Source organism: Gobio gobio, assembly GCF_949357685.1.
Source record: "Gobio gobio genome assembly, chromosome: 24".
NCBI classification, from domain to species: Eukaryota; Metazoa; Chordata; class Actinopteri; order Cypriniformes; family Gobionidae; genus Gobio; species Gobio gobio.
The window spans coordinates 2,303,639-2,375,727 of NC_137120.1; the positions used below are offsets into that span (position 1 = coordinate 2,303,639).

General features: G+C 40.6%; 2 protein-coding genes across 2 annotated transcripts in view; both read left to right on the top strand.

Annotated features, from left to right (window-relative positions):
* Window positions 1-12,579: 12,579 nt before the first annotated feature.
* Window positions 12,580-19,700, top strand: LOC307120211 (uncharacterized protein). Its single transcript, XM_079807096.1, has 2 exons — window positions 12,580-12,660; window positions 18,520-19,700. The coding sequence occupies exon 2, from the start codon at window positions 18,525-18,527 to the stop codon at window positions 19,446-19,448; it is 924 nt and encodes a 307-aa protein (XP_079663222.1). The 5' UTR covers window positions 12,580-12,660; window positions 18,520-18,524; the 3' UTR covers window positions 19,449-19,700.
* Window positions 19,701-69,239: 49,539 nt separating this feature from the next.
* The window catches only part of LOC307121193 (uncharacterized protein), a 10,096-nt gene continuing 7,246 nt past the window's right edge, over window positions 69,240-72,089 (top strand). The window contains exons 1-2 of the mRNA XM_079808685.1: window positions 69,240-69,702; window positions 70,677-70,855. Coding sequence (XP_079664811.1) covers window positions 70,822-70,855 — 34 coding nt within the window. The 5' untranslated portion in view covers window positions 69,240-69,702; window positions 70,677-70,821. The remainder of the gene's footprint in view (window positions 69,703-70,676; window positions 70,856-72,089) is intronic.

Sequence of the window (72,089 nt, forward strand, 5' to 3'; positions counted from 1 at the left end):
GTAAAACTTTTCCAAAGAAGAACACTGATAAAGTACATATACTTGGAAAAATAATATTACTTGGAAAGTAAAAATACTTCTCTGACCAGTACAGGGATCCCTGTTTAGCTTGAAACACCATTCATTGTCAATGCTGTGGATACTTATGGGTAAACCCAGCCCGATCTGCCGGCGATTTGATTTCGTCCTGCAACTCAGTCTGGAACCTGTACATTAATTTATCCTGCTTCTGTTACACTTTTGCGGGAACCAATCACAGACTGGCTCATCCACCTGGCGCGCTATTGGAGGGTTTGACATGTTGACGGCTAGAGAAGCGATGGGTCGTTGCCCTTTGATCACGCCTCTTGTGGTCTGATTGGTTGAAGGACTATCCAATTGCGTACAGAATCATTTGAATTATGCTCGTTGATCACGCCTCTTGTGCAGTAGAAAATACCTAGCAGACTCCCCAGACCAATGTTCAATCTTAAATTGAGCTTGGTCTGGTGATAATCTTTTTTATACCCTAAACAGGTAACGTGAACTCATCACACAAGATACTTCTCATAAAATCAAAATATTTAAAATTCCATTGGATATGTTTTACTTAAGTCCAGATGAAATAAGAAGTGAAATGAAATGATTTTTTGCAGATAATTTTCCAGTCGTGCCTGTTTTAGGGTTAAATAAAAAAGCACACACAATCAAAAAGGTTTACATTGCTAGAAGCAAGAAAAAGAAAATGTCCTGTATTTGGTTGCTTTTGTGATCTCTATTTAAAAAAGAAAACATGATTCTTAATTTACCTAGAATCATGCAGCTCTAATATTCTAATATGCGTGATCGCCTTCGAAACAAGTTCAGACAAAAAATCCCGCCGGCAGCTAGTTTCATTGGTTATGGTTGTTATTGTGTTGGTCCCCCTTTTGCTGACCCGTCGAGGCATGGACTCCACTAGACCCCTGAAGGTGTGCTGTGGTATCTGGCACCAAGATGTTAGCAGCAGATCCTTTAAGTCCTGTAAGTTGCGAGGTGGGGCCTCCATGGATCGGACTTGTTTGTTCAGCACATCCCACAGATGCTCGATTGGATTGAGATCTGGGGAATTTGGAGGCCAAGTCAACGCCTCAAACTCGTTGTGCCCCTCAAACCATTCCTGAAGCATTTGTGCTTTTTGGCGGCGCTTGAAGTTCCATTGCTCCGTGGTCCAGTTCTGATGCTCACGTGCCACTGTTGGTGCTTTGGGCGGTGGACAGGGTTCAGCATGGGCACCCTGACTGGTCAGCGGCTGTGCCTCCCCATACGCAACAAACTGAGATGCTCTGTGTATTCTGACACTTTTCTATCAGAACCAGCATTAACTTCTTGAGCAGTTTGAGCTCCAGTAGCTCGTCTGTTTGATCGGACCACACGGGCCAGCCTTCGCTCCCCACGTGCATCAATGAGCCTTGGCCGCCCATGACCCTGTGGCCAGTTCTCCACTGTTCATTCTTTGGAGCACTTTTGATAGAGACTGACCACTGCAGACCGGGAACACCCCACAAGAGCTGCAGTTTTGGAGATGCTCTTACCCAGTCGTCTAGCCATCACAATCTGGCCCTTGTCAAACTCGCTCAAATCCTTACGCTTGCCAATTTTTCCTGCTTCTAACACATCAACTTTGAGGACAAAATGTTCACTTGCTGCCTAATATATCCCATCCACTAACGGGAGATGAAGAGATCATCAGTGTTATTCATTTCACCTGTCAGTGGTCATAATATTATGCCTGATCAGTGTACAATTCATTAACTAATTGTTTTAATTGTTTGTTGGCAGGTTAGTTCCTCCCACTGCAATTCACCAATAAATGCTGGAATATTCCCATCAGCCTACAAGTGAAGACGAGCATCAGCCCATCAGGAAGAGCTGAAATCTGCAAAGACAGAGTTTATTGAAGGACAGTGAGAACATGAGAGATCCAGAACACACTGAAGAACAAAGAGGTTGGTGTTTATTCCTGGTCCTTCATTAATAATACTCTTCACCATACATTCAATTTAATTTATGATGTTTTATTATGGTTATTTTAGACCAAATGGAAGTGAAAAAGAAAAGTGAAGAATCTAATAAGGTGGAGGAGAAACATAATTTCATCACTGGAGAAAAATCTTTGACTTTCTCACGAACTAAGTCATTCAACTGTCTTATGGAGCACACGAGTACTCATTCTAAAGAGAAACTCTTGACATGTGAACAGCGTGGAAAAGGTTTTGCGTGTAAACAAAGCCTGACTGAGCACATAGGAACTCATGCTAAAGAAAGACCGTTCACATGTGATGAGTGCGGGAAGAGTTTCAAAGCTGAACGATACCTGAGGATTCACACGAAAGTACACTCTCGAGAGAGGCTCGTCACCTGCGATCTGTGTGGGAAGAGATTAGCGAATAAGCAAACGCTCAAGAATCACATGAAAATTCACAGCGGAGAAAAGCCACACAAATGTGATCAGTGCAGAAAGAGTTTCAGAACAAGTAGCTGTCTGAAAGTTCATCTAGAGACTCACTCTGGAGGAAAGTCATTCAGCTGCGATCAATGCGGTAAAACGTTTGCTTTGGCGAGGTATCTGAAAATGCACCGGTTAACTCATATGAAGAAGAAGCCTCACATGTGTCCTTTGTGCCCAAAGAGATTTGTAGGAATATATTCTTTTAAAGGGCATATGAAAATGCATACTGCTGTGCAGGATCATATGTGCTTTGTGTGCTGGAGGTTCTTTACGACAGATGACAATCTGAAACAGCATGAGAGGATCCACACTGGAGAGAAACCTTACAAGTGTTCACACTGTGACAAGAGATTCAGTCGGTCAACACATCTGAAAACACACGAGAGGATCCACACTGGAGAGAAACCTTACAAGTGTTCACACTGCGACAAGAGATTCAGTCGGTCAACACATCTGAAAACACACGAGAGGATCCACACTGGAGAGAAACCTTACAAGTGTTCACATTGTGACAAGCGATTCAGTCGGTCAGAACATCTGAAAAAACACGAGAGGATCCACACTGGAGAGAAACCATACAAGTGTTCACACTGCGACATGAGATTCAGTCAGTCAGGAGCCCTGAAAAAACACGAGAGGATCCACACTGGAGAGAAACCATACAAGTGTTCACACTGCGACATGAGATTCAGTCAGTCAGAATCCCTGAAAAAACACGAGAGGATCCACACTGGAGAGAAACCTTACAAGTGTTCACACTGTGACAAGAGATTCAGTTGGTCAGGAGCCCTGAAAAAACACGAGATGATCCACACTGGAGAGAAACCATACAAGTGTTCACACTGCGACAAGAGATTCAGTCAGTCAGGAGCCCTGAAAACACACGAGATGATCCACACTGGAGAGAAACCTTACAAGTGTTCACACTGTGACAAGAGATTCAGTCGGTCAGGAGCCCTGAAAACACACAAGAGGATCCACACTGGAGAGAAACCTTACAAGTGTTCACACTGTGACATGAGATTCAGAGAGTCAGGAGCCCTGAAAACACACGAGAGGATCCACACTGGAGAGAAACCTTACAAGTGTTCACACTGTGACATGAGATTCAGAGAGTCAGGAGCCCTGAAAACACACGAGATGATCCACACTGGAGAGAAACCTTACAAGTGTTCACACTGTGACATGAGATTCAGAGAGTCAGGAGCCCTGAAAACACACAAGAGGATCCACACTGGAGAGAAACCTTACAATTGTTCACACTGCGACATGAGATTCAGTCATTCAGGAGTCCTGAAAAAACACGAGAGGATCCACACTGGAGAGAAACCATACAAGTGTTCACACTGCGACAAGAGATTCAGGCATTCAGCAGTCCTGAAAAAACACGAGAGGATCCACACTGGAGAGAAACCTTACAAGTGTTCACACTGCAACAAGAGATTCAGTGATTCAGGAGCCCTGAAAAAACACGAGAGGATCCACACTGGAGAGAAACCTTACAAGTGTTCACACTGCAACAAGAGATTCAGGCATTCAGCAGTCCTGAAAAAACACGAGAGGATCCACACTGGAGAGAAACCTTACAAGTGTTCACACTGCAACAAGAGATTCAGTGATTCAGGAGCCCTGAAAAAACACAAGAGGATCCACACTGGAGAGAAACCTTACAATTGTTCACACTGCGACATGAGATTCAGTCATTCAGGAGTCCTGAAAAAACACGAGAGGATCCACACTGGAGAGAAACCATACAAGTGTTCACACTGCGACAAGAGATTCAGTGATTCAGGAGCCCTGAAAAAACACGAGAGGATCCACACTGGAGATAAACCTTACAAGTGTTCACACTGTGACAAGAGATTCAGTCAGTCAGGAGCCCTGAAAACACACGAGATGATCCACACTGGAGAGAAACCTTACAAGTGTTCACACTGTGACAAGAGATTCAGTCGGTCAGGAGCCCTGAAAACACACAAGAGGATCCACACTGGAGAGAAACCTTACAAGTGTTCACACTGTGACAAGAGATTCAGTCGGTCAGGAGCCCTGAAAAAACACGAGAGGATCCACACTGGAGAGAAACCTTACAAGTGTTCACACTGTGACAAGAGATTCAGAGAGTCAGGAGCCCTGAAAAAACACGAGAGGATCCACACTGGAGAGAAACCTTACAAGTGTTCACACTGCGAAATGAGATTCAGTGATTCAGGAGCCCTGAAAAACCACGAGAGGATCCACACTGGAGAGAAACCTTACAAGTGTTCACACTGCGACAAGACATTCAGTCATTCAGGAGTCCTGAAAAAACACGAGAGGATCCACACTGGAGAGAAACCTTACAAGTGTTCACACTGCGACAAGAGATTCAGTGATTCAGGAGCCCTGAAAAAACACGAGAGGATCCACACTGGAGAGAAACCTTACAAGTGTTCACACTGCGACAAGAGATTCAGTCAGCCAGGAGACCTGAAAACACACGAGATGATCCACACTGGAGAGAAACCTTACAAGTGTTCACACTGTGACAAGAGATTCAGAGAGTCAGGAGCCCTGAAAAAACACGAGAGGATCCACACTGGAGAGAAACCTTACAAGTGTTCACACTGCGACAAGAGATTCAGTGATTCAGGAGCCCTGAAAAAACACGAGAGGATCCACACTGGAGATAAACCTTACAAGTGTTCACACTGCGACAAGAGATTCAGTCAGTCAGGAGCCCTGAAAACACACGAGATGATCCACACTGGAGAGAAACCTTACAAGTGTTCACACTGCGAAATGAGATTCAGTCATTCAGGAGTCCTGAAAAAACATGAGAGGATCCACACTGGAGAGAACCCATACAAGTGTTCACACTGCGACAAGACATTCAGTCATTCAGGAGTCCTGAAAAAACACGAGAGGATCCACTCTGGAGAGAAACCACATCTGTAACTAATACCTTTAAAAAGTTGTGAATTAGGAGTTGTGAGATTCACGTACACAGAGCAACATTTATTCATTTAAATTAATCTTGTTCATCAAAGCCATCTTGAGAAAAGTAGTGTGTTTCTGTAGCCTGACAAGCCAGAGCCACATCAAGATGTTGGGTCTGGGAACTCACCATTGGCAGGGGCGGGGCCGAGGGGCGGGATAAGCGGTTGTCTTTCAAATTCCCTCTGCACGCAATAGGATAGCGCTCTTCAACCAACCAGAGCAACAAAGAAGGTGACGTAGTCAGAGCGACGGAAATGAGTCAATGGGGGAGTGTTCCGCGTATGGTGTGTTGAGGAAAAGTTTGATGAAGAGATTCCTGTAAGGCAACAAATTTTATGGTAATAGAGCCCAACGACTGTTGCAGTTTTTGCGAAATAATATGAGAATTGCGGGGGTGCTTGTACATTCATTTACATGTAAAATGCATTGCATACACAACATTTTCAGCTTGTTTGTTACTTTCGTTTTCACCCCTTTTTTATGTTGGATGGATATTTGCAAATTATTATATATATATATATCAATCTCCAACTTTATTTATATGCAGTCATCTGACATGCGTTTGGGGAGCATTCAGGCAGTACTTTAATAAACAGGTGGGTGGTCAACTAAATACAAACCTCCTGGCCGGCTTTGCCAAGTTGCATGGCCTTGAGTCCAAATTTTGTAGCTTCCTTTAACTGGTCGGTAAAACTCTGAACACTTCTTTTTTTAAGAATAACTTCAGTGCCGTTCTTTTCTCAAAGAAAAGCTTAACTCCAAGTCTTCCAGAGTCACAGCCTAAAGCCGATTCAAAAGACTGCTATTCGCCAGCAGCAGCCATCTTTGTTTTTAAGTAGCAGGGAATTCACGTGGAACCATTGCAACTCTGCCGTCATTAAATTAAGCCCACCCACCGACTCTATACACAATGTGATTGGCCTGACTAGAGCTTGGTTTTTCAAGCTCGTAAGCCAATGGAGAGTTGCTAGACCGCCCTGGCTGCAAATGACTTTTGCTGCCGCTAGGGTGCGTCTCGATTTCTAGGCTTGTGTTTCTGTGGCCTTGACAAAATCTTGATGACCCATGTTTTCCAGCATAATTTGAAAATCGTGAGTTATTGGGTTGAACGTTCTATCAAATTCACTGCTGTCTATCTGTGATTAAAGTGACATTAAATAAAAACATTAAATAAAAACTGACCTGGTTTATTTTCTGAGTGCAAATTACTGTGAACAATTCCTCCATGCATGTTTTTATAACAATCTTTAATCAAACGGTGCAGCTTGTTGGTTGTCTTCTAGTGTGTCTATGCTATGCTTGTACCTCTGTTTTGATTTATAAAATTACTGCAGGTCACATGTCATTTAAGATGAGCCAAAACTACATTATAGTTCTAATTTCTAAGTTCTAAACCAAAATAATCCAAGGTTTTTATTTAACACCGTGGCTAGACTAACAAATAAACAAGCATCGCCTGAGCAAAATATTCTGTTACAGTTTAGTAGTAATGATTTTATGATTTTCTTCACTGAGAAAATAGAAAGCATCAGAAACAAAATTGTAAATGTACAATCTTTAATGATGTCTTATGATTCAACCTCAATTATCGCCCCTCAAGAACTACTACACCGCTTTACAACTATAGGACAGGAAGAGCTAAATAAACTTATCATTGCATCTAAACCAACAACATGTTTATTAGATCCAATACCCACTAAACTACTGAAAGAGTTGTTACCTGTAGTGGAAGAGCCTCTTCGAAATATTATTAACTCGTCTTTATCTTTAGGTCATGTTCCAAGAATATTCAAGTTGGCAGTCATAAAACCTCTCATTAAGAAGCCACAATTAGATCATAATAACCTAGCAAATTACAGACCCATTTCAAATCTTCCATTTATGTCTAAAATACTAGAAAAAGTTGTGTCTGCCCAATTGTGCTCTTTCTTGCAAGAAAATTATATCTATGAAAAATTTCAATCAGGATTCAGGCCGCATCACAGCACAGAAACCGCACTCGTTAAAATCACAAATGATTTACTTCTAGCTTCTGACCAAGGCTGTATCTCAATACTAGTTCTACTTGATCTTAGTGCTGCGTTCGATACTATAGATCATAAAATACTATTAGATCGACTTCAAAATTACACTGGTGTTCAGTGACAGGCATTAAACTGGTTTAGATCGTACTTATCAGACCGCTACTATTTTGTCTGTCTAAATGGAGAAAAATCAAAGATAATCTCAGTAGACTATGGGTGTCACGGAGCGCACACCTGTCACTGAGTGTGCGTCTTCACCTCCCTCCGGTCTCACACGCTCCTTGTCACCGGAGTTCTAGAACTGCAATTCCCATCATTCCCCTCTGCTATCATTAGTTCCCAGCCCTGTCTGGTTGTCTATTCATTATCCTCACATCCACCTGTTTATCATTATCCACCCTTTATCTGGACTGCCTTGTTCTTTGTTCTTTGTGAAGTGTTGTTTTGCCACGCTGCATGTTGCTACGTGTTTCCTTTGTGGTTTACTTCTGAGATTCCTTGTTTCATCATCTGTATTAATAAAGTTCTGCAGATGGATCCGCTTGCCTCTACTTCGTCATTACAGAACACTTCACCACCACAGGATCCAGCAGACTTCCAGAGTCTTGTTTCCGAGGTTTGTGCCCAGGCATCTGTGTTAGTCACACACCAACAACAGCTGGTCAAGTTGACGAATCTCACCGAGGAACTTGTCAAGTCAGTTCATGCTCTCACTCTACAGAGCGCGGATGCTCACTCAGTTCAAGCTCCCGCTGCACCTGCGCACCTCTCATCAAGTGTGAGTACCGCTTCAAACAATCCCAGATTATCTCTACCTGAGAAGTTTAATGGTTCACCGGCTGCCTGTAGAGGATTTCTGTTGCAGTGTGAATTATTCATCAGCCAGCAACCCCAGCTGTACCCCAATGACGCGTCCCGCATTTCATTTATCTGCTCTTTACTCACCGGGAGGGCGTTGGAGTGGGCAACGGCTCTCTGGTCGGGTGGTCTTCATACATTTCCCTCCTATAATGTGTTTATGTCTCAATTCAGAGAGGTGTTTGAACATCCCGCGGGCGGCAAGGAACCAGGGGAACTGCTTCTCGCATTAAGTCAAGGAGATTCCACCGCGGCTGATTACACGCTTTCCTTCCGCACCCTGGCAGCACAGACGGGGTGGACCGAGGAACCTCTTAAACTGCTGTATCGAAGGGGTCTAAAGACTAATCTGCAGGGGGAACTGGCTTGTCGTGACGAGGGGATGTCTCTTGGAGAACTAATGGAGCTGGCCATTCGTCTCGATAACCTCATTCGCTCTCGACGTACGCCTCTCTCATCCAGTCTGCTCGCCTATCCTTCCTCGGGCACGGAGTACGAGCCCATGCAGGTCGGCTTCACACATCTCACTACGGAGGAACGTGAGAGAAGGATGCGGAATAAATTATGCCTGTACTGTGGCCAGGCCGGTCATCAGAGAGCTTCATGTCCTGTGAGATCCCGATCCCGTGATACTTCTGCGGTGAGTCCTTTGATTAAGTCTCCCAACTCTCTAACCCTCAAGGTTTCATTTTATTTGAATGGAAATAATTGTGAAACAAGAGCTTTAATTGACTCTGGTGCCGCTGGTAATTTTATCGATTTGGAGTTTGCCTTGTCTAAAAATATCTCTCTCATTCCTTGTGAGCCTCATGTGGCAGTGGCCGCTCTGGATGGACGCCCCCTGGGGACAGGGGAGGTTCAATACATCACGCAGCCTCTCACGCTCAACTCCGGATCTCGTCACACGGAGAGAATTCAGTTGTACACGATCAACTCACCCCTTCATCCAGTGATTTTGGGATTGCCATGGCTGGAGAGACACAACCCTCAAATTTCCTGGAGCGACAGGAGAATCACTGAATGGTCCTCTTTCTGTCATGACCACTGTCTGCCTGCTCTCCATGGTCCTGAATCTAGCCACAGTTCGCGTGAGAGTGAATCTGCAAGGTGTGCCTGCTGTATATCACGATCTAGCCCAGGCATTCAGCGAGAGAGAGGCTTCACTTTTACCTCCGCACCGGCCCAGCGACTGCGCTATTGAACTTCTACCTGGCGCCGTTCCCCCGCACGGCCGTGTGTATCCACTTTCACGACCGGAGACAGAGGCTATGAGAGTGTATATCGAGGAACAGCTTGCTAAGGGATTTATCACCTCCTCCACATCTCCGGCATCCGCGGGGTTTTTCTTCGTCAAAAAGAAGGACGGGAGTCTCCGGCCCTGCATCGATTTCCGTGGTCTCAATGAGGTAACTGTGAAGTATCGTTATCCCCTGCCTTTAGTCCCTGCAGCTCTGGAGATGCTTCGCTCAGCTCGTTACTTCACCAAACTAGATTTGAGGAACGCCTATAACCTCATTCGCATACGGAGGGGTGACGAGTGGAAGACGGCCTTTTCTACGACCACAGGCCACTATGAATATCAAGTTATGCCGTTCGGGCTGTCTAATAGTCCTTCTGTATTCCAGTCTTTCGTTAATGAGGTCTTCCGTGACATGCTGAATCAGAATGTGATTGTTTATATTGATGATATTCTGATTTTTTCAGAGACCCTCGACGATCATGTACGGGACGTGCGTGCAGTTCTCAAGCGCTTGATTGAGAATCAGCTATACGCCAAAACTCAGAAATGCGAGTTTCATCAGACTCGGATCACCTTCCTGGGATATGTCATCAGCGCTGAGGGGGTTCTCATGGACGACAGCAAGGTTAAAGCCGTGGTGGACTGGTCTCAACCTTCTTCTGTGAAAGAATTACAGCGATTCCTGGGGTTTGCAAACTTTTATCGTAGATTTATCCGTAACTTCAGTCTCATTGTGTCTCCCCTCACATCTCTTCTCCGAGGAGGGGGAAAGCGCTTCCGGTGGTCTCCTGAGTGCACTCCAGCGTTTAATCAGCTGAAGGAGAGATTCACTGCCGCACCCATCCTCCATCATCCAGACTCGGAGAGGGAGTTCATCGTAGAAGTGGACGCCTCGAACACTGGAGTGGGTGCGATTCTGTCCCAACGTCACGGTAATCCTGCGAAAATGTTTCCCTGTGCCTTTTACTCCCGCAAGTTAACCTCGGCGGAACGCAATTATGATGTGGGTGACCGGGAACTTCTAGCCAGGCTGCTCTGGAGGAGTGGAGGCACTGGCTGGAGGGGGCACGTCAACCTTTCACCGTCCTCACGGACCACCGAAACCTTGAATACATCAGGTCCGCCAAGCGTTTGAATGCTCGTCAGGCTCGATGGTCACTATTTTTCTCTCGTTTCAATTTCAGGATCACATACAGACCTGGGTCCAAAAACGGGAAGGCCGATGCCCTGTCTCGTCAGTTCGAGGATTCCAACGAAATCAGCCAACCAGAAACCATCTTACCATCAAACTCACCCAGATCGTCCTGCTCCCAGACCCTGTGGTAGACCCCGTCGTCGTCCAGGTCCTCGCTTCCGGAGCCGCTCGCAGGGAGGGGGCTCTGTCACGGAGCGCACACCTGTCACTGAGTGTGCGTCTTCACCTCCCTCCGGTCTCACACGCTCCTTGTCACCGGAGTTCTAGAACTGCAATTCCCATCATTCCCCTCTGCTATCATTAGTTCCCAGCCCTGTCTGGTTGTCTATTCATTATCCTCACATCCACCTGTTTATCATTATCCACCCTTTATCTGGACTGCCTTGTTCTTTGTTCTTTGTGAAGTGTTGTTTTGCCACGCTGCATGTTGCTACGTGTTTCCTTTGTGGTTTACTTCTGAGATTCCTTGTTTCATCATCTGTATTAATAAAGTTCTGCAGATGGATCCGCTTGCCTCTACTTCGTCATTACAATGGGGTGCCGCAAAGATCCGTGTTAGGCCCTCTGCTATTCTCAATATATATGCTGCCACTTGGTAATATAAGAAAATATGGAATTAATTTCCACTTTCATGATGATGACACTCAATTATATATTTCATCACGACCAGATAAAAACGCTAAATTATCTAAACTGACAGCGTGTGTTGAAGATATTAAATACTGGATGACGTGTAATTTTCTGCTATTAAATTCAGATAAAATGGAGGTATTACTTGTTGGTCCAAAAAACTGCCCACAAAACCTCTCACAATACAACTTTAACTTGGAAGGATGTCCTGACTAGGTCAAGAAAATATGATCATATAACACCAATTTGATCATCTCTACACTGGTTACCTATTAAGTTCCGTATCAATTACAATGTATTGCTACTGACCTATAAAGCCCTAAATGGTTTAGCTCCAGTGTATTTAACGGATCTTCTATCGCCCTACAATCCATCGTGCTCTTTAAGATCACTAAACTCGAGGCTTCTGGTCATTCCTAGGATATCTAAGTCCACTAAAGGAGGGAGGGCATTTTCACATTTAGCTCCTAAACTCTGGAATAGTCTTCCTGATATTGTTCGAGGTTCAGACTCGCTGTCCCAGTTTAAAACTAGATTAAAGACGCATCTCTTTAGCCAAGCATTCACATTATAAATACGTTTTATACTACAGTTAAATCGGATCAAAAGCATTAATATTCTGAACAGCAGCTATGCTAATTATTTCCCATCTGCTTTTCTGTTGTTATCTCGGGACACTCAAGAGACGACTCAACGCCAGCGTTGTTATGGCCTAAATTAATACATGATTGATTAACTTTTTCTAAGATTTTGCTTTAACATTCTCTTTCTAACATTTTTCAATGTACATTTATGAAATGCACTTTCTGTAAAGCTGCTTTGAAACAATGTGTATTGTGAAAAGCGCTATACAAATAAATTTGAATTGAATTGAATTAATTTGAAGTACACATTTTGCAATAACATTAATCTAAAATAGGCTTTTATTCACACTACATTATTTCTAATTGTATACACATATATTGTCATATATATATATATATATATATATATATATATATATATATATATATATATATATATATATATATATATATATATATATATATATATATATATATATATATATATATATATATATATACAGAACTGCATATGCATTTGTTTCAAAACTCAACCATAGACTGAAACGCAATAATCTCCACATTCCAGTCCAGTAGGTGGCGAAAATGCACCGTGAGTTGGTTTGTCACTGGCCATAAAAGTAAAAGAAGGAGGAGGTTATGAAAGCTAACTTGTGTTTGGGCTGTGATCTCGTGGATTGGTGAGTAAAAATCGTTATTAACCCTAACCCCACGCGATCTTCATTTGAACTTTCTGGATCTCGAGTTTTTAATCCTAAAATCTATAGATGTTTGTTAATTTTATGCGTGAATGAGACTTAAATAACCATTATTTGTGGAGCCCCTGCCGTCAAATACGTCATAAGTTTTGTGTTATTTTAATACTTGTCGTTTATACGCTCGAGACGAGTTCGCATATTTTCTCTCAGTTCAAGCGGAAGCGCGCGCTTCTGTGGCGCGAAATAAAAATGAAGGAATACACCATATGAATGATTATTCAACAAGTAATTAAAGTCATTGCTATATCAGAAACCGTGTTTTGAAAGATATTCAACTGTAGTGTATAACGTGGGTTACTGAAGAATAAAGATTATTTATTCATGATTTTTCATTAATGAGGCTGAAGAAAGCTCAAGGCAGTTCATCAGATTTAGTTGTTTCAGTTAGAAAATCAAAAGAGTTGTTGAAATAAGCCAGCAAATAATATAGAGAACAAATTTCAGTAACATTTTAGAATACTACTGTTCCATCATTAAAGAATAACTACACCGGATCAAGTGAGTAATGCAGTATTAAAACTATAGTAACTACTATTAACTAACAAGAAACGCTGATAATAGTGCTCAGTCGAATGTGGTAGTTCACTATTATTAGCTTGGGAGTTATGAAAGAATAGTAGCTATTGATTAGCTAATAGTCAACTATCACATTTGTTTATCACTGTTTCTTGTTAGTTAATAGTAGTTACTAGAGTGTTAATGGTGTGTTACTCATTTGTTCCTGTGTAGTTATTCATTAATGATGAACAGTATTCTAAAGTGTATTCTAAATTTCTATGAACAATCCACCGCAAAACCAAAATAGAGACCAGTTTTTCAGCCACTTTTCAAAGGTTAGAAGCAAATGTGACGCTTATGATTTGATAGAAGTATTTACATTTATTCAGTTACAATTTGTGAATTTACACTTTTTACACTAGTTTGATGGTCATTTTATTTGATATGGCGGTTCATTTTCATGGTGACAGTTAAAACTGGCATATAACTACACAGAAAAGGTAAAGTTAGTAAGTGATTTTGTTTTGTCACATTCACATTGTTTGCATCTCATTGCTATATATAGTGGCTGTTTTAAATCTGTTGTAAATCCGTAATTTCTTTTTTGTGGTTATCAACTTTATGCCTCAAATGTTGTCAATTGCACTTAAAGGTTTAGTTCACCCAAAAATGAAAATTCTGTCATTAATTACTCACCCTCATGTCGTTCGACACCCATAAGACCTCCGTTCATATTCAGAACACAAATGAAGATATTTTAGTGTAAAGCTGATGGCTGAGAAAGGCTTCAGATAGGCCTCCATTGGCATTCAGTACATTTACTCTCCCAAGACCCATAAAAGGCACTTAAAACGTCGTTACAAAGTCCATCTCACCACAGTGGCTCTACAATAATTTTACGATGCGACGACAATAGTTTTTGTGCGCAAAAAAAAATCAAAATAACACCTTTATCCAACTTGTTCTTGTCTTCCGTGTGTGCCTCCACGACGCATGCGCGAGAATATGACGTAGCGGCGGCGTTCGGGAATCCATGAAATGCACACATTAGCCCGATTTTGAGAACTACGCCGAGACCTAAAGCACGATCAATGTAGAATTCAACAGCTTAGATACGCGCGTCTTCCTCTGCTTGTAAACAAATCGCTTCTGGGTCAAGTGTCCGAACGCCGGATCTGCGTCATATTCTCACGCATGCGTCGTGGAGACACACACGGAAGACAAGAACAAGTTGGATAAAGGTGTAATTTTGATTTTTTTTTTGCGCACAAAAACTATTGTCGTCGCATTGTAAAATTATTGTAGAGTCACTGTGGTGAGATGGACTTTGTAACAACGTTTTAAGTGCCTTTTATGCGTCTTGTGAGTGTGAATGTACTGAATGCCAATGGAGGCCTTTCTGAAGCCTTTCTCAGCATCAGCTTTACACTAAAATATCTTCATTTGTGTTCCGAATATGAACGGAGGTCTTACGGGTGTCGAACGACATGAGGGTGAGTTATTAATGACATAATTTTCATTTTTGGGTGAACTAACCCTTTAATAGGGATAGTTCACCCAAAAATGAAAATTACCCCATGATTTACTCACCCTCAAGTAGAGATGCACCGATTGATCGGCCAGGGATCGGAATTGGCCGATTTTCTGCATGATCGGCCTGATCGGTGATCGGCCGATCAGTCTCACGTGTCTCCGATTTTGAGCCGATCCGTCTACATGCGGCCACAACGTTGACGTCACAGCCACACTCGCGCTTACCCATGGCGCTCACAGCCGCATGCAAACATGTCGTTTGCTTGGAAGTTTTGTACTGTGAGCGAAGAAGACACTAATTATGCCATTTGTAAAACTTATAAGGTTAAAATAAACCGTGGGGGAACCACCAGGAAAGCGCACAACACGACAAACCTAATTAGACACTAGGGATGAAACGGTATGGAAATTTTACATCACGATTATAGTGACCCAAATTATCACGATTATCAATATTATCACGGTTTTCTTCAAATGAGATGAATGTGTTCAAAAAGAACCGATGCACACACTTAAAACATTTCAACAAGTTTTATATTTGAAAATCAACAAACAACAAATAACTAAAGCAGCTCTTTGCACTTTTTTAAGCTAGATTCTATTCTGTGGGATTTCCTTCCTTATAATGGCCGTCATCAATAGCAATGCATAAATAATAATAATTTGTCGTAAATATAATCTCTAATATTATCTCTGTAAATATATTCTCAAGCAATATTCTCATCAGTGTTCAGCAATGATGCATTTAAATCAAGCATATTTTGTGTAAGAGCCCATACAGTATCCTAGTGAAATAATGCATATCCATATTTCCATATGATTTGACAGTTTATTTGATTAAATATCAAAATGTGTGTATCATACCTGAGTGAGATTTCAGTGAGTTTTATGACTGTCATTCTCTTCAAATGCTATTGAAGTTTGAAACGTGTATAACGTTACCAATGTTGTATGTAACTTTAGAGACGGTCCCTAAATTCGCCAGCTTTATGCCAGTCATATCAGATGCGCTGTGGTTCTGCTGTGTTTTTTTAAAAACTATTTTCGCTGCTGAAATAGAACAAAAACAGTCAACCACTGTATGATGAATGAATCTCCTGCGTACATTGCACGTTTATCTCTGCTTTGAGTGCAGATTTCAGTGAGAGCGGCGCGCGCTCGAAACTCTGGCTAATCTGAACGACTCTGATTATGAGACATTGCATTCATAAACTCAATAGAAACACATGTGAGTGGTTATAATGCGCAACGCGATTATAACAGATGGCTTTTGAGAAGACTATAATAAGTTCAACAGCCAGAGTGGCAAGTGTGCAGCTGAAATAACGTTACACCCGCAAATGGCGGTTGTTAATGTCAAGCCCTGATTATTATCCCTTAAATGTCGCCCTAGTCTTGTCTGAATTTGTTTGGTCGCTTCACGTTATTATTTCCCAGACGTAGTTTTGGTATTGAGGTCAAAGTCCACTTGCCTTGCGTTCGTAGTTTTGAAGTGTTCCCCCTATTACAGCAACTTTCTTCTGGCATGTTCTGCAGACAGGGTGACCATCTTCGATTAAGTTTCCCTCAGGACTTTTGTAAAAGCCAAAATATGACCACACCTCAGATTTGGTCCTTTTAGAGGCTGAAAAATCTCCCGGCACTGTCACTGCCTTCTGACATTTCTCCTCATTCAGAAAACAGCGCTGCGCCTGCATCAGACTGACTGGACAAGATTTACCGCCAGTTTTCACAATCGTGATAATAACACGCGGTTTTAATGATAATTACATTTTATACGATATTACTAACTGTCACTAAATTTTATCGTGAAACAGGTAATCGTTTCATCCCTATTAGACACTTAAAACTCCATCACCCCGTGGAACATGCCCAGTTTGAAGAAGGTAGTAAAGGTAAACGGCTAAAGCTGGCCAGAGCTCAGAGCCAGCCACAGGTCTGCAGCCTCTCCTATCTTTCCTTGGTATAAGCAGCGAAAAGACCAAAGCAATTACATCCAAATTATGGACTTCATGGCGCTGGAGGAACGCATAATCCGTCACTTCATGAGAATTTACCGTTTCATTTGAGAAAACTGTCATATCATGAACACAGACACTCAAAGGTCTGCACGGCCACTCGTCAAAATAAAAGTGCGGTTACATTTTTTTTAAATTGACAGAATATATCAGGCTACTGTTGTAGCCTACAGTAGATTTAGCGCCGTCTCTATGTAGTAATAATAATACGTCTATACTGGTGGTTGATTATTTTTCACTTGATCTTTTTTTATAAACAATGTTTACTTTTAAACAGCATACAGCCTTTAAATGTTTATGTATTATTTACTTATAATGATTATCAGCATAAATAATAAACTTAATACATTTAATACAAAAAAATTAAATGGTTAAATAAATTAAAAAAATACATAAAAATCATTTAGCTGTGGTACTGAAATTGGTACAGAGTACTGTTAAATTCTTATGGTATTGGTACCGACTACTGGAATTTTGGTACCGTGACATCCCTAGCTGGCAACATTTATTACCCAATTACTGAACTATTATTTGGAGGAGTACTGTACACATCAGGTTTGTTCATTCATAGGATCTTTTGTAAGACAAGTAAAAAAGAGAAAAATGTCGATTTATAATGTTTTGTTTCATAAGCAACTGATTTTCAGTTATTTGTTATTTATACTTCTTTCCGGGCACAGAACACTTATTTTTTTGAGAGTTGTTCAAGTGCGAGAAGATCCTGTTGTAATGTTTAATAATTTATTTTATAATAAAAAAAAATTTGCTTTGAAGATTTTTGTTTGTATATGCTGTCAATTATAGTTCTTAGAAAGAAAATCGGAATCAGCAAAAATCGGTATCGGCCGATCTCATTAACAAGAAATCGGAAATCGGAATCGGCCAATAAAATTGCAATCGGTGCATCTGTGTATGACATCCTTCTTTCAGGTGAACACAATCAGAGTTATATTAAAAATGTCCTGGCTCTTTCAAGCTGTATAATGTCAGTGACTATTGCTCTGTTTTTGAAGTCAATAAAAGTGCATCCATCCATCATATAACTGCTTCACACGGCTCCAGAGGTCCAGGGACCGCCTTCTGTATTCAACTTACACAAAATGTAACGCTTCCCGCAGTTCGACGTCACCGTTGCGCCAGTTAAACTTTTTTACACTCCGTCCAACGCCATCGCCGCGCCACTTACGTTTTATTTGTAAGTTGAATAGGAAGGTGTTCCACCGGAAGCTACATATTTTACATCATAACGTGTTAAAAATGGATATTTTTGTGGAGTACTTTTATAATGGGCAGATGTACTATTTTGGGCTGCCATTATAAAGCAGGGAGGAGCCAGGACATTTGTAATATAACTCTGATTGTGTTCATCTGAAAGAAGAATGTCATGCACACCTAGGATGACTTGAGGGCGAGTATATCATGGGGTAGTTTTCACCTCTTTAATTCATACTCGTAACTCATAGCCGGAATATTCAATATTTGAATTGAAAAGGAAGAAAATAGTGACCTGAGGGCCAAGTATGGTTGAGCCAACTTCAAACTTTATCCTGAACTCTGAACCCTAATCAGCTGTACATTTCCACCAGCCGCCATTACATCAATGTATTCTGTACAAGGGATGTAAAAAGGAACATATAATCATTAAAATCATCATAATCTTGTATAGCAGTTGAACAAATCTCTTGGTCTGTTTTATGATTTACTCAGAACCTTTGTGTTTCTTTATTCTCAGACCTGATGGATGAGAACTACAAGAATGATCAACTGGACGAAGTGGAGGAGAAACATCATCATGTCAAAACTGGAGTTTTCAAGAAATCTTTCAGCTGCACGCAGTGTGGAAAGAGTTTAACCACCAAATATATCCTGGAGGTTCACATGAGGATCCACACCGGAGAGAAACCGTTCACGTGCAGTCAGTGTGGAAAGAGATTCACGTTCAAACAAAATCTTCAGGTTCACATGAGAGCTCATACCGGAGAGAAGCTGTTCACGTGTGATTACTGTGGAAAGAGTTTCAAATACGAGGGAAACCTTAAGGACCACACGCGGATCCACACTGGAGAGAGACCGTATGCATGCATCCACTGCGGAAAGCGTTTCGCTGTTAGGAGAACCTTCAAGATCCACACGAGGATCCACACTGGAGAGCGGCCCTTCTCATGCACTCAGTGTGAAAAGAGGTTCACGCAGGCGAAATATCTCAAATCACATCTGCGTTCTCACTCTGGAGAAAGACTGTTCAGCTGCGACCGCTGCGGGAAATCCTTTTTTGCAGCATTGTCACTGAAGAAGCACCTGAAAGTTCATTTGCAGGAAAGGCCACACTTGTGTTCCCTGTGTGGAAAAAGTTTCACAGAGCTTGGGTCTTTAATAGTACACCAGAAAAGACACGGCGGCGTGAAGAATCACATATGCAGCGAGTGCGGCAAGTCATTCATCACAAACAGCGAACTGAAAGTGCACCAGATTATCCACACCGGAGAGAAACCGTTCAAGTGTTCGCACTGCGACAAGACATTCAACCAATCAGGAAACCTGAAAACTCACGAGAGGATCCACACTGGAGAGAAACCGTACACATGTGATCAGTGCGGGAAGAGTTTCAGTCAGTTCGCTTCTCTGCTCAGGCATGGAAACACTGTAGTAAGTTGTAAGTAGAGGTTAATAATAGGGCTGCAATAACTAGTCGATAAAATTGATCATGAAAATCCTCGATTCTCATGATCGATTAGTCGGGTCTGCTCTCTGTGCACGGAAAACTTCCACCAGTTGCGCCATATTACAGCACTGAATAACGCTTTTCTGTGGACAAAATGCATCTAAAATAGTGCAGGAAACAGAGTGAGCTGATGCAGGAAATATACATGCGTTGAAAACCTTCTTTATTTTAAAGGGTTAGTTCACCCAAAAATGAAAATTCTGTCATTAATTACTGACCCTCATGTCGTTCGACACCCGTAAGACCTCCGTTCATCTTCAGACACAAATGAAGATATTTTAGTGTAAATCTGATGGCCCTGAAAGGCCTCCATTGGCTCAACTTTACACTCTCAAGACCCATAAAAGGCACTAAAGACGTCGTTACAAAGTCCATCTCACTACAGCGGCTCTACAATAACTTTATAAAGTGACGAGAATAGTTTTTGTGCGCAAAAAAAAAACCTAAATAACGACTTATATCATGATGACCGATTTCAAAACAAGGCATCATGAAGCTTCGAAGCGTTATGAATCAGTGAGTCGATTCAGCGGTTTGAATCGCCAAAGTCACGTGATTTCAGCAGTTTGGCGGTTTGACACGCGATCGGAATCATGAATCGACTCACTGATTCATAACGCTTCGAAGCTTCATGATGCCGTGTTTTGAAATCGGTCATCACTATATAAGTCGCTATTTAGGGTTTTTTTGCGCACAAAAACTATTCTCGTCACTTCATAAAGTTATTGTAGAGCCGCTGTAGTGAGATGGACTTTGTAACGACGTCTTTAGTGTCTTTTATGGGTCTTGAGAGTGTAAAGTGCATTGTGTCAATGGAGGCCTTTCTGAGCCATCGGATTTCAACTAAAATATCTTCATTTGTGTCTGAAGATGAACGGAGGTCTGACGGGTGTCCAACCACATGAGGGTAAGTAATTAATGACAGAATTTTCATTTTTGGGTGAACTAACCCTTTAAAGGGTTAGTTCACCCAAAAATGAAAATCACCTCATGATTTACTCGCCCTCAAGTCATCCTAGGTGTGTATGACATTCTTCTTTCAGACAAACTCAGAGTTATATTAAAAATGTCCTGGCTCTTCCAAGCTTTAAAATGGCAGTGAATGTTGCTTCTTGTTTGAAGTAATTATTACACCAGGAGGAGCGGCAAGTGACCTCTGACCTGATGCTCGAGGTTGAGTAAATTATGGGATGATTTTAAGTTTGTCCTGTTCATGAAAGCCAATGTGAAGGGAAAAAAACGTCGCTTTGACAAAGCCTTGATGATCTTTGTTACGAGTGCTGTCTGTAAATAATTTCTGTCAATGATTAAAGTGACATGAAATCAAAACTGACCATCTTGATTTTATGAGTGTATTTTACTTGTCAACAGTTCATCCATGCATGGCTTTTATTAACGTTCTTTAATCAAAATGTTCTGCCAGTCGCATTCAGATCCCGTGGGGAAGTGGGCATGTGATTCTATACTTTATCTGATTGGAATTGTAAAAATACTGATAGTAGCTTATTTAAAGGGATAGTTCACCCAAAAATGAAAATTAGCTCATAAGTTACTCACCCTCAAGTCATCCTAGGTGTATATGACATTCTTCTTTCAGACGAATAAAATCGGAGTTATATTACAAAAGTCCAGGCTAATCGAATTGAATCAAAGTCCATAAAAAGTGCATCTGTCCATCATACAACTGCTCCACACGGCTCCGGAGTGTTAATAAAGGCCTTCTGAAGCGAATCGATGCGTTTGTGTAAGAAAAATATCCACATTTAAAACTTTAAAACTTAACCATACTTTACTTTACCCCTGTGGCCCGCGCCTATACTTTTGTCCTTAATGGCTTTTACTTTTATACTTTAAGTAGTTTTGAAACCAGTAATTTTACACTTTTACTTGAGTAAATACTTCAACTTCTACAGAAGTCTTTTTAAACCCTAGTATCTAAACTTCTACCTGAGTAATGAATGTGAATACTTTTGACACCTCTGCTTCTAACACATCAACTTTGAGGATAAAATGTTTACTTGCTGCCTAATATATCCCACCCACTAACAGGTGATGAAGAGATCATCAGTGTTATTCACTTCACCGGTCATAATGTTATGCCTGATCGGTGTATAATATAACTATAGAGTTATGTACACAAACTTGCGAGTACCTACAATATACAAAGGGTTTTTAGCTCACGGAACCACGGTTACACTAACATATAACAAACGATTTAACCATAAAATGTTAAACAAATAAACAATGAGTGTGTGTGATATGTGCGGAGGGAATAACTGAAGGGAAGTATCGAATGTGGATGAATGTCTAAGTGCTAAAGGGATCGTGTGTGCACCTGCTATTCCAATAGCGCATCAACAGGAGAGGGAGAGTGTGTGGTGGTTAAACATACCAACTGAGTTAGTAGGTCAACAATATATAAGTCAAGAGTATTACTTTGTACTACAGGTATTTACTGATGGGTCAAAGGAGTCAGAGTCCAGTAGAACTGCAGCAGTTTACATCCCTGCATTTAAGCAAAAAGTATATCGGATCATGTGTCAGTAATTACTACGGATTTTTTAGCTATCATACTAGCACTTGTTGTGGAAAATTTCGAAGTCACAAGTGTCCCCTCAGTTCAGTCAGTGAAGAAGAAAATCTCTCAGAGGCGAAGTTCCAGGTCTCAGAAGGTAAACTTTATTGTCAGAACAACAAAGTGGGATGCCAGCTGAACATCTGAATCTCTTCACTTGTAGCTCACACTTTCATACAGTTTGACCAGTGATCTCATCTGCAGGTGCTGTTCTCCCTCTCATTTCTTAGTGTCTACCAAGTACTCCAACATTTTCATCAAAGTCAAACCATTCATAAGCTATCTCTTTGTAATGGTGGCCGACTGCCAACATTTTTGGATTGTCCCAAACAGTGACTTTTTGCCTCATTATTTTTATCAAGAGAAGAACACATCAAAGGCCACGTGAACCAAAAGAGCAACTTACTATCAGTGCAGATAAAATCCTATCCTTTCCCATAAGACTTTTCTCAGTCATGAAGGCCATGAGGCCTCTAAACATGTGTAAGCCAATTTATTCTACAATTGTTCTTTATTGGATAAATAAAATACTAAAAACAAATGTTTAAATAATTGAACATATCAGACCACTCATTAGACCTAATTTTTATATTAACTGTGCTCTTTACTAAAAGGACAAAAAAGACATATATTGACTTTTGAAAATCTCCAACACATTACAGTGGATCGAAGAAATTCAACCAGCAAGAACTGTGATATGTGACTCAATGGCTTCTCTCACTAGCCTAGTGAGTGGAAAATCTGAATTTTGGCAAGACTTAATATTTGAAGGTTTTTTTTTAAGTCTGAGATTTATCTGAGGTGAGATCCTGCCTGGAGCCTTAGGGTTCTCATTCTCAGTGTGTGTCTCAATCAGCTCCCGAGCTCATGAATCAGTTTATCGAGTACATGAATCCGGCCGCTGGTAAGGACTAGATAGATAGGATAGATGCTATTTTAATATTAGCGTAGATGCCTCTTACGATGTAACTAGTACATCAGGTGTTCTGGGAAGTGTTCCTGTTCCAGTCAACCTAATTTATGCATCCTAAAAATCCTTTAATGGATTTGAATTCTAGAAATTGATAATGTGTTATGTGTATGCCAGGTTAAAGGGTTAGTTCACCCAAAAATGTAAATTCTGTTATTAATTACTTACCCTCACGTCGTTGGACACCCGTCAGACCTCCGTTCATCTTCGGAACACAAATGAAGATATTTTAGTGTAAATCCGATGGCTCAGAAAATCCATTGGCTCAATGCACTTTACACTCTCAAGACCCATAAAAGGCACTAAAGACGCCGTTACAAAGTCGCTGATTCATAACGCTTCGAAGCTTCATGATGGCGTGTTTTGAAATCGGTCATCATGATACAAGTCGTTATTTAGGTTTTTTTTTTGCTCACAAAAACTATTCTTGTTGCTTCATAAAGTTATTGTAGAGCCACTGTAGTGAGATGGACTTTGTAACGACGTCTTTAGTGTCTTTTATAGGTCTTGAGAGTGTAAAGTGCATTTTGCCAATGTGGGCCTTTCTGAGCCATCGGACTTCAACTAAAATATCTTTATTAGGAAAAGGATTGACCGCCTGAAGTTGAGTTTGATATTCTAGGTATTGTCAACTAGCCAGAATTTTGAGATCGCAATAGATGTGAAGGACTATAAAGTGATAAAAGCTTGTTCAAGAACTGAGGAGCTAAACCATCAGTGCTTTCTGAGTAATCAGCAGGATTTTAAAATGTATGTGATGTTAAATAGAGAGCCAATGCAGCATTGACAGAACCGCTAATATGGTCACACTTCCTGTTCTAGTATGAACTCGAACTGCTGGAGTTTGTTTATTAGGCCTGCGGGGCAACCGCCCAGTAAAGCATTACGATAATCTAGTCTTGAGGTCATGAACACATTAACTTTTCTGCATCTGACATTGAGAGCATATGCTGTCATTTTGAGACATTTTTAAGATGGAAAAAAAGCGGCTTTACAAATGTCAGAAATGTGGTTTTCAAAAGAAAGATTGCCATCAAAGATCCCCCCCAGACCAGAGCTAATCAATGCCTTGTGCTTTGAATAAAATATTTTCATTCAAACATTTTTTTTTTACAGAATTCATATTTTCTTGTTTTATTTGTCTTATCTTATTATTTTTGCTAAATTATTTTTAATTATTTTATTAAAAAAAGAAGTTAAGTCTCCCGTCACTCGCAAATCTCAAAGTATTAAGAGTAACTATTAACCACTACTAACCCACTACTAAAAGTATGGAGTTTTCTAACTCTGACACTTCAACTATCAATTCCACTGGTGCTAATACTGACACAGCAATCGAGGCCGCATCAGAGAACAACGCCGGCCCTGGAACCAGCAGCACCGCCACCGTGTCAGCGGAGAAACCTGCTCAACTTACCGCATCTGGATCAGGATATGTTAACACCCTTGGGGATGTGGATGGTTGTGCAGAGAGTGCCCCCCAAACTGCAGGAAAACAAAAAAGAACTTTGCGGCAACCTCCAGGGGTTTTCCCAGTATATAGTACCAACCACACTTGGACAGCGTGATGAAAATGAGACGCAATGGGAATCAGAATCACAGACATTTAAATGTCATTCGTATCTCCCTGTTTTAGACACTGTGCTGGCTGAATTAGACAGGCGGTTTTCAACTGATTTTTAACTGCATCACTGTGCAGTTAGGCTGACGGTTCAGAACACACCTCAAAAACAGGCCGGACTACGCTCAGTGACGGCCCGATGTCGGCTTGGTGTGTCCTGAGCCTTTTAGTGTAAAAGAGTAGAAACTGTCCACCCTGTTACAATGCAATGTGTGGATGTTTAAGCTAATATAGCCCATTACTAGGTAGGACAGAACATAATGCTAGCAGAAGATTACCATTTAGGAAACTTTTTTAGAAATATATCAAATTCATTTAATAAAATAAACATGTTCATGTCCAGTATAACAGTATATGCTTTACACTATTAGATAATCCTTATGAAATGAGGAAAAGAGAGAAAAGATTATGACTTGTCTTGACAGAAGCTGTGACCTGATTGGTCGTCTCTGCTCTGGTGGGCGGGGCTGTTGTTGTTTATGAAATCAGATCCAGAAGAACTGGGGCCCGTTCTTCGTACCTCGCTAAATCCGTTAGCTGGATTTGATTGTTGACGATTTGGCATGATCTTGGATTGTTTGGTTCTTCGAAGCTCATCCTGGACTTGCTGTCATAGCAACAGGTCCGTAAGCTTAAACCTGCTCATGAGCGGCTTATTTCATGTAAACAGGATTAGATTGCATCTTTAGGTGATACTTAAAATCTGTCCCAGCCACTGCTACTTTATTACAAGAGTTCATTACTGAACCAGGGGCAATAATAATCATTAATAAATAATAATAAAGTAAATAATAAATAAAAAACAAATAAATAATAATATAAAAATTTTATATTGTATATGTATATGAGAATGTATAATGTTGTGTATAATACTATAGACAGCCACTTGATTGAGCGATTTATTTGTGATGGAATAATTACTTTATATAATTTAATTTTTATTGGTTTACACACACAGACAAACAGTCAAACAGACAAACAGTTAAACAAACAGACAGACAAACAAACAGTCAAACAAACAGACAAACAAACAGACAAACAGTCAAACAAACAGACAAACAAACAATCAGTCAAACAAACAAACAGACAAACGGTGATGTCACACACATTAGCTCTGTTATTGTAGCTGATGCTAGTTTCACTTTACTAAACCCGCTCTCACATCAGCGCGTCTGTCATTTTATCACTGAACAAGTTTTGAGTTTGTCTTTTCATATTAATAATTACAATAAATGTGTTTTCATGGCTTCAGTCGCTTCTGTAATACATGACTGGTTAAAATGATTGACAGAGATTTAACATTCACAGTTATTCTCATATAGAAATAATTAATCTGTGATTTTACTGTCAGATCAAGTTTGAATTCAGGTCTATATTCCGTTATTATGGATAGATTCAATAAAATAAAGTAAATATGAAGCTCAAATACTCAACCGCATTAGTTTTAGTGTGACATTAAACATTAAAGTGTCTTTTTATTTAGTTATTGTTCCATATATAAATCTATTTCTCTTTTCATTCATCATCTTTTGTCTTTGAACTGCAGAATATATTGTAACACTGTCAATGGTGGTATTGATATGATCCAATACAGAGGAGGTGTAGAAGTCAATGTCCGTGTGAGCGCCACTGGTGGCTTGAGAAGCAAACACACTCCAGTCTGTGTGTAGAAACCTTTCCTGGAGTGAGGAATCAACCCCCGCAGGCCACACCTTGATGGTCTTCACTGATGGCTTCACACGGTTGATGGGGGGTGCATATTTGGGGATGAGGAACAAAGAAAGGTTATCTGACTGTCCCAGGTGGGGGAGGGGTGTCGCAACGTAAGCGCCGGCCATGTTTGTGTAAACATGGTCTAAGGTTTTGTTTCCTCTGGTGTGGCAGGAAACATGCTGGTGAAACTTGGGTAGCACTGACTTTAAGTTTGAGTGATTAAAGTCACCTGCAACAATAAAAGCAGCTTCCGGGTGATCAGTCTGTTGTTTACTGATGGCTGCATGAAGTTCTTTCATAGCAAGCTTGGCATCAGCATCCGGGGGAATATAGGCTGCAGTTATAATGATGGAAGTGAACTCCCGCGGTAGATAAAACGGTCTACATTTAACCATGAGAAACTCGAGGTTAGCTGAACAATGACTCCCAACAATAGCAGAGTTTGTGCACCAGGCTTTGTTAATGTAAATGCACAATCCACCACCTCTGGTCTTACCGGAGCCATCTAATGTTCTATCCGCCCGGAGCGTGTGGCATCCCGCTAGCTCAATAGCGGTGTCCGGTATTCCGCCGTTTAGCCAGGTTTCCGTGAAGATTAGGACGTTACAGTTCAAAAGTTTCTTGCTGTGTGTGATGCTGAGTCGAATCTCCTCCATTTTGTTCACTAGTGACCGTACATTGGCAAGGAAAATACTGGGTAAAGAGAGCCGATGTGGGGTTAGCCTTAGCTTTAGCCTTAGCTTAGCTCTCATTCCTCCGCGTATACCCTGCCTTTGTTTACGATCTCGGCGCCGCCTGCGAGCACTTCCGCCCGGCCGGGTAGAGTGCATAGCCTCGGGTGTCCTAGCGATCTCAGGAAGGAGTCGAAGATTGTCCATAAAACTGTCGGAAATACGCAAACCAATATCCAAAATCTCACCACAGGTGTACGATGTTAAGGCACAACTATTCTGAACGAACAGACCCGAGATGAGCAGGAAAAATACCGCAAAATTGCAGAATCTGGAGAGACCCAGAGCCTCGCGAACTACTCGCGCCGCCATCTTGGGTGTCATTTTCGTTTACTATTGACACAAATCAATAAGTAAATCATACTCAACTACTATAGTAAACAACTTATCCTAATTAGGCCTACTCTGTATACATTTTATGATGAATAGTATCATTATACATGATGTTTAAAATGCTTCTTGTGTTCATATATTTCATTATATAATGGCATACTATGTACACTACCCTTCCTGAAATACAATTAATATTGTCATCATTCATTGATTTCATGTTAAAATAATATACAAATTCACTACCCTCTTTGAAATACAATAATCAGTAAAAAAAGAATCATAAAATTAACCCGGAAAAATAATCGTTAGATTAGTCGACTAATCGGAAAAAATAATAATCGTTAGATTAGTCGACAGAAAAAAAGAATCGTTAGTTGCAGCTCTAGTCTACATAGTCTACTACAGATATGTGCATACACGAGAAGTGTTTCATTATGGACGTACGCGGTTGCCGTGATGATAAACGATAAATACACTTGCTGGTAAAGCGAGTGAACTCATTGTGAGAACAATCACTAAAATGATGGCTGCAACAGCGCATATTACGCCAAACAATCAGCCACTAGTTGAAACCAACTGATAATCATCTGCCTTTACTTGACGTTCACATAAGCTCGATCACATGGCTCGACACAGTGCAACCATACTCGCTTTTGCAACTATAAATAGATGTGCAAACCGTACAACGTATTTTGGAACACCCGTTTTCTTGAATGTAACATCAATACCTTACAGTATATAAGGCTATATTGTATAACAAGTAGGCTATATCAATGATCATTGTAAGCAACCTTATATTTTGGGGATGAAAAAACATATCATGAGACTGCAAAACTTCAAAGGCTATGATTTCATTAAATAAATGTGAGCTCTAATGCTTCAAAATCTGAATGGGGTGCTGATGTGCATTCTATGGGCTTGCAAACAATGCTTCAAAATGCTTCAGTTCAGAGCAGATTCGAAGTCAATGAATAGTGCACATTCAGGCCAAGCAAATTCTTATGAACATGGCAACGTTTTCTTTACGGTGAATATATTGTTATATGTTGTATACAGTTGTACGGCTGTATATTTGATCTCCTCATGAATTGAATGAGCATCATGAAATAAGTCATAGCAATTTCAAAATAGAGTCTTATTTGGTTGCTCAATGTGTTTCTTTTTTATTTATTTATTTATTTGTATTTGTCGGTCTAACTTTTTCTCCACCACAGCAGTAACGTTCCCTCTGCTCCCACATGAGATTCTCTGGCTAATTTTCTCCACTGCCACAGCAATGCTTTTCCTCCTGCTTCCACATGAGCTCAGGTTCTCTGGCTCATTTCTACACTGCCACAGCAATGCTTTTCCTTCTGCTTTCACAGGAGTTCAGGTTATCTGGCTCATTTCTACACTGCCAAAGCAGTGCTTTTCCTCCTGCTTCCACATGAGCTCAGGTTCTCCGGCTCATTTCTACACTGCCAAAGCAGTGCTTTTCCTCCTCATTCCACAGAAGCTCAGGTTCTCTGGCTCATTTCTACACTGCCAAAGCAGTGCTTTTCCTCCTGCTTCCACATGAGCTCAGGTTCTCCAGCTCATTTCTACACTGCCAAAGCAGTGCTTTTCCTTCTGCTTTCACAGGAGCTCAGATTCTCTGGCTCATTTCTACACTGCCAAAGCAGTGCTTTTCCTCCTCATTCCACAGGAGCTCAGTTTCTCTGGCTAATTTTCTCCACTGCAACAGCAGTGCTTTTCCTTCTGCTCCCACAGGAACTCAGTTTCTCTTGCAACATTTTCTCTACTGCCACAGCAGTGCTTTTCCCTCTGCTCCCACAGGAGCTCAGTTTCTCTGGCTAATTTTCTCCACACAGCAGTGCTGTTCCTTTTGTTCCCGCAGGAGCTCAGGTTCTCTGGCTAATTTATCCACTGCCACAGCAGTGCTGTTCCTTCTGCTCCCACAGGAGCTAAGTTTTCTCTGGCTAATTTTCTCCACGGCCAATGCAGTAATGTTCCCCTCCAGACATGCGGTCTGCAGGTCAGTGACTTACTCAACAACATCGTGCCCGCAGGTTAACCCCAGCTCCCTACCCTGCCCGGAAACAAACACTGCTAGATCCACCAATTACCAATTACACCAATTACTAAGTGCAGCAACCGCCAGCACAAATCAGGGATTCAAAAGGAGAGTCTCCTCCTGTGCAGAAAAAAGGCAGCCCTGCAAACATTTGAATTCTGGTAAATGTTTATGCACATTTGTTTTTTCCATGGCTGCGCCCATGCCCGCATTTAATGTTAGGGTTGGGTACTGAAATCCGGTTCCAATATGGCACCGGTACTTATATAACCGGTATTTACCGGACCGAATCAGAACGCAGATTTCGGTTCCTCATTTCGGTGCCAAAATTCAAACGTGCTTTCGCGTGCTTTGGCTGGCACCGAGCCAGAGACAGACGCTCAGCGCTGGTCACATCACAACTCATGACAACTATTCAGTGTTTTAAACCACATCATGTTTATTCCAGGTTTCAGACATTTAAATGCTCATAAGTAGGCTACTAGCAAAAAATACACACTGATGTCTATGAAAGCGGCAATGACAATCCTTTCAGGCGGTTATAATTTGACTAACGTTACGTGTTTTATTCACATCAGATACATGCACATTATATAGTAACTATATAGTTTACTCTATTCTTCCTCCAGTTCACTGGTCACTTACTTTCATGTATTTTGTAAGACGAGAATGAACTCAAGTGTTGTAAATCCGACAGATCCGATTCTGAGGCGCAAACTAACATGGCGCCGCCCATTGCGCTTTATAGATCAACTAACACACATTGACTCACACATTTGAACATCAGATAGTTCGTGACACAGTTAAGAAGTTTGTGAATATTTTGAATAAAAATAAAAAATGAAATAAACCCGATACAGCTGAGCTGTCACCGTTATTGCACCGTTATTGCTGTTGTCATGTGAGAAACATGACGCGTCGTCATGGAAACATTAAGGCGATGCGTTCTAAAATATTTAGCCAGAGAATATGATCATATTTCAAAATAAAGCTGAAGCTCGAAGCTGGTTAGTAGCAGACCAAGAATACAGACTAGGCCTACTGCTGTTATTACTGTAACTGTTATTTAGAGTTATATTAGGCTTGTTGTAGTTGGGTTAGGTGGCTTAGGTTTTACTGTGAATTTGTAAATAAGTCAATTATAATTTGTAAATAAGTCAATTGTGTTTTGTATTTATTTATATTCATACATTTAAGTATACATTAAACTTTTAATAAATGGTTCAATTTAAATAAAAAAATAAAAAGCCATTTAATGTCATCCACCTCGTTTTGTGGCCTTTTAAAAAAAAAAAGTATCGGTTCAGGCACCGTTTAGGCACCGGAACCGTTTTAAAAGTATCGGTTTGGCACCGGAATCGAAAAAAACCCAAACGATACCCAACCCTATTTAATGTCCAGTGTATTTAAATATTTCACACATGGACTTTGAACTAGCTCATCACCCGGATGCCGAATTTACTAATTATCTGCTGTCAGGCCTCAAATATTTTAGAACGCATCACCTTATTGTTCCATGGCGACACGTCGTGCTTCTCACATGACACAAAGCTGCCATAATAGCGTTGTATGACAGCTCAGCTGTATCGGGTTCATTTCGTTTCTTGTTTGTATTCAACAGAGGTGGACAAAGTACACAACTCCATTACTTGAGTAAAAGTAAAAGTACTACTGGTCAAATATTACTCCGTTACAAGTGAAAGTTCTAAAAACAGATTTTTACTTAAGTAAAAGTACAGAAGTATTTGTTTTTAAAAGTACTTAAGTATCAAAAGTACATTTCCTTTTGTATGTCAATGCATTATTTTATTACTGTTGCATTGTTGTATAAATGCACTCTATGTCATCATGGTGGTTTAAGCCAGTCAGTGATGCTCCATCCGACATGCTAGCATACGACCACCTTAAACTAATTTCAATACTTGTATAAAAGTTACAACGCTCTTTACAAAGCTGCTGTCACTTTAAGGCAGAATGCATGGACCCTATACTCTGATACACATCCAATATTCTCCCAACTGTTTTCTCTTCTCTTTCTCCCAGACATTTAATTTTTTTTTTTCATTTTTATGAAACATGCATCAAGTATATGCCAACTAAACTAATCTTTAATCTTTTGAGAAAACTGAAACACACTTTTAGTATGGCATGGTGCACACACTGTGCCAAGAAACCGTCTTTTTCCATTTTGCTATAAACTGATCAGTGTTCAAAAAATTGTTTGGAAACTTCAGAAGAAAAAATCATCCACTTACTTTCAAAGCTGCTACAGAAACGACTTTCGACTTTGAGGACTTTGATAGAAATGTAGTGGAGTAAAAAGTATGATATTTGTCTTTCAAATGTAGTGAAGTAAAAGTATCCCTAAAAAATAATACTCCAGTAAAGTACAGATACTCAAAAAGTGTACTTAAGTACAGTACTCAAGTAAATGTACTTAGTTACTGTCCACCTCTGGTATTCAAAATATTCACAAAATTGCTAACTATGTCATGAGCTGATCTGATATTCAGATTTTCAAATATATGTGAGTGAATGTGTGTTAATTGATCTATATTGCACGATGGGCGGCGCAATGTTAGTTTGCGCCCAGAGGGTTGGAATCTGTTGGATTTCATCACACAAATTAATTCATGTTCATGAAATACACGGAAAAAGTGTATAAGTGTAAAAGACTTCTCAAGCTACCCTTTCCGCATCGGGGAGGCAACTTCAGCAGCTCAAAAAAGGCCTCTCCCAACAGCAGATCCAAGCTCTCTGGAGATGGTCCTCAAATGCTTTCTCAATGCTATATCAGGACCAACTGGTACCACATCATCAAGCCCTCCAAACCCTCCGATTAACACCCCCCACCCCCCCCCCCCCCCCACCCCCCAATCCAGCGAGCATTTATCACCCAGTGGACGCAGTGAGAACTCTCCCGGTCAAGCACTCATGCTTCTCTTTTCTGTTTTCAGCCTTTCAACAAGAAGTGGAAAGTTTCCACGCAGTGAGTCAATGGGAAGTTTCCACGCAGAGAGTCAGTGGAAGTTTCCACGCAGCTAGAAAGTGGACAGTTCCACACAGTGAGAAAGTGGATAGTTTTTCACGCAGTGAGAAGTGGATAGTTTTCCACGCAGCGAGAAAGTGGATTCAAAGATCCCAGTCCACCCGCCCCGACACCAGACAACCAATAACGATAGACATCCTCACCAAATGCCTTCACACCCTACGTACAAGCTACCAGCCCAGCAATACCGCCCGAACACTCGACACCATGTTTATTTTAGCCTTTTTTGGTTTTCTCAGATGCTCGGAACTCGCTATTACTTCCAAATTCGACCCAAAAATCCACCCCACCATCTCAGTCTTATCAGTTATGGATAAGGAAACAATCTCAAATACCTGATTAAACAAAGTAAGAGCGACCAAACCAAAAAAGGTAATTTTATCTACATTTTTAACCTTGAATCACCAATCCAACCATACCAGTACGTCCGGGCTTACCTCCAATGGAGAAGTTCTCAGGCCAAATCTCCCCTGGAACCCCTGCTCACAGATGAAGCCAACAAACCCGTGACGCGCTTTTGGTTTCAGAAACACCTCAAATCCGTTCTCCAACAGGCAGGCATCCCAGAAAAGAACTTCTCAAGCCACTCTTTCCGCATTGGGGCAGCAACATCAGCAGCTCAAAAAGGCCTCTCCCAACAGCAGATTCAAGCTCTCGGGAGATGGTCCTCAGATGCCTTTAAAAGCTATATCAGGACCAACCGGTTCCACATAAAAAAAAAGCTCACCAAACTCTCATTAATTAAAAATCCTCTGGGTCGTCCACCGGGGGATTTCTTTCTGTCCAGCGAACATTGATTCCCCACTTCACCCTTGTTCTTTTGTGTCTTAGTATTTCCAGGAGAAACGAGAAGTTTCCACACAGGGAATCAATGGAAAGTTTCCACTCAGCGAGGCAGCGGGAAGTTCCACGCAGAAAGTCAGCGGGAAGTTCCACGCAGAAAGTCAGCGGGAAGTTCCACGCAGTAAGACAACGGAAAGTTTCCACACAGCGAGTCAGTCAAAAGTTCCACGCAGCGAGTTAGGGGAAAGTTCCCACACAGCGAGTCAGGGGAAAGTTTCCACGCAGTGAGTCAGTTGGAAAGTTCCCATGCAGCGAATCAACGGAAAGTTTCCACGCAGGGGGCCAGCAGAAACTTTCCTAGCAGTGGGCCAGGTGGAAGTTTCCGAGCAATAAGAAAGCAGATAGTTCCAAGCAGTAAATCAGTGGATAATGGTCCACGCAGCAAGATAGTGGATAGTTGCCCACACAGTTATATAGTGGATAGTTGCCCACGCAGTTATATAGTGGATAGTTTTGTCACTTCACCACACCTTTTAACTCTAAAACCACTTACATATACGGGGGGTACACTGGGTTCGGGCCTAATTCCGAGCTCAAAGCCCTCCCCCCCAGACAGCACGCCAAATACGCATTGAATTACTCTCTATAAATTATATGTAAGTGTGAACTCGTGAAACAGGAATGGAGGAGCTTTGACCAGAGCCTGCACACAGTCCTCTAAAACTTGATAAAAGGCAATATAACTGCCAAACTGAAAATCTTTGGAGACATTGTCTATGAAGAAGGCAAAGAGAGATTTGTTGAGCTGCTTCAGAGGAAGACCCCTCCCAAACAGAACGGGAGAGGGAAATCCTGCAGTTTCGGAATGCATGGAGGAAGGCCATGGATCACGAGAAGGAGGGCTTGAAGAACTTGTGGAGTCAGATTAGAGCTAGACTCACAAACCTGAGTTGAGCGGAGTGGATCAGGAAACGTAGAAGCCGTAACGAAAAAGCAAGGTCTAGCTTTTTTCGTGACCCTTTCAAGTATGCTCGAGGCTTATTGGAGGAGAAGAAGAACGGGACGCTGCACACCACTGAACAGGAGTTAGAGGATAACATCAAGAAGCAGATCAGTGACAGCTTGAGAGAAAGCCCACTTGGGCCACTGGGGCATGTTCCTCGCCCACAAGAGCCATCAACGACAGCTGTAGCTTAGTCCCGCCCCCAGAGTTTGATGCACATCAGGGCTCCAGACTAACTTTTTTCACTGGGAGCACAGTGGCCCCCAACTGAAAATTTTAGGGGCACAACCAGAAATTTGAGGGGCGCACACCGTAAATCAACATGCTAACCAAATCTACTCATTTCCACTGTATTACTAATAGGGATCGGTATCGTTAAGGTTTTAATGGTATTACTACTCTTACCGATACTGCTTATCGATCCGGTACTTTAACAGTATTCTTACCGGTTCTTTTTATTATACTTAAATATTTTTTTTTTATAAAAAAAAAAAAACATAATTAAGAACATAATTAACATGGCTTTATAATCTGAAAAGTAAAATATCTATAGCAAAAGAAACCGCAAAGTTTGAACAAAAATATAAAACATCTATTTGTAAATGGACCAGTGTGCAAGCATTCGGAAGGTCTGCTAACATTAATATTACAGTAAAGAACAAACCTACAAAGAAATCTAATAAAGTAATGAAATGTAAAATAACACTGCATAGTTTTCACTGTATAAATTGATAGATTAATGCTTATAAAAGCTAAAGTTATTAATTCAAGAGATGTGAATATTTTCTATTTGCCTTTTGTTCGATTCGAATTAATGGCTCAATCGTCAGCAGGTTTATTAGACGCTGCCCCTTTAAGACCGATCGGATGTAGAACTAATAATATCATATTGTCCTATTTCTCCAAACTATTTACGCCCATTTAAGATATAAACTGTTAAAATAACTACTCTCCAATCCGGTCATTTTGACACCGGCTATTTGTTGTTTATTTGATGGTTTAGACGCGCACACGAAGCCTAAAATATTAAGTGCAAGTCGGTCCATTTCGCAGCACACACACATAAGCCGCCTTGAAGTTGGAAACAGCGTCTCTTGCGCGGATTATTGTGCATTTAATATCTCTTTATTATCAAACACATCCCGCAGTTTAGCAACAGTAGAGACTGCAGTTTACAACATTCACTGAATCTGACGTTTAGTTTAGGTTTAAGGAGAAATGACAGCGCAAGGCTGTGAAGGGAAGGATGTCGTGCTCGACTGAACACGGCTATAGGAATAGTTTTACCTCATATCATCTTTTTATAATTCTTGGAAGCCAAAATCGAAAATAAAATTAGATTAATATCACAGCACATCCCTAAAGTTTAAGCAGGCTAAACTTTTGTTTAGTTCTTGGCCATCGTCACTCATTAAGCTGACTGTGGTGTGTTCGCTGTAGCTCGCTCGCTTTCTCTCTCTTCTGGATTGCGAATGGCAAAAATCCATCACGGACAAATGGTTTAATATTATCTCATATAGAAACGGCTGGCAAAGATAGAATTTGCCAGACATAACGTCTATCAATTATAATTAGTAAGTGTATTTTCTTAAATTCTCCAGTACCAACAGCAGGCAAATTTACTGGTCGCATATGTGCGACTGGATGTAAAATTCAGGCGCACACTCTCAAATTTTAGTCGCAAAATGCGACCATTTATTCGCACTCTGGAGCCCAGCACATTATGTTCTGCTTGAAAGCTGTGGAGGGCTCGCGTGTATTCAAGCCATCGATGAGTGTGCGTAACTTTAAAAGTAAGTTCATTCTCACCTAATACAGTCTTTAACCTTGGTATTTATTGATATTTGTGTTGAGTTTATATTGCTATTTGGTGTATTATGTGTGAAAACGTTCTGATGTTGAATATCTATATTTCTGTGAAGCTAATGCTAGCGATATGACAGTGTTCACTGTCTTTGCACGTGTGGTCCGACACACGCGGTATAATTAAAATAATGACTAACTCATTTTCCATGTTTACTTTAGTGTTTACACTGTACAAATGCCAGTAAGCCATATTTATGTGGATTGTGAAGATTATATTGGTTTGAGTAGTTATAAGATGATCGTCACGTGTATATTAATAGTTTATTGATTACATTTCATATAGTCACATGTCAGGTTTATTCATTTGATTTAAATGTTTATCATTTATTACTGTAAACTGATTATTTATATTTCTGTTCTATTGTAGAAACCACACACACACACACACACACACACACACACACACACATTCAAAGTCAATGCATTGCATTGAGTACGTCAGCTGGCTTGAACCTTATTAAACAACAGTGATTGGACTTTTGGATTTTGTGCATTCTTACCGATGCCCTGTGATGATCCTAATTAAGCCAGAACCAGTCAATACAGTCCTTAAACCTATTTAAAAAGGCCTATAGTTAAATAATATACCAGGACAAGGAAGCTATTTTGCTGAGTATTTTCACGAGTGCATTCGTTCATTGAGAGTCAATCAATGCGAGTTAATTGATTTTTGTTCAACAAATAAGTAGTAAAGTTACTTGCATTTTAGACACAACATTGACTGTTTTGTTCAGTTTCACCAACAAAAATAGTTGCAAACTAAGTTGTGCGCAGACGTAATCTATTTCGCGTTCTCCGCATGTTGTTGTGTTACGGCGCTTTGAACCAGTCGGTTGAGATGAAGTGACTTACCGCCACCTACTGGTGCTTTAGTTTATTTTATTTAATAGAATCTCGTAACATGATATTTTGCAGTTGTAATTTTGCACTGTACATTATTTAATTTGATTAATAACAGCCCTATAGTAAAGTTTGATAGCCTGGATGCCAGCCGAACTTAGCTCCGCCCACAACATTTTTACTCGGGCAGTTCGGTCTCGACTTGATCGGTAGAGAAGCAATTATGCCCGAACAGAAACTGTTCGGACCAATGAAATCGTCAGGGCGGGTTTTAGACGATGATGGACCGATGATAAACAGTAACGTAATCATCCATGCCATCAAAGGCACTTGGGTTGAGTTTGTTCTAATCCTAAACGGAGAACTTCGTATTTGCATTCACCTTTACTATTTCTCTCAGAAATGATGATCGTGTTGGTAAGTACTCTGTGTATCCTTAAATTCTTTTTTTACAACAACGGCAAAGATCGTTTACACTCATTTTTTCTTCTAACGTTAGGCTACTTATTCCAGCGTGCGTGCAGGTACAGGGTTGCCAAGTTTTTTACAACAAAACCCGCCCAATTGCTAACGTTCCTCAAAACTAGCCAAAACAAGCCCAATAGCTTTCCGGGGGGGTTCTCCGGGGAAAAAAGGCATTTGGGGGATAAAATATGTGTTATTTTGGCAGGGCTGGCAGCTAAAATTCGCATTCCTGGGTCTGTATATCACATAATTGGGGTCGCTTCAACCCGCGGACATGGCAACACAGGTCAGTTGAGTTCTGTTGACATTTGACAACTAACGTTATGCGTCGCTCCGTTGCTCTGATTGGTTGTAGGTCTATCCAATTGAGGTCTTTCCTGGTTCGGTTGAAACACGCCCCATAATCACAGCCCAACGGAGCAGAATCAGACTCATTCTGACTAGAATTGAGTATGACGACGTCAGGCTAAAATTTTGAGTAAATTTAGACTTAAAACTGTGACCAAGAAACATCACAATCATCAGTTAACTAAATCCTATGCTTGGGTCTCAAGGTAATATTTTGTTTTCTTTTTGCATTAAATATATTAAATATACGTATGTAATATAATATGTATTTCCATCACAGGTTTGGTCTTAAATTTTACATAAGGTGGTATAAACAATTAAATTTAACTTGTTCATATCTGTAGACACCCCGTGTAGACTTGGATGTAGACTCTTTCCCCGTTGTTTAATTCACGGGACCAAACACCTGTCGTTTTGTAGATCTCTTTCTTTTTATAATTTTGTCAGACGTAGGAGACCAAGACCCAGACCGCAGAGACCGTTTCTTAAACAACTTCTCTGTTGTTCTCCATCGTTCGTTCTCTGCTCTCCAGACAAAGGGCTTGTGTGTTTTATACACACTGAATAACATATACATTCCATTTTTATGGAAACCATAAGTCAACATATGCACTGAAACTCCTCTCCCTGTCTCTGACATATGATACTTACACACATGTGTGCATGCAAGATCTAAAAATGTTTTGAAGAGGCCTATAAGGGAATGGAATGTGTGCCATATGGTGAAGCCCCTCGTCTGCTGACCAGCCTTGGGGAGGAGCTCCTAATGCAAGACCAGACTCTGCAGTTTCTCTACAGACCAACTCAGACTCCGTGTCTTAGATAATAAAGTCGATCTTCTGGCATCAAAACCCCAAGAATTTGAGAGCGATTTTTCACGGAAGCCACAACAACTGCAGAATGAAACGCACTAAAGAACAAAGAGGTTGGTGTTTATTCATGATTCTTCATTCATGATTGACTTCACTTTCCTCCGTTGAAGTCTATGGGGTCGCTGTGTCCATTTCTTTTACTGTCTATGTGTTTACAGCCTGGGACAAATTGTGATTTTGGTCTTGTTGTGGCAAACATGAATTAACTCTGTTGCTTCACTGAATAAGAGACTCATTGCCAATTGTCTTTATAAAGATTTATATTCTTGCAAGAAAAGAGTCAAAGTCGTAAATGTCATTCAGCAATGAGTGCCCGCTGAGTGTGAACTGGAGACTGGCCCTTATATGTTTCTCTAACTCAAGGTCTCCACTGTTCACCTCTTGTAATTTTCCACTCATAACAAAAGTCTCACTCAGCACACAAATAGCATCATTTGACTTTTGATTTTACCCCCAGGTCCTCTCAACTAGATCTGCCCTGATCCCCGGGTCAGGAAAACCCCTAAGCTATGTGTCTGGTGACCCCTATGGTCACAAGCTAGTCACTGGGTCTGCTAGAGTTAAGAAAAGTGTCTTTGTGGCAGGATGTTTACCTAAAGAAGGACTGTAGATTAATTCAAACACATACTTAATGATTGTTGTATGAATATATGAAAATCAATCACCTTAAATGTATAATTATTAATCTCCTTCTATGATTACATTCTTCCACCACAGTCTATAGATCAACTTTTTTTCCCTTCATGACAGCTGTGAGGGGGGTGAATTTTTTTAAAACTAATTTATATTATATAAACTAAAGCCTTAAAGTTCTGCATAATTAAGGGTGTGACCTCTTTGAGTGACAGGTGGATTGCCGTTTGTCTGCTGTCTGTTAGTCATCACGTCAGCTCAGCTCCACCCATGTCCCGCTCTTTGAAGGCTAGCCCAACCCCTGAAAAACAACCCCCCCACCCCATAATCCCCCCTCTACCAAACTTTACACTTGGTACAATGCAGTCAGGCAAGTCCTGTTCTCCTGGCAACCGCCAAACCCAGACTTGTCCATGGGATTGACAGACAGAGAGCGTGATTGGTCACTTCAGAGAACACGTCTCCACTGGTCTAGAGTCCAGTGGTGGTGTGCTTTACCCCACTGCATCCCACGCTTTGCATTGCACCAGGGTCATGGCCGGCCAAGGCTCACTGATGCACGTGGGGAGCGAAGGCTGGCCCATGTGGTCCGTTTAACGATTTGCAAATAAATGCACAGTCTCAACGGGGAACATTAAACTATTTGTGTTCAAATGCAAAGTTTGTTGTGGGAGCACAAAAGCATTGAAATATTTTTTTCCTTTCATCATAATGTCTCTTCATTAGGGCCTCTAAAGATTTGTGCCTGTAATTAATCGAAAAATACTATCTAGTACATTATTATTAATTATAATTACTCATTTCAGATCTTATGGATGAGAATGAGGAGAATGAAGTGGAGAAACATCAAAGATCTCAGAAATCTTTCACCTGCCGTCAGTGTGGGAAGAGTTTCAAACACGATCAAAATCTCAAGGTTCACATGAGGATCCACACAGGAGAGAAACCGTTCACATGTGATCAGTGTGGGAAGAGTTTCAAACACGATCAAAGTCTCAAGGTTCACATGAGAATCCACACGGGAGAGAAACCATTCACATGTGATCAGTGTGGAATGAGTTTTACACAAAAAGGAATCCTTAAGCAACACCTGAACATCCACACTAGACAGAAACTGCATGAATGTGATCAATGTGACAAAACATTTGTGAGGGCTTCACACCTTAAGATGCACCTGGGTGTTCATTCACAGGAGAAACCACATTCATGCTCTTTGTGTGGAAAGAGTTTTTCACATCTGCAGAATTTAAAAGCTCATCAGAAAGTACATACTGGTGTAAGAAATCATTTGTGCTTTGAGTGTGGGAAGACTTTTATTAAAGCTAACCTATTGAAACGGCACCAGAGAATTCACACTGGAGAGAAACCATACAAGTGTTCACACTGCAACAAGAGATTCAGTCAGTCAGGAGACCTGAAAATACATGAGAGGATCCACACTGGAGAGAAACCTTACAAGTGTTCACACTGTGACCAGAAATTCTGTCGGTCAGGAGACCTGAAAATACATGAGAGGATCCACACTGGAGAGAAACCTTACAAGTGTTCACACTGCGACAAGAGATTTAGTCATTCAGGAGTCCTGAAAAAACACAAAAGGTTCCACACTGGAGAGAAACCTTACAAGTGTTCACACTGTGACAAGAGGTTCATTCATTCAAGAAACCTGAAAACACACGAGAAGATCCACACCGGAGAGAAACCATATCACTGCACTGCATGTGGGAAGAGTTTCACACACGAACAAAATCTCAAGGTTCACATGAGCATCCACACTGGAGAGAAACCGTTCACATGTGATCAGTGTGGGACAAGTTTTACACGACAAGGAAACCTTAAGGAACACATGAGGATCCACACTGGAGAAAAACCGTTCACATGTGATCAGTGTGGGAAGAGTTTCAAACACAATCAAAGTCTCAAGGTTCACATGAGAATCCACACAGGAGAGAAACCGTTCACATGTGATCAGTGTGGGACAAGTTTCAGACATGAAGGAACCTTTAAGCAACACCTGAACTTCCACACTGGACAGAAACTGCATGAATGTGATCAATGTGACAAAACATTTGTGAGGGTTTCACACCTGAAGATGCACCTGGGTGTTCATTTGCAGGAGAAACCACATTTATGCTCTTTGTGTGGAAAGAGTTTTTCACAGCTGCAGAGTTTAAAAGCTCATCAGAAAGTACATACTGGTGTAAGAAATCATTTGTGCTTTGAGTGTGGGAAGACTTTTATTAAAGCTAACCTATTGAAACGGCACCAGAAAATTCACACTGGAGAGAAACCATACATGTGTTTACATTGCAACAAGAGATTCAGTCAGTCAGGAGACCTGACAATACATGAGAGGATCCACACTGGAGAGAAACCTTACAAGTGTTCACACTGTGACCAGAAATTCATTCGGTCAGGAGACCTGAAAATACATGAGAGGATCCACACTGGAGAGAAACCATACAAGTGTTCACACTGTGACAAGAGATTCAGTCGGTCAGGAGACCTGAAACAACACGAGAGGTTCCACTCTGGAGAGAAACCTTACAAGTGTTCACACTGTGACAAGAGATTCATTAATTCAGGAGTCATGAAAACACACGAGAGGATCCACACTGGAGAGAAACCTTACAAGTGTTCACACTGCGACAAGAGATTCAGTCATTCAGGAACCATGAAAACACACGAGATGATCCACAATAGAGAGAAACCTTAGAAGTGTTCACACTGCGACAAGACATTCAGTCAGTCAGGAACCATGAAAATACACGAGATGATCCACAATGGAGAGAAACCTTACATGTGTTCACACTGCGACAAGGGACTCAGTCAGTCAGGAAACTTGAAAACACACGAGAGGATCCACACTGGAGAGAAACCTTACAAGTGTTCACACTGCGACAAGAGATTCAGTCATTCAGGAACCATGAAAACACACGAGATGATCCACAATGGAGAGAAACCTTACAAGTGTTCACACTGCGACAAGAGATTCAGTCAGTCAGGAACCATTAAAATACACGAGATGATCCACAATGGAGAGAAATCTTACAAGTGTTCACACTGCGACAACGGATTCAGTCAGTGTTGGGGAAGCTACTCTGAAACAGTAGTTTGACAAGCTACAAGCTACTTATACATGGAAGTAGTTAAACTACAGTCAAGCTACCCTTCTGAAAAAGTAGTTAGATACACTACAAAATGTAGCTAGCTACATCGAAACTCCTTAGATTTTCTTTTCTTTTTACAATTAAATTGCATATTTACAAATAACTGAATAATCGTTAATGAAGAATGTTTTAAGTTAAATGTTTGGGGTTAAAAACAACACAATGCAATACAATTATGATAAGAGTAAAGTTTTATTTTGTTAACTATCCAAATAGGCCTATACAATACTCAAATGTAGTCTCAAACTGACTGTCAAAGTGCAAAATCGCTACACATGTCATGACCCATCAATGCAAGAACAAAATATAATCAACTTTGATACACAGGAGTAGACAAAAATGCATGCATATATAGGCCCTATATAGCAGGATAATCAATTTAAAAAGGCTATTATTCACCTGTATGTGCTTGAAGGTCTTCGACGCAGACAGCGCTTTAATCTTTTGTTTGTATAAATCAAGTGTAACCTTTACTAGTCGATTCGTGTGAAGTTATCAACCCACTACTGTACGTCCTTTACATAATCATCAGACGATCTCTTCTTTGTGAACCATAAAGCGCAAGATGCGGCATGAAACGATACTCGGTTACTTAACGTAACCTCGGTTCTCTCTAGAAGAGGGAACGAGTATTGCGTAAGTTTCCTTACGCATCGGGAAAGTATTCTTTCTTCGAGATTTCTGAAAAACCCAAAATTATCCTTAATTTTGTAACATTGTCAACGCAGTGCGGCAGCCTGGCAGACCATAGCAGGCTATTCCAGCGTGCTATTGGCTGCTCTGCTGGCAACTGCAGCAGCCTATCGGTGAGCCCGCGTGACGTGGCGACCAATGAGGGCGCTTCGCGCCCACCTGGCTTCATTTGCCTACAGGTGGGGCGTGGCCACGTGTATATAAGCGGGGCTCACGGGCTGCGTATTCGGTTTTCGTAGTTCTGAAGCGTAAAAGCCAGCGGGGCGCACGGCAAGGAACGCAATACTCGTTCCCTCTTCTAGAGAGAACCGAGGTTACGATAAGTAACCGAGTAGCGTTCTCTTACGAGAGGTTCTCTCGTATTGCGTAAGTTTCCTTACGCATCGGGAACACATTGTCAACGCCGTGCGCGCCTCGCATACAGCATATGTATCCCAGGGAACCGGGGACCATAACACTGCTCGGGCAGGGTGGCCGGTAAGGAAAACGGGCCGCCACATATACAGACACTTCATTCGAACTGACGGGTGGTTACAACGGGTGGTTACAACACCCTGTCCCATGAATGAGGGAACGGCACCTGCCGGTCTCCTTCAAATTCACCACACCTTGTCTCATGAATGAGGGAACGGCAACGCCGGTCGCCTTCAAATTCACAATATCTTGTTATATGAGTGAGGTAACGGCACCGCCGGTCACCTTCAAACTCACAGCAGCTTGTCTCGTAAATTAGGGAACGGCACCGCCGGTCTCCTTCAAATTCACATTAGCCTTGTACAGAACTTACTTCCAGTATGTGAGCTATGTCTGCGCAGAATCACTGGGCAGAACCAACAGCCCTATTGAACTGATAACACTTTCGCCTGTAAGGCAGGAACTTCCAGATTGTAAAATCTCACGAACGTAGACGGGGAGGCCCAGCCTGCCGCCATACAGATATCGTGGATGGAAATCCCTCTGGCCCAAGCCCACGAAGAGGCCATGCCTCTAGTGGAGTGTGCTCTGACACCTAGCGGGCACTGCAGGTGTTTGGAAGCGTAAGCTGCTGCAATCGCGTCCACTATCCACCTGGACAGGGTCTGTTTCGAGGAGGCGAGACCTTTAGTGCGCCCTCCAAATGAAACAAATAGCTGCTCAGAACGCCTGAAGGCGGCGGAGCGTGTGACGTAAACCCTCAATTCCCTGACAGGGCAGAGGACATTGCCACCGTCCCCCTCATCGGATGCTGGCAGAGCCGAGAGGGAGACAATCTGCGCCCTGAAGGGAGTGCCGATCGCTTTGGGGACATAACCATGCCTCGGCCTAAGAATGACCTTGGAGTCATTCGGGCCGAACTCCATACACGTCGGGCTCACTGAGAGCGCGTGTAGATCCCCCACGCGTTTTACTGAAGCCAGAGCTATCAGGAACGCGTTTTTTAGCGAAAGGAACCTTGGTTCCACAGTCTCGAGCGGTTCAAAGGGATGAGCCTTCAGGGCCTCTAGGACCAAGGCCAGATCCCATATAGGAACCGATGGGGGCCGCGGGGGATTCATCCGTCTGGCTCCTCTGAGGAAATGGATGATGAGCTCGTTCCTTCCTAGCGTGCTACCTAGCGAAAGCGCGGCCGATCAGCGATGACGTCACTCTGCAGGCCTTAGACGGGAGGGCAGCCTTTGAGCGCCAACCAGAAGGCGGGCAATGGTGCGCTGCGACCGCCTCTTCCACCGGAGGGATAGCATTGTAGCCTTTCTCTGCCGCGCCGTCAACTTGTGAGAGCGCCGAAGAAGCCTGAGACGAGACCCTCGCGGAGAATGGCGCATTCCAGGACTTCGCGAGCTCCTCGTGAAGCTCTGGCAGAAAAGGTGCAGTCCTGGAGGTGGGCGCACGGCGGCGACTGTTTAGGAAGCATCCGTCAAGGCGAGTAGTGCGGCGGCGGCATGATCACGGCCCAGGCAGAGAGCGCAGATCACATGGCGGTCCCCGGAACTGAGCTGCGCGTGACACGATCCGCAGGTGGAACGAGACATTTTGTATCAAACGCTCGGCTCTTTTTGAGAAAGTGTGACGCAGCGGCGACAACACTTGAGCGTAAAAGGATATGGGCTGCCGGATAGCAGAGCAGGCACGGATGGCTGAAGGTGGCGCGATGCTGCCGGCTTCTACAGGCGCTGTCCTCTGCTTGCTCGTCTGCACGATCACGGCGGCGGGTTCCAGATCCAGCGATGCGAAGGGCTTCGCTGAAGAAAAGAAAATCGAATACGCAGCCCGTGAGCCCCGCTTATATACACGTGGCCACGCCCCACCTGTAGGCAAATGAAGCCAGGTGGGCGCGAAGCGCCCTCATTGGTCGCCACGTCACGCGGGCTCACCGATAGGCTGCTGCAGTAGCCAGCAGAGCAACCAATAGCACGCTGGAATAGCCTGCTATGGTCTGCCAGGCTGCCGCACTGCGTTGACAATGTTACAAAATTAAGGATAATTTTGGGTTTTTCAGAAATCTCGAAGAAAGAATACTTTCCCGATGCGTAAGGAAACTTACGCAATACGAGAGAACCTCTCGTAAGAGAACAATATATGGCGGTAACGCACAATTTTACTATGTGATCAGAAAAAAACACTGAGCTGCTTAAATGCATTGCAGGCTCGTCAAAACACAAAACCGAATGTAGCTTTTGAATGTAGCTACACCGCTACTTGCTGGAAAAAGTAGTTAGCTACTGGAAAAGCTACATTGTTTTAAAAGCAACTGAGCTACTGACAAGCTACTGAAAAATGTTGTTAAGTTAGTAGCTTAGCTACTTGTAGTTAACTACTCCCCAACACTGGATTCAGTCAGTCAGGAAACTTGAAAACACAAGAGAGGATCCATACCGGAGAGAAACCATATCACTGCACTGCGTGTGGGAAGAGTTTCACTCAATCATCTGCTCTAAACACATACAAAAACTCACATTAAAGGGTCATGAAACGTGAAACATGAAAGTGGAAATTGCATCACTATTCATCTCAGCCTTTGTGGATTCTGACTTTCTGCTTGCTTCTGTCTACACTGGACTCTTTTGTGTTCTCCTGTCTCTCTGGACTCTGCGATCATCTCTTGTGACTACCTGTCAGATTATAAATACTTTTCGAGCTCCCTGTTGGATCTTTGCTTTTTTCCATCTCAGACATTGTGACAGTGAGATTCAGATCAACTCAAAGATGAAGTTCTTCCCCAAAGAGCAATATCTCTAATTTTTTCATTTTGCATAATACTATTGTAACAGAGTTCTTTGTTCAGGGAAGGAGGCAGGAACCCACGTACGTTCAACAAGTTTTGATAAATACATAAACAAAATGAAAGTAAAAGCGGCAGCTCCTGCGACTGCCACACACACACATAATAAAACATGAAAAAAATATAACGTAAAGTCCAGGCCTGGTCCTCTCTCGTCCCTCACTGGTGTCGCTCGTCCTTACGGTGCATTCACACGGGGCATCAGCGTTAAAGCTTGGCTGAAGCTTCGTGCTGATGCGACCATCATAGTGACAACAGCCAATCACACGTCTGCTCTGGGGTTCCATGAACGCAATTGGCTAACGTCTGCTAGGGTATATGCATAGGGCGATCTGATTGGATGACACCTGCGTTGGTGCCTGAAAAGCTGAGAAATCTTCAACTTCTGCTGCTTGCAATGTGAGTGAAGTGCAGTGACGGAACCCACAATTCAGTTGGGCAACGCATGACGTCACCCATTCAAAGTAAATGAGAAGCATTAACGCCAACGTGTGAATGCAGCGTTATATGCCTCTGGGCTCCCTCCTGAGCGGACTCGAGGGGGACCCCCCATGTCTCGCCACATACCCCCATCGGACCGGGGGGTACACCCGAGATGGCGTCTACTAAAAAACTTGGTCCGGTTCCCTGACACATTGCCGCTCGGTCCTCAACCCACTGAGATGCTTTTCTCGCGGTGCCATGTGATGGTTGGTCCTCCTGTTGAGGGCAGCCGCCAGCGAGTCCCCAATGGCGAATGCCAGCAACTCCTCCGTTCCCTCTAAGACAGCAGCCATCCCACCTTGACCAGCGAGCAGCGAACTCTCCATCGCAACGGATCTTCACTCGCTCCAGCACCACTGCCTAGGGGTAGCCACTCACTGTCTTCTCTCTTCCGCGCTGCCCGACCTCCTCAGCAGCGAGGGCTCTCCGACAGCATGTCTCTCCTTCCTCTCGGGTTCCGCCACCAATGTAACAGAGTTCTTTGTTCGGGGAAGAATGAGGTGGGAACCGGTGAACGCTCAACAACTTTTAATAAAGAAATAAACACAAAATGAAAGTAAAAGCGACAGCCCCTCACGAACGACTGCCATGCACAAACACATGATAAAACATAAACAAAACATAACTTAAAATCCAGGCTTGGTCCTCTCTCGTCCTCCCTCATGAGAGGACTCGACACAGGTGTGCCTCGCAAGTGACGCTTATTCTCAATCAGGCACCGGTCTCGCTCGCTCCACCTATGTCTCTCGCTCGTCCACCTCGCCACAAATATAATATAAATTTGCTTCATTATGAGTTTCATTTAGTTCTTTTTTGTAGTTTGTTTACGCTTTTATGAAGCAAAGTTTTGTTTTAAACTGCTCTTTGTCATGAAGCTAAAGAAGAGGCTGATTTATTTTATTTTATTTTGTTTTTCATTGTTTTTAAAACAACTAGTTATTCTTCATTTTATGGTGTATTTAGAAAACATGTTATGTAGGTTTGGAGATGTCCCTCTTCACTTTTTTTCTCTTGAGATGCTTTGCTATCTTGTTTAATAAAGAGAGAGATCTGTCTCATTCGTTTTAACTTTTCCTTACTTTTGTATTTGCTGCACCAAGTATAAAACTTTTATTATCCATTTTCACTGCCACCAAGAATAAATCATTTCATAATTTTAGTCACATCTAAAAGTCATGAAATATTGTGATTGCTTTTGGGGCTTTCAATGTTTTAAATTTCTCAATTAAACTCCGGTGAAAAATGAACCTAGGGGTAAATAACACATGGTTACCGAGTAGATCGTTCTCTGGGATGCGTTTTCATGAAAATCAAATGTAAAGAGTTTTATCTCTAAAAACAGATTAGCTTATAACACGAGTGAATAGGGCACAGAGTAAATAAAATTAAATCGCTAGTTTATACCACTAACAAGGCTCAAAATAGCCTCACGCTAACACTGTAGCATAATGAGGGTCCCTACATGCAAACCGAACCGTTGAGAACTTTGTAAGTGTACAAACAGTTTAATAAGAAGATACTTTATAAAGACAGAATATTACGCGTACACAGACAGGAGCCATCTTGGAAAACAGTCTCGACAAGTCGAGCCACGAACGCTGTGCTAAGCTGCGATAATTCCTATCGACCAGCTCACTTAGCACAGCGTTAGTGGCTCGACTTGTCGATAATTAACCATGTGTTAATTACCCCTAGGTTCATTTTTCACCGGAGTTGTCCTTTAAGCTTTAAAATGCCTTTATATTTCACCCTACACATGACAGAGGGAACGAGGCGGCTGTCCGTCTACATCAGAAACTGTTTTAACCTTATATTTGTTCGATATTGTTTTATAGACGTTTGGTTGTTGATGTGACAATCTACCGTTGATTTTGTCTTGCGGCGATGACATCACCAGTGCTCTCGCAAGAGACAAATAAGCCTAAAACAAGCCCAATATGATTATATTATTTATTATCATCAATATTATTTATGATCAATTATTTATCATCAATAAATGTGTCTGCAACATATTAAATGTTATGAAACGTGAAACCTCTCGATTTAAAATAAAACCCAGATCAATAAATCCATGGGCGTCAGAAGCAAAAAATGTGGGTGGGTCCTAGCCTAGAAATCTAGACGCACCCTAGCGGCAGAAAATGTATTTTGCCGCGAGTGTAGTCTAGCAACTCTCGGTAGACCTGAGAGCTGGAAAAACCAAACTCTGGTCAGGCCAATCACAGCATGTGTAGAGTCGGTGGGCGGGCTTAATATAATTATGGCACGTCACGGCAGAGTTGCGGAGGTTCTGCGTGCTACTCGTAAACACAGAAGCTGACGAACAGCGTTTTTTTGAATTGGCTTTGGCCGCGACTCTGGAAGACTTGGAGTTAAGCTTTTATTTGAGAAAAGAACAAAGAACCGGATACTGTGAAAGTCTATCAACTAATGTTAGCTCGGCTTCACCTTCTTCTTTGCTCTGGTTGGTTGTGGCGGTCATGGCGCTATCCAATTGCATGTTGATGCCATTGCGAGTTGATGCCATTTACTTTAAGTACAAATAAGCCACATAGCTTACTAAACTAAAATTACGGAAGACACAAAATTTAAAGGAACACGCCAACTTTTTGAGACTTTGGCTTATTAACTGTATTCCCCAGACTTAGATAAGTCCATACAGACCATTCTCATCTCCGTGTGTGACATAACTCTGTCTGACGCACTCGTCCCCATGTAAATTTTCCTATTTACATGTTGTGATGTGTATAGTCACAACGTGTACAAATAACAAGGTTAGACACCTTATAAACATATACATACTGGGGACTATATTCTCAGAAGGCGCAGCACTGCTCTACTTGTGGGGAGTGATTTGCCCGCAGCACCTGAGAAGCCCCGCTGTAAGGAGCAGAGAGTTCGCTCAGAGTTGGAGTAATAGAGTCAGGAATTAACTGATAGTTTACAATCATGAGTGTTTGCTGTATTATAAAGAACTGAGACAATAGTCAAGTCAACTTGTCAAGTCAACTTTATTTATATAGCGCTTTTAACAATGCAGATTGTTTCAAAGCAGCTTGTATTTCATTGCAGACAATGTGAACAAAAAATATTTCATGTTTTGTCTGGTCAACTTCATGTCATTTGTAAATATGCATCCTTTCCTGTCATTCAGACCTGCAACACATTTCAAAAAAAGTTGGGACAGTAAAGCATTTACCACTTTGTAATGTTGCCATTCCTTTTCACAACACTTAAAAGACGTTTAAAGACTGAAGACACCAAGTGATGAAGTGTTTCAGGTGTAATTTTGTCCCATTCTTCCTGCAAACAAGTCTTGAGGTGGGCAACAGTACGGGGTCTTCGTTGTCGCATTTTGCACTTCAAAATGCGCCACACATTCTCTATTGGAGACAGGTCGGGACTGCAGGCAGGCCAGTCAAGTACCCGAACCCTCTTCCTCCGCAGCCAGGACTTTGTAATGTGTGCAGAATGTGGTTTTGCATTGTCTTGTTGAAATATGCATGGACGTCCCTGGAAAAGATGTCTTCTTGAAGGCAGCATATTATGCTCCAAAATCTCTATGTACTTTTCAGCATTAATGGTGCCTTCACAGAAGTGCAAGTTACCTTTGCCAAGAGCACTGACACAACCCCATACCATGACAGACCCTGGCTTTTGGACTTGTTGAACAGTCTGGATGATCCTTTTCTTCTTTGGTCCAGAGCACACAGCGTCCATTCCTCCCAAAAAATACCTGAAATACTGCTTCATCTGACCACAGTACACGTTTCCACTGTGTGATGGTCCCCATCCCAGATGCCTCCGAGCCCAGAGAAGTCGACGGCGCTTCTGGACACTGTTAACATAGGGTTTCCTTTTGACACAGTACAGTTTTAACTGGCATTTGTGGATGTAACTACGTATTGTGGGACTTGACAAAGGTTTGCCAAAGTAGTCCTGAGCCCATGTGGTGATATCGCTTATAGATGAATGACGATTCTTGATGCAGTGCCGCCTGAGGGATCGGAGATCGCGGTTGTTCAGCTTAGGCTTGCGCCCTTGTCCTTTACGCACTGAAATTCCTCCAGATTCCTTGAATCTTTTAATTATGTTATGCTCTGTTGAATGTGAAATATCCAAATCTCTTCCTATCTTTCTTTGAGGAACATTGTTTTTAAACATTTCAATAATTTTCTCACGTATTTGTTGGCAAACTGGCGATCCTCGGCCCATCTTTGCTCCTAAAGGATTAGACCTTTCTTGGATGCTGCTTTTGTACCAAATCATAATTACAATCACCTGTTGACATCACCTGTTTCAAATCACATCATTATTTAACCATTTTACCTCATTACTAGCCCTAAATTGCTCCTGTCCCAACTTTTTTTTTAAATGTGTTGCAGGTCTGAATGACAGGAAAGGATGCATATTTACAAATGACATGAAGTTGACCAGACAAAACATGAAATATTTTTTGTTCATATTGTCTGCAATGAAATACAAGTCAAAGTAAATTTAGAAATCACTTCTTTTTTCTTTTTTTTTTTGTTGCGTTTTCCATAATATCCGAACTTTTTCTGATTTGGGGTTGTATATATATATATATATATATATATATATATATATATATATATATATATATATATATATATATATATATATATATATATATATATATATTAAAAGTAGACTTTACTTTATTGAACATGTGCTATTGCATATTAAGCATTTTATAATGGATTTCTGTGGGAGAAAAATGTTGTGATGAACAATGTTGTGTTCATAACCTGATTTAATCTGCTTGCCTATACAATGTAGCCTTTAATACCTTTTTAACGTTAGCCTGTTAAGCGTTTTCCTCATCTTTATAACGAGGACACATAAAGCGCCTTAGGCTGCGTTCACACTGCAGGCTGAAACGACCCAATTCCGATTTTTTTGCCCTTATGCGACCTGTATCTGATCTTTTCATGACAGTCTGAACGACACAGATCCGATCTTTTGAAATGCGACCCAGGCCACTTGGGTATGTGGTCCAAATCCGATACATATCCGATCTTTTGAAATGCGTCTTCAGTCTGAACTGCCAGGTCACATGTATCCGACCCGCACGTCGTTGATACGCGACAAACGTCATCATTGTAACTCCCGTTCCTTACTCCAGTCCAGTGGTGGCGGTAATGCACAAGAAATAGTTGCTAACCGCCAATAAAAGAAGAAGTACGCACCTGTTGCTAGCCAATAAACTCCAACTCCAACGCGTTTCTGCACTGTTATGGGCCGCCGCAGACGTGTCTCTTCCCGTGACAAAGTTAGTTGAAGGCGCTCGCAAACATAATTGAAGGTGGATCTGGTCATTCTGAAGTTACTGACGAATTCGGTATCAGTAAAGCCACTCACATCAGTATCCCACCACTCCTGGCTGCGACTCCGCACACACACACACGTTTCTCTGTACCGACGTTGCTACCACTGCTCCACAAAACGCCATGGCCAAAAACCTTGCTCTCCTCCTCTTTTTTAATTTTCTTCTTAACATGAGAAGGTTGTAATGGTGCTGGCTCCGTTGCGAAAATAACTTTAATAAAGCTAAACGAACTCCAATGCTGACACCCATATTTGGCTACTTCCGTAAACAACAAGTGACGTCGTTGACCGTTGAGTACTCTTCTGCGCATGCGGGTCACTTCTGGGTCATTTCACGTTCACACAGGAGATCACAAAAGGTCGCATTTAATTGGAAATGTGAACGGCCTTGCAAAAAAATCGCATTTTTTCAAAAAAATCGGAATTGAGCATTAAGCCCTGCAGTGTGAACACAGCCTTAGAGGCAGAATAACACTCACGGTGCCGGTGTCTGTTTTGGCAGAATACTGCCATCTAGTGGCAGAAGGTTTTCTAAGACAGCTGTGTGTGTGGATCGTGCAAGGCCAAACCACCGAAATGAAAGTCTCAAAATCCAAATGAATCAAATAGGATCGACTCACAAATGAGTCAATGAATGAATGCGCATCACCGGATCCACAAATGCACATCTTACTTGTTGCACGCACAAATTCTTACCTACATTAATACAAAATCGAAGTTTTGTATTGACAACTATGTTTCTATTTGTACAAATCGCTGCACATTCATGTAATTCTGTATTTTGCACACACAAGTTAAAAGGCATTTGTTTGTGGATGGTAAAACATGTTTGCAACATTTATCAAGTTCATGGATAAGTGTGTGTGAATGTATTAATCATTTTGAGTCTAAAATCATCCCATAAAAAAGGGTTTGTTTTTACTCTGTATTTGCATTTATGAATGTGATATTTAGTGAAAAATGTTTAGACTTCAGTTGTCTCGCCAAGTCAGAAAACGAAATGAATCTAGCCCTTTGGAAGATTCAGCGCGAAGGCCGGTAAGCGCCCTCTGGAGGAAGGACACCGTATCGCATCTTTGCTGGACAGCTACAGATAGGCTTCTGTGCATTTGTGAATCAAGGCCACGGAACGACAGTCTCAAAAGATTCCACAGGTACAAAAGCGCATATTCTAAGGCAGAACAACAATGCAAAAGACTCGTGATTTACTGTGCATTAAACTACAGGTACAGAATACAGATAAAGCATTTGTGGATTGTGAGCAAAAGGAATAATGCATGATTGCTCTCTGTGTGTCTGTGTGTGTGTGGATCTCTCGCGTGCATTTGTGGATTGCTTTGTGTGTGTGTGGATCTCTCGCGTGCATTTGTAAATTGCTTTGTGTGTGTGTGGATCTCTCGCGTGCATTTGTGGATTGCTTTGTGTGTGTGTGGATCTCTCGCGTGCATTTGTGGATTGCTTTGTGTGTGGATCTCTCGCGTGCATTTGTGGATTGCTTTGTGTGTGTGGATCTCTCGCGTGCATTTGTGGATTGCTTTGTGTGTGTGGATCTCTCGCGTGCATTTGTGGATTGCTTTGTGTGTGTGTGGATCTCTCGCGTGCATTTGTGTATTGCTTTGTGTGTGTGTGGATCTCTCGCGTGCATTTGTGGATTGCTTTGTGTGTGTGGATCTCTCGCGTGCATTTGTGGATTGCTTTGTGTGTGTGGATCTCTCGCATGCATTTGTAAATTGCTTTGTGTGTGTGTGTGGATCTCTCGCATACATTTGTGGATTGCTTTGTGTGTGTGTGGATCTCTCGCGTGCATTTGTGGATTGTTGAGCGTGCATGTGGATCTCTCGCGTGCATTTGTGGATTGTTGAGCGTGCATGTTGATCTCTCGCGTGCATTTGTGGAAGGTTTTGATACTGTTTTCACTCCATACGCCTCCTATCAAATTGGATCGGGTAAACATCTTTGCAATGTGAAGGACTTAGGCCGAAACGTGAGTATTTTATTTAACAAATTTATTTTTTAATCAAACCACTTTATAGCTCATCGATACACCAACATGAATAGCTCATTTAATATTTGTAAAGATAGTTTTTTCCCGAAAATATTTTAATAGCTTAGCTAGCCTTTAACCTTGGACTTTTTGTAGACAAGCCATTGTAAAATCCGATTAAAATTAAGGTAGACCAATTAAATACATTGAGTGTGTTAATATCAAAGAATGTCATCATTAATTAATTAATCAGATTTACAGTTTGACCTTTTTTTAAAATTACCTTTTATCTTAAAAATATAAATTTAATTACTTAATGTCATATGGAGTAATTATTTTACTTTATATAATTTATTTAGCCTACTTAAATCAGTACTTATAAAACTTACATATTAAAATGAATCCATGTTAATTAAACTGTGATATGAAGTTGTTGATATGAAGGATCCTGCAAATGGTGAAATAACTGTATCTGAATATATAAATATCTGAATATATATATTAGGGCTGTCAAAAGATTAATCGCGATTAATCGCATCCAAAATAAAAGTTTGTGTTTACATAATATATGTATGTGTACTCTGTTAATTATTATTTATATATAAATACACACACAATCATGTATATATTTAAGAAAAAAAAATATTTTTATATATAAAACATTTATATTTATATATATTATAGATTATATAAATGTATATACAGTATATACATGCAAATATTTCTTAAATATATACATGAATGTGTGTGTATTTATATATAAATAATAATTAACAGAGTACACACACATATATTATGTATACAAACTTTTACTTTGGATGCGATTAATCTTTTGACAGCCCTAATATATATATATATATATATATATATATATATATATATATATATATATATATATATATATATATATATATATATATATATATATATATATATATATATAATGTATATAAAATAAAAAAAATTGTTTGCCCCACAGGATGTTTTCAATAGTAAACCAAAGTGGTTCCCCCCAAAGCCACGTGTGCCATAGTCTACATGGACAATGAGCAGCAGCTTTAGCCAGTCTGCACCGCAAGGCTCTGGATAAGTCTAAAACTCAACTGAACTTCACAGATGAAGTGGAGTTAATTTGTAGTTTTCTTTTTCCTGAGGTTGGCCCAAACATGTTTGTCAATTGGATTGTTTCTATTATTGCCATATATGCAATGTTTTATATGTTAATTAATGTATTAATTTATATGGACAGGCCATCATTCATGGCCTATGTGAGATGCAGGCATTGTCCTGGCAGGAGGCTGATGAGGTGTTCCTCCGTGGCCTTACTTATCACCCTAGGTATGCTTGTAATTTGCATTTGCAAAAAATATATAATTTATTAATACACAATATTTTTGGCAATGGCAATTATTTTAGTGAAGTTGAGGAATTTGACAGAGCGATTGCCAAACGAATGAAAAAACAGTCACCTAGAAAGTAAAGTTATTATTTTACCTTATGCAATGTGGATTAAGTAAAGTGGAAAAAGTAAAGTCACTAACAAAATTCTTTTTTACTTTTTTCTTTGCTTTGTCCTTTTTACAGCAAGATGATGTTTAAGTGATCGTTAAATAAAGTACAGAATTGTTTATTATTGGTGTTTTGTCTATTCTTATTTGAGTTTAGCTTTGCATTGCATTCAAAATATCAAAAAACAGGTTTTGTAATGTTAGCATGGTATGTTAATTAGACCATTAGCATAGTTTGAACTTAAAGAAACATTGGAATTTTAATTTAAAAAACATTGAGGCAATATAATATCACACAATATTAATAATAAGATAGTTCAATCTATAATTGTATCTCTTCCATCAGTAATTTCCTTTCTACCACCCACACTCAAAAAATAACTACTGGGTAATTTGTTAGTCAGAGAACACAGTGTGTTTTTTGGCACATGCACTGAGCCGGGAACGCAAATATGTTATTTTGCCATTATTTTGTGTGAATTTATTTGGAAAACTTTAAAAGAAGCGAAACCGTAATATTGCATCCGGAGTCTGAGAATGCGGGACTCTGTGTGCGGGCGTTATACGATCTTCCGAACAGCAGGAGGCGCTGTCTCGAAAAATGAGGGGTCTGAGAATGCGGGACTCTGGGTAGTTGCAGCAGGCTCCGAGTCTGCAGCTTCATATGCTGCGTCCCAATTCGCATACTATCCGTATGTAACAGGTAGCGCTAGTGATGCGCTGTAGCTACTCTTCCTTTATGGACCAGAATACTAGGTTCGCTACAGAGGGCAATAAATTAGTTAAGTCACACAAACACAGAAACCAGACAGACCAGGAAAATGACTTTATGAAAATGATTCTTTACTTTTTCAGGAAATTGAATGAATGTAAATAAAGTAAATGACAATAAACAAATAAAGGTATAACCACCAATGAAAATGGTCTCTTTCCCTTTAAGAAATTTAGGTTTTGAGCTCCTTTGTAGTTTGTTATCTAGTTATATATATTTGTATTATATTTGTTTACTTTGGTATTTAAATAGTAATTTTAAATAGGTTTTGATTTATTTAAATTTCTATTTTAGTTTGCTGTCTCTATCTAACTTCTAATTTTCTTTGGAGCTTTTTTCCCTATCACCTTATTTGAATTTGAATCTTTAACCCCCAAAAGAAAATACAATTTCAGTAAACATTACTCCAGGAAAAATAACAATTTAAATGAAAATAACAAAAATTAACAGTACTTCACTGTAGATGAACAGTTCTCAGTCCGTGGAACAAGTGTCTCTTGGTGTAATTGTGCAAATGTCTGTAGTGTAAGCGTATAGTGCAATAATCAGTTCAGTGCAATGTTGAGGTAGTTGATGAGAAATACCAATAAGGCTGAGTGAATTCCACTTGTGACAGTAGATAAGTCACTTGATGAATCAAGGACGTTCTTCTAATCCCTTTCAGGGCTCTCAAACTGGGTGGCTCGCCATCTCAGGATCACAGCTTATTCCAGACTCTCAAAAAAACCTGACCAAATCCAGGGGATTTCAATACAGAAACAATCCACAACACCTGATTCAACTGCTCTCACAATCGGCAATCATCCACTTCACAATCATCAATCATCACACTTTTTGTCTGCTCTGATAACACCCGCGATCTGCGAAGCTCGTGCTCTCTCTACAATTGTTCCGTCTCATCTCAGTGACGTCATCCACGCGCATGGCTTTAAACATACAGCACACTTTAATAATCAAAATTATTTTGATTATTCTAAATATTAATAGCACAGCAGAACAACTTTGAGAACATATTCAGCATTTTGAATGAAAATATAATTATTATAAATTATATTTATTTATTTATTAATAGCTCAGTTCAGACCTGTGTTACACCCTCCCCCCTTAAGTCTATGCAAGTCCCATTGCATGGCTGTAACCTAAGGTTTTAGGGTTTGGAGTGTCTAATTGATCTAGGTTGTTCTGCAAGTGACTCGACAAAAGCAGTGTTCAGCCCCTGCAGCAAGGATTGAATGATCGATATCATTGGGTTTCCCAACTCTGGGTAAGTCAGTCTTTTTGACTTCTGCTTCACTCTTTTAGATTTCCTTAGATGACTTTCATCCTCACTCTCCTCTTGATCCGTTTCCTCCTCAGGTTCAGATGACTCCAATCTGCTTCTCCGTAATAGAGCATCAGGCACAGTTTCCTCAATTTGCACAGCATGTGTTTCATTGTCCTTTTCCCTTTTGTTTCCATCAGGTACATCCAGTGTCTGCTGTTCTACTTGAGGTAAGTGATTTCTTTCTTTCAGGTTTTCCCTTACAGGTTCTGCATCACAGGATGAAGATTCAGCTTCAGGTAAGCACTGGGTATCAATTGAGTTTTTAGTACCAGGTAAGTACACTTCTTCGGATGGATAATCTCTTGCATTCACAATCTTTGAATCATCATTTGGGACAGATGTTGAGTCACGTGGAATTTGAATTTCAGGATCAGAGTTAAGAGGAATGTCTTCAGGTTCTTTAACAACATTGTACTCCCGGATGAACCTCTCTGTGGTAATAGCAGGAATTTCAGAGATTTGGGGTACATAGTCATCCTTGTCAGAACTTTGGTAGCTCTCTGGATGTTCATCAGTTTCCTCATCTCTGCTTTGTCTGGTTACCCGTTTTCTCTGAGGTCTTGTCACATAATTTTCCTCTTCTGTAAGCGGAGATAGGAACCCGCAGGGTAACAACAAGTCTCTATGTAGCGTTCGTAGGGGACCTTCTTGTCTCTCTGGTCTCACCGTGTAGACAGGTAATTCACCAGCACGACCCACAACAATATGTATCACAGGATCCCACCTATCAGCCAGTTTATGTTTCCCGCGTACCCTCACATTTCTGACCAGCACACGGTCACCTTCCTCAAGAGCTGACTCAGTCACTCTGCGGTCAAAACGGACTTCTTCTGAGCTAGTTTGTGTAATATCTTTTAGTAATTCCTAGTTAGCTGTTTAGGCTTAATACTTAGGAAAATAAAGATATAATAAAGACACAACACACCACGAGTGTTCACTGTCAAACTGTCTTCTTATTCTGTTCTTTTCAGGGTCACAACAAGGATACAAGCGTACAGGGCTCCACCTAGTGGTAAGTACCAGCATATATCACATCTCCCTTTTTTTAACTTTTTTTTTTTTTTAAAACACCATTTACCACAACATAACCTTGTTACCAAATCTAATTGCAAATTAGAAAGTCAGTATAGTAATTCAAATCTAAAAAAAACAACAACAAAGTTACAGATGAACAGAATTCAGTCTCTACTTTACTTTAGTTAACAACTAGTGTATTTTAGCAAGAATAACGCTTTGGAGGTCTAACCACTCTACCAGAACGTGTGACTTTCACAGTTTCTTCAACAACACCTTCAGGCATTGAAGACATCTTTTCAGGTGTTGGTAGAGGTGGCAATGCCTGTTTTGTAACCACCACATCTGGAATACAGTCAGTTATAACTGGATTGAATGAGTCCTGAATGTGTGAATTCTGGAAACTCGACTCTTTCGTCTGGAGCAGGTGTTTTCGATTTCTTCTATAGATTTCTCCACCCTGTGTTTGAACCAGGTATGACCTCGGCTTGTCAAGACTTTTTACCACTACCGCTGGCTGCCAACGATTCTCAGCTCTCAGTCTCACCCTTTCTCCTTCACTCAGAGTAGGCAGGTTTCTTGCCCCACGATCATAGTAGAACTTTTGCTTTAACTGCCTGTCCTTCAGGCTTTGCTGAACATCTTTGTGCAGTTGCGGCTGAAGCAGTTTACTCGCTGTTGGCAGTCTGCTTTTCAATCTACGGCCCATCAAAAGCTGTGCAGGAGATAACTTCACTCCACCTAGTGGCGTATTCCTGTATTCAAGAAGAGCAATGTAAGGATCACCTTGACTTTCTTGCACCTTCTTGAGTAGGTTTTTGATGGTTTGTACAGCTCTTTCACTTTGACCATTAGACTGAGGATATCTTGGACTTGAAGTTGAGTGTTTGAACTCCCAGTTATCTTTGAAATTTCTGAATTGAGCACTCACAAACTGCGGTCCGTTATCTGAAACAACTTCATCTGGAATCCCATGTCTTGCAAACATTGATTTCAGTGCCGTTATTACATGCTGGCTTGTTGTCTGTGTCAACTTTGCAATTTCAGGAAATTTTGAGTAGTAGTCCACACACAGTAGGTAGTCTGCTTCGTTGAAGTGAAAGAGGTCAACTCCTACCTTTGCCCATGCTCTGTCCGGTAAGTCATGACTGACAAGAGGTTCTTTGGTATTGTTTCTTTTGAAAGTATTGCACACAGCACACTTTGACACCACATCTTCAACTTGTTTTCCCATGCCGTGCCAAAACAATACATCTCTTGCTCTCTCTTTGCACTTAACAACTCCCAAATGAGCTTCATGAATCCTTTCCAGCATTTCTGCTTGTAGACTTTGTGGAACCACGAGTCTTGTGTTTTTGAACAGCAGTCCTTCTGAGATGGTCAGCTCTTCTCTGAATGTCCAGTACTTTCTTATTTCAGATGGCATGTGTCTGATTTGTTTAGGCCATCCCGACTTGACTACTGCCATCACCATCTGCAGTTCTCTATCTGCTTCTGTAGCCTTCTTGACAGCTTCAAGTTTCTCTTCTGAAATCGGTAGACATTCTGATAATTGATGTACTTCCAAGTCACTGTCCTTGTTGACGTCGAAGAATCTGAGAACTGGTGCATTGCTCAGTTGTGACTTCAGCATCTCAAAACTATTTTGCTGTGAAGTTTCCCAGTGCCACTCTACACTACTTTCAAGAAGTTTCCTCAGCGGCGCACTAATCTCAGACAAGTTTGGGATGAACTTTGCAAGATATTGAACCATGCCAAGAAACCTCATCAAGGCAGCTTTGTCTTGTGGCATAGGCATCTCCACAATTGCTTTGATTTTGTCCTGGTCTGGCTTCAAACCTTCTCCACTCAGTACATGCCCTATGTACTTTATTTCTGCCATTCTGATCTTGCACTTCTCTGGATTCAATTTCAGGTTTATGCTCCTGATTCTCTCTAGAACCCGTCTGAGCCTTACGTCGTGCTGTTCTACATTTTCTCCCCACACTAGTATGTCATCCATGATGTTAACAACTCCATCCAGGTCCTCAAGCCTTTGAGCTATAAACTTCTGGAAGACTTCTGGGGCTGACGATACACCAAAAGGTAGCCTCTTGAAACAGTATCTGCCAAAAGGTGTATTAAATGTACAAAGCTTGGAACTTTCTTCATCCAATTGAATTTGCCAAAACCCATGGTTAGCATCCAATACAGAAAAAACTTTTGCATTTGGCATTTCACTCACCACTTCTTCAACTGTCTTGAGTGGAAAGTGTTCTCTTTTTATAGCTTTGTTCAGATCTTTGGGGTCAATGCAGATTCGAAGTTTGTTCGGCTTCACAACAGTCACCATACTATTGACCCAGTCCGTTGGTTCTGTCTGTTTCTCGATCACTCCAAGACTTTCCATCCTATTTAGTTCGTTTTTTATTTTGTCTTTTAATGCAATTGGCACTTTTCTGGGTGGATGTATCACCGGAGACACTGTCTGATCAATCTTGATGTGATGCAATCCAGGTATGCATCCTAAACCATTGAACACATCGTCAAATTCCTCCATTATGTCTGTGTTTTCTTCACAGTCTACTTTGTAGATTCTTTTGACCAGTCCTAACTCGGTGCACGCTGACCTTCCCAGAATAGCAGGTGAGTCTTTCTCTATAATCTGGAACTCAATCTCAGCTTCATTCTCTTTGAATTGGCAGATGAGCTTTACTTTGCCCTTTGGCTCCATCTTGTGGCCAGAGTACGCCACCAACACGGAGTTCGACTTGCACATTTTCACGGATTTTCCAGCAACTGCTCTGAAGTCTTTATATGAAATCACGTTGCACTCCGCTCCAGTATCCAGTTTAAAAGAAAGCGCTCTTTTGTTTACTCTAAGTGTTTCTGTCCACTTGTCTTTTCCCACAACTGTGGCATCAGTTTCTTTGTTAACCTGTGTCTCGGCTTTCTTTCTAGTCTGCTTCTCTTCAAGGGCACCAACGAACAGTTCTGTGTTGTCCTCTTGTTCAATCTCATGAACTTTTCTCACTGTGAACCTTTTGTCTTTTTGTGTTTTACACATCTTTCCGAAGTGATTTTTTCTGTGACACACTTTACATATTTGTCCATATGCAGGACACTTCCTCAGTTCATGCCTGTAACCGCATCTGGAACATTCCTCTTCTTTCTTTAACCATGTTTTCGGAGCAGAATTATTCTCAGGTGACTTCTTGGTTAGCTTGAACTTACTAATTTTGTTCACCGTCACTTCGGTTTCCTCGTGGAGTGCTTTAATTTGGCTTTTTGTGACTTCACTCGCTCTGCAGATATCCACAGCTTTGTTCAGATCAAGATCCGGTTCTCTTAGGAGTCGTGCTCTGATTTGATCGTTGTTAACGCCACACACTATGCGGTCTCGGATCAGTGATTCAGTCAACTGTGCAAATTCACATTCTTTGGCTTTGCTTTTTAACTCCGTCACATACGCATCAATCAGTTCAGTTGGTCCCTGAGCTCGAGTGAAAAACATGTGTCTTAGATAAGTTAAGTTTTTCCGTGGTTCACAGTAACTCTTGAATTTTTCTTTCAGTACTTCATAATTATTCGCTTCCTCCTCTTCAAAATCCATGGTATTAAATACCTTTATTGCTTCATCCCCGGCAATGTGAAGAAAAGTAGCACATTTTATCTTGCCTGATTTTTCGGATGTTCCACTTGCAATGAGATACAGCTCAAACTTCTGTATCCAGGTTCGCCAGTTTTCTGCGGTATTTCCTTCGAAATTGAGCTCGTTTGGAGGTTTTAACTGATCCATTGTGAACTTCTGACACCATGTAATATCTTTTAGTAATTCCTAGTTAGCTGTTTAGGCTTAATACTTAGGAAAATAAAGATATAATAAAGACACAACACACCACGAGTGTTCACTGTCAAACTGTCTTCTTATTCTGTTCTTTTCAGGGTCACAACAAGGATACAAGCGTACAGGGCTCCACCTAGTGGTAAGTACCAGCATATATCACAGTTTGTAGCTTTCCTGAAGGTGGGTTTTCAATGACTGTACATACTGTGAATGAATCTTGGGACTGTCATTATTCACTGTGGTGTTGAAGATCAAGTCTACTGGCAATCTTGGTTGTCGTCCGAACATAAGTTCGTATGGTGTGAATCCTGTAGTCTCATGTTTCGTACAATTATAAGCATGCACGAGTGGTTTCACAAAGTCTTTCCAACGTGTCTTCTCTTGAGTTTTCAAAGTACCAAGCATTCCTAGCAGCGTGCGGTTGAAGCGCTCGACCGGGTTCCCTCTAGGATGGTAAGGTGTAGTTCTGACCTTTTTGATGCCAGCGATTTCACAGAGTTCTTTGATTGTTTTGGACTCAAAGTCAGGTCCTTGGTCACTGTGGAGCTTTTCCGGCACACCATAATGAACTATAAAGTGTTCCCACAGAGTCTTAGCAACTGTTCTAGCTTTTTGGTTTGGGGTGCATACTTGGTGAAGAAGTCTGTTATCACCAAGATATCTTTGGTGTTGCTACGGTCGGGGTTCCAATGACAAAAACTCCATACACACTAACTCTAGTGGCCGGGTGACTTGAATGTTCACTAGAGGAGCGGCTCTTTCCGGCAAGGCCTTTCTACACACACAGCGGCTGCAGGTCTTTACTCTGTTTTCAACATCAGTGGCCATCCTGGGCCAATAAAATCGGGATCGGATGAGATCAAGGGTCCGTTCTATTCCCATGTGACCCATGTTGTCGTGCAGACTCTCCATGGTCATGGCTCTTAAGTCAGGTGGGAGGACGAGTTGGTAAGTTGTGCAGTCTCCAACAGTTCTTTTGCGATAGAGAATGCCATTCTTTAACTCAAATTTTCTCCATTCTCTCAACAGGAAAGGAAGTTCTGGAAGCTCACGTCTCAGTGCAGGTAGGGCAGTATATCCTGATTCTAATTGAAGAATTACTTCTCGCATGGCTGGATCAAAGCCAACGAGCGAGAAATTATCAAGCCACCAGGAGAAATAGCTACCTGTACTTTCAACCCTTGCTAAATGTTACCTGTGCATTCCTGACACCAGTGTGCCAGCAGAGCGAGTTTGTAGTACTGCTGGCGACATAGTGAACGCACAGAGAAGTGTTCTACGGTCAGATCATGTTGCTCAGTTGATATTTTTGAAAAAAAAGGGTAAATCTGTAGAGTCATTGAAAAGAAGTTGGTTACATTTTATCTTTTGTTAAATATTGTTTGTTTATTAAACTGAGAGTAGTAGCAGGTTCAGCCAGTTTATTCAACCTGAAGAAATGTTGGTTGCACTTTATTTTTGATATTAATATTGTATTTTTATTATTTTAATGTTGAAACACAACAGCAAAAGTAGCAGGTAAATCTACTATTAATTAAACCTGAAGAGAAGTTAGTTGCACTTTATTTTTGATATTAATATTGTAATATTTTTATGTTGGAAAACAAAAGCAGAAGTAGCAGGTTAACCTAGTGTTGAAATGTTGGTTGCACTTACTGCGCTTTTATTGAAAATGTATTGAATATTGAAAATGAGAGCAGAAAAGGTTAACTTCCTGTTAATTCAACCTAAATTGTTGGTTGCACTTTATTCAAATAAAATTTGAATGAATTTGCCATTAATTGTTGTTTACTTGTTTGTTTATATCCATAATTAATTTATACCTGATTCCCTTACAAGAAACAAAAGAAATCTAGGAAACTTCACCTGCACTGACCAGTATCCAGATAATTATTTTTTTAGTCACACAATTTTTGGCTAAAAAGTTACTGAATCGATTTCAAGTCACTGAATCGTTTCAGATCGTATCGTTCTAAATTAACCAATATCGTCCTTGAATCGTATCGACAACCTCAAATCGTGATACGAATCGAATCGTTGTTAAAACGAATCGTTACACCCAGAGGTGTCAAGTAACGGAGTACAAATACTTCGTTACCTTACTTAAGTAGAAATTTTGAGTATCTATACTTTACTGGAGTAATTATTTTTCAGCCTACTTTTTACTTCTACTCCTTACATTTTCAAGCAATTATCTGTACTTTCTACTCCTTACATTTTAAAAATAGCCTCGTTACTTCTATTCCATTTCGGCATGTTTCATTCCAGCTTGTCATAAAAAACAACTATCCAGATAAATCGCGCCATCCGGACAGAGTGAATTTGATTGTGGTTGGATGAGAAGGATAAACTCAATCCATTCCGACACCCTATTGGGTTGTAGGCGATCAATCACGCCTGCACCTGCACAAATCAAGTCAAGTCAAGTCAAGTCAACTTTATTTATATAGCGCTTTTAACAATGTAGATTGTTTCAAAGCAGCTTTACAGTGTTAAACAGGAAAATAATGCAGCATAATTTTATTCAGCTGTATAGCCATTCTGGAAAATTTTCAAGTATCATACAGTGACAGTGTGGGCTTTAGATCAATAATTTGATCAGTAATTTAGTTTAAATGGTTAATTTAGTTTATTATTTAGATGTATTTCGATGTTTAGTTGAAAAATTTAGTGTCCCCAACTGAGCACGCCAAGCCAGAGGCAACAGTGGCAAGGAAACCAAAACCCCATTAGGTGACCTAATGGAGAAAAATAAACCTTGGGAGAAACCAGGCTCAGTCGGGGTGCCAGTTCTCCTCTGGTCAATTAACAAACAGCGTATTATTATTATTATTCAGGCAGTTTTACAGCTCGGAGGTCATAATAGATCAGAATATTCGAGGGACCGGGGGCAACATGCTGGAGACGGGTTTATTGAGGATGATGTTGATTAAATAATTATTAAAGTGCAATATTCGAATGATCGGAGGCAACACGCAGGAGACGGGTTTATTGAGATGCCGTGTCGATGAGGCAGTTTCAGGGGGAGTCTAATCACGGTCTCCCAGACACTTCGGGGTCCTGTGTTGGTCTTCTCTGGGCGCAGGTCCACCATCTGATCTGGATACGGCCCGGATCCGGCTGACTGCAGTAAACCTCGGGATAAAACAGAGAGACTAACATTAGCGTAGATGCCATTCTTCTGATGATGTAACGAGTACATCAGGTGTTATGGGAAGTGTTCCCGGTTCCGGCTGACCTAGTTAATGCAGCCTAACAATCATTTCATTGAAAAAGTGTTTTATGTGTATGCCACAGTAAAGAGATGTGTTTTTAGTCTAGATTTAAACTGACAGAGTGTGTCTGCTTCCCGAACAATGTTAGGAAGACTGTTCCAGAGTTTAGGTGCTAAATAGGAAAACGATCGACCGCCTGCAGTTGATTTGGATATTCTCGGTATGATCAACTGGCCAGAATTTTGAGACCGCAGTAGACGTGATGGAGTATAATATGTTAAGAGCTCGCTCAAGTATTGGGGAGCTAAACCATTTAGTGCTTTGTAAGTAATAAGTAAGATTTTAAAATTTATGCGATATTTAATAGGCAGCCAGTGCAGTGTTGACAGAACTGGGCTAATATGGTCATACTTCCTGGTTCTAGTAAGAACTCGAGCTGCTGCGTTTTGGACCAGCTGGAGTTTATTTATTAAGCGAGCAGGGCAACCACCCAGTAGAGCATTACAATAATCTAACCTTGAGGTCATGAACGCATGAACTAACTGTTCAGCATTTTGCATTGAGAGCATGTGCCGTAATTTAGATATATTTTTAAGATGGTAGAAAGCAGTTTTACAGATGCTAGAAACGTGGCTTTCAAACGAAAGATTGGTATCAAAGAGCACACCCAGGTTCCTCACTGACGACGAGGACTTGACAGAACAGCCATCAAGTGTTAGACAGTATTCTAGGTTACTACTTGTGGAGCTTTTTTGTCCAATAATTAAAAATTCAGTTTTTTCTGAATTGAGTTGCAGGAAATTACCAGTCATCCAATGTTTTATATCAGCTATGCATTCCGTTAATCTTGTGAATTGGTACGTTTCTTTAGGGCGTGAAGAAATATAGAGCTGAGTATCGTCAGCATAACAATGAAAACTAACGCCATGCTTCCTAATGATATCTCCCAGTGGTAGCATGTACAGGGTGAAGAGTAGCGGTCCTAGCACTGAGCCTTGCGGTACTCCATACTGAACTTGCGATCGGTGTGACATATCTTCATTTACTACTACAAACTGATAACGGTCGCATAGGTATGATTTAAACCATGATAATGCAATTCCACTAATACCTACATAATTTTCGAGTCTATTCAAAAGAATGTTGTGGTCGATAGTATCAAATGCAGCGCTAAGATCGAGTAACACTAATAGAGAGATACAGCCACGATCGGATGATAAGAGCAAATCATTTGTAACTCTGACGAGAGCAGTCTCAGTGCTATGATACGGTCTAAATCCTGACTGGAAATCCTCACAGATACCATTTCTTTCTAAAAATCACACACCATGTTGCCAGATAGGGCGGGTTCTCGCCGACGAGCGAGCACGCACTTTCGGCCAATCAGCGATCAGCAGGCAGACGTGCTCATTCATGACTTTAGCCGGGTTTTTAGCGCGATAACTTTAGCTGTATATTCCAGTGATCGATATGCCAGTGGCATAAATATACAGTAAGTTGTATCTACAGTAAAGAGTGGGAGAGTGACTCAACTCTCAAACGTGAACTACACCTGTGACTCGAAGACTCTTTATAAAAATAACCGTGACTCCTGTCCATCGTCATATACACACTTAGGACATCTGCAACTAGCAACCCCGACAGCTGCTGAAAGATGTTAAAATCAACGATTAATCCGTTCTGACTGTACTAAGTGCATGTGCAATGTACTTCACGAAAGACATACTGTAGTTTTGTCAAAGCAAAGTGTAACACAAAGGTAAGCGCATTGTTGTTATTTATTTGTTGACGGATTATTGTACAGTATCAATGAATTATGCATTTTGGCAGTGGTGTGTGCATTAACGTGTGAAATGCCTGTTAATTACATTGCTTTTTCCAATCTCTATATTGGGCACTTTTTGCACGTAAATTGGCTTTTTATTGTTGACATTGAAAATTATGTATGTGTTTTTCTGAGGTATAGCCGTTTTGACAGTTTCTACCTGGACATATAGTCATATTTGATCCGTTTTACTCAGATTTTTTTTTTTTTTTTTTATCATCAATGTTATGTTTTAAGGACATAAAATTGTTAACTTACTTATCAACATTGATTGGTATGGCAATAAAATAATATCATATTATTTTGGCAGTTAAAGTTTTGGGCTTTTTTCTTGGAGTGACTATTTGCCTATAAGTATTGTAAAGGTGCAAAAAGTCAAAATTGTTATCAATAACCAGGCATGTTATCAATAACCATTTTTAAAAAATATAAATGTACATTTGGTGAGGTTTTTGGGCTGGAAATCATCTACCAAATCTGACCACACTAATCACACATTCAAAAAATGGTTATTGATAACATGCCTCTGATTTTTTACTTTTTGCACCTTTACAATATTTATAGGCAACTAGTCATCAAATCTTCCGCTCCATGAAACATGTTAATGCTCAGTAGTACACATATGGTTCTTTAATGTATTTGCATTGTCCTAAAATGCGTTCATTTTCAATGGGAATATATGCGGCTGAAAAGCATAGCCACGTGCATCTAAAAATGTTCAACATTAACTTTTTAATATAACTTTATAGTCATTATGGCCTTTAGAAAAATGTTTTTTTGAGGAGGTAGGGTATGCACTGTGGCGCAGCCTAATCTTTTGTCCTTAAAGGGATAGTTCACCCAACAATGAAAATTCTGTCATCATTTACTCACCCTCAAGTTGTTCCAAACCGGTATGAGTTTCTTTGTTCTGAAGATATTCTGAAGAATGTTTGTAACCAAGCAGAGAGAGCAACCATTGACTGCCATAGTAGGGGAAAATACTATGGCAGTCAATGGTTGCATATAATCCGCTTGGTTACAGACATTCTTCAATCTGAACAAAGAAACTCATACAGGTTTGGAACAACTTGAGGGTGAGTAAAAGATGACAGAATTTTCATTTTTGGGTGAACTACCCCTTTAATAGCATTTTTTCCCTTTACATTACTTTTACTTTTATACTTTAAGTAGTTTTGAAACCAGTACTTTTACGCTTTTACTTGAGTAATAAGCTTGAGTTGATACTTCAACTTCTACAGAAGTCTTTTTAAACCCCATCTATACTTCTACTTGAGTAATGAATGTGAATACTTTTGACACCTCTGGTTACACCCCTATTAAATACGGATAATTGCTCACTCAAACCCCTTTATCTAATCCTCTCCGACTCGCGTAACCGTCATGTTTGTAGTTTTTTAACACTTTTTATCCGCGTTTGTAGTTCTAATCGAATCCTCGTCCATCTCGCAATGGGTTGTGGGCAATATCAGCCGTTAGGAGAGTGCGCATCGATCTAAACCATCCGGGAATCTTTGGAATACTCTTTTCAACATACTACGATTTGGGACATTAATTCTTTTTTCGAATACTTAGTACGGATAGTATGCGAGTTGGGACGCAGTGTAACACCGTGACAATCAATGTCGCCTATTGGACGAAATAGCGATCATAAATGCAAAAAAAGTTGCTTGTCATGATTTCTTAACAAGCAAACCACTTTTTTAAAATAAGCCCAAAGTCGCGTGTTATACGCGGACTTGGCAATTTTGGACGTCACCACTCGCGCGCTCCAGTTCATTCATTGTCGAGTCTTCTGAGGTAAACTGTTTACACGGTTTGTTTAAGCAACATTTTACGGGGTTTATGAGTGATTTTCATCAGGCTCTGCGGTTGTCTGCTCAAACATTTGCCTTTTTCTCTTCACATACAAAACGGTAAGATGCTAGCCAACTACTTTTTGGTTGTTATGAGAATGTATGCTATTTATTTATGGAATCGAACTGTAGAGTCATAAACAAATTACAATGGATGATAAAGACATTAGTGTATGTATTCATATTACTGCTATTTTATCTGTATCATTAGAGAAATAATAGCGATATTGCAGCACTTTCATCATATGTTCAGACTCCAACAATCTGTTTCTAGCTCAGAATAGTGTGAATAAAGTGAGATGATCTGCTGCTGATCCTGAATGGCTTGTTTAATGAGTATTGATAGTCTATGGCTCATCACTATTATCAGAGCAGCTGAAAAGCCTCTTTATTTCATGTCAATAGATCCTGTTTTCACCTCATTCATTATGCTGATGTCTTCACATCTGTACATTGACACATTAAGCTAATTTTATTGGTGTCAACAGACTTAAGAAAACGACACGATCAGCTATTGAGACATCTACAAGATATGTAGCTAAATTTCAACATTTATTTAATTAATCTCCGATAAACCACGTTCATATAACACGATAAACAAAAACAAGTTAAGTTAAACTTGGTGCGTTATTTTTTTCTTGCAAGTCGGTATGTATTTTTCTAAGTTTTACTCTTTCATTTTTATTCTTACATTGTTTATATTTGGTATATGTTAATTGTTGTGTTCCTTCATTTTTTTCTAATATGAGGCAAGATGTAGGATTAAAGTTTGTGGATTAAATTCTTAGAAATAATAAGAGATAATTTGTGAATTAATACTTTTGAAATTAATACACGTGTGATGTGTGGAAGCAGCTGCAGCGCGAGATATCTCTGGAGAATGATCAAGGAAACACAGACACAGTGCAGTAATATAACATTCTCAAATTTATTAAGGATGAAAGGTCAGAAAGAAATAGTAACAATACTTAAAATGTGTGAGTAAGTATAAAAACATAAACTCAAACTCAGTGATTTGTTCTTGATTTTGTCAGATCTGCTCCTCCTGAAGCTCCTCCCACTGCAATTCACCAATAAATGCTGGAATATTCCCATCAGCCTACAAGTGAAGACGAGCATCAGACCATCAGGAAGAGCTGAAATCGGCAAAGACAGAGTTTATTGAAGGACAGTGAGAACATGAGAGATCCAGAACACACTGAAGAACAAAGAGGTTGGTGTTTATTCCTGATCCTTCATTCATGAGCCTGAAGAACAATAAGGATAGAAAATTCATCAGATTTAGGGTTTGTAGTAGGAAAATCTCAAGAGTTGTGAAATATAATTAAAGCAGTTTTTTTAAAACAAGGATGTAAGAGAAACTTTCAAATCTGAAGGTCAAAATAAGTATTATCTGAGCTGTTTTATTTTGCAACCATGTTACCAAAAGGTCTCAATACAGTTCACAAGCCTGTGATTTGGTGTTTTTTAAATGTATCAGATAAATACAGTTTTGTAACGGGGTTACAGATTTAGCATCAATCAAGTAAAACAGATTTATATAAATTAAATAATGTATTTTAAAGAAGTTTTTACACATAACTTTGGTGACGTGGTGTAGTTTGTTTAAAAACAGAGTTTTAAAATTATAGCATTATTTCAGATTTTTAAAATGTTCATATTTTATGTAGCTGCATAACTCGTCAGATATTTAACAGCTCTCACTTCAAAAACGTGAAACGTGTCCTAAAGGGAAAGGGTGATGGAAAAAATATATTTCAATGTTTTTGCGTTCTTTAGGGTTGCAAATGAACAAAGACATTTGCTTTCCTGTTCCAACCCCCTCTTTCCTACCACAAGGGCCGTTTGTGATCGTAAAGGCACAGAAGTGTGGTCTGTTGGCCAAGATGTGTGTACATCTGAGGTTTGCTAATCGTCACACCTTTAGTACTGTAATCTGCTGATTGGTCCGTTTAAATGTCTCACATTTGGTTTCAGTCACATGGTCAAGGGAGGGATAAAAGAAGATTGTAAGGCCCTGTTTGCACCAAGGTTATTTTCATAAATGAAAACTGAAACTAAGACTAAAACTATTGGTCAAAAAACATTTTCGTAAACAGAAATAAAATTAAAAAATCGTAATAAATGAAAAACTAAAACTAAACGAAACTAACAACTCTTACTGAAAAACTAACTGAAATAAAATAATAATTAGCAAAAATAAATATTCGTTTTCGTATTTAATAAACTCTCTTTATTGTGGCGGAAAATCTCACCTGCTAGCCTACATTGTACTACTGAAGAAATAATCTTTAAATAAATAATCTTTTAATTGTTTTACAATATTTCATCTTTAATATGAATGAGTTTGTCTGGAATTTATCTTTTTTACTTTTATATTTTTACGTTGCATTTATTTGGTTCAATCTCAGACCATTGTTTGTCGTATAGGTCATAGTTTGACTCTT

What these genes read in the sequence shown, in the direction of transcription:
- LOC307120211 (XM_079807096.1), top strand. Translation starts at nt 18,525, where the DNA reads ATGGATGAGAACTACAAGAATGATCAACTGGACGAAGTGGAGGAGAAA.